Here is a 71,937-nt window from a genome sequence, read left to right as displayed (position 1 = left end):
AATTGTTACAAGAAATTAGGAAAAAATTAGAAACTGATTGGCAACTGCATGTTCCATATAGGCCTTAGGCCAGTGGGCAAGTAGAAAAGATGAACCATCTGATTAAACAACAAATTAGTAAAATATGTCAGGAAACAAATTTATATTGGTACCAGGCATTACCACTGGCTTTATTAAGAATTCGAACTAGACCCCAGTCAAAAGAAGAGGTTAGCCCATTTGAGATTTTGTATGGAAGACCGTATCAGTCCCAGTTTAAAGGAGAAAGTCTTCAGGAAGTGGGAGAAGGCTATCTCCAACAGTTTCTGATCAATCTGGGAAAACAATTGGAGGAGATAATAGGGAAAAGAGCAAGAGGTTTGGATTATCCAATTCACCCTTTCAGATCTGGAGACTGGGTTTATGTTAAGAATTTTTCAGGAGATCCTCTACAGGAGAAGTGGAGCGGACTGTACCAGATATTATTGATCACCTTTACAGCAGTGAAGATAAAGGAACAACCTGCTTGGGCACATTATTCAAGAATAAAGAAAGCACCAGAGACAGAGAAGACAGGGTGGATTGAACCTTCAGTACCCTTGCGTATGAAATTGTGTCGATCATAATTTAGACTCATATGATAACTGGCGCACAAGCTTGGGACCAGAATTTATACCTGAAATTAGTGCAGAATGTTACTAATATTTTCATCATAATGACTGTTGGGTGTGTGCACAGTTGCCTAAATCAGGAGAAAGCCTGGATCTCCCATTAATTGGAGTTCCAATTCCTAACACTGTCTCATGGACAAATTTGTGGGTGAACACTAGCGATCTGTATTCAAAGGAAAGGTTAACATTTGAAATAGTTAATCCTAACCCAGGTAATAAATACTACACCTGTGCACAAAGGGGTATTACATCAGAAACCAGAGTAGGAGATCAGGCTTGTTTAAATGCCACAGATGTAGGTCACCATTCAAATTACAATCATACAATTAACAATTAACATAGATGGTATCGTAGTTCAGTGATGGCCCGTTCCTAAAGGGAAAGCATGGTATTGGTTATGTGGAAAAATGCTTGTAAGATTCTACCCCCAACTGGAAGGGGGCATGCACCTTAGGTGCTGTAATACCCAATTTTACTATTATCAACAGGTACCCTTCCAGGACCTGGATTAGAAGTTTTGCTGAACGAATTAATTGAGGGTTTAACCCTGTTATTCAACAGCACAACTCATGTCACAGTTTTGTAAAAGGGCTAATTCCATCTTTGGCAGTAAGTGAATTAGAGAAGGCAATTGTAAATATCTCAGCAACCATAGAGGAAATGGAAAGTAAAAACATCGATATAATCCAGGCAGAACAAGAGATAACTAGCCTATCTAAGGTGATATTACAAAACTGAATGGCTCTAGACATGTTACTGGCATCACAAAGAGGGGTTTCTTCCATAATCAATGAAAGCTGTAGTTCCTATACAGACTAAAGTGGTGGAATTGAAACAGATCTGGAGGAAATTTGGAAACAAACTAAGATATTTCGTGAAATGGCCATGGATGGCACCTCCTGGGGCTTTGAAGAAACATGGAAAAAGTTAACTTCATGGTTACCCAATCTCTCCTGGTTGAGGCAACTGGTTGCAGGAATATTGGTGTTAATTATTTTAATATTGATTACTTGTGGTATGATACAATGTTCCCTCTGGTGTTGTAAACGGTCTATGATAAATTACGAAGAATGGAAACGGAATGAAACTAAGCACCAGGTAGAAACGGATATTATTTCAAAAAGACTTTTGGTGGTAATGGTAATATATAAAATGTTGCAAAAGAATTTGCAAAAGGACAGAAAAAGGGGGGAATTTGAGACAAAGGGGCACAAAATCACAAAATGGGATATAGAAACTTTTATAAGAAGTTTTAAGTAATGTTAAGTTTGATGGCTTTGTAACAGCAGCAATGGAAAATTACTGAGGAGCAAGATACACAGAGAGAAAACCATAGTACAGCTGGAGAACATAGTGAGAATCCTCACAGCATAAATCACTGTAGTTGGCATAGCTGTAAGAGGAACAGCCTAGAAGAACAGGACACAGGGATAAGGGCTATCTGGGAACTGCAGGTGTCCAGGATGGGCTAACAGATAAGTAGGAGGCTGGGAGGATTATTATGTCTCTGGTGCTAACGAACCAATTAAACTGGTATGAGCATCTACTGCGCGTGCTTCAAAGGCTGCCAGAAGTGATGAAGATCGTTGGAAGAAGTAAACGACCCTCAGAGACCACCACCACAATTCTGTACGCATGCGGGGAACTCTCTGGAAAATGATGTAATCCATATGTAGCCTCATGAATATGTATGTATGCCCAGGGGCTATAAAAGGACAGCTTGTGGGGCAATTAGAGAGACACACGTTAGGAGGATTTATCCCCCGTGTCTCCCGGCGCCGCAATAAAGAATACCTGCTTGTCAGCTTGAAAACTTTGTTGGCAAGTTTGTTCCTGGAGTTTTCTCCGAATCAATATATACTGGCATTGATACGCAGATTGTCTCCACAACTCATTAAAGTTGTAAAGTAGCTATGTTTTATTCAGCTGAGGCGCATGGGGGATAGTTCCTCCAAAGGCATGCGTACCCCAGCGTCATTTTCCCTCTACATTTATTCTCTAAAGTGTTAAATATGCAATAGGTTACACAACACGCCTATACACATTCATATCCTTTCCCTGCTTCATATTATAATGAGCTAAAGCTTCCTTCATGCCTGTGCAATGCCTCCTGGTGGTCATGGGCAGGGGTCTCGAGATGACGTAAACGAGTCGTCTTCACTCTTGAACTTTTCAGCTCTGTCTTGCATACATGCTCACTAGTCCCCTGGCTTCGGCTCAAACCTCAGTTCCAGTCTCAACTGGGTCTTAACCAGATGTATGGTGTTGCAAGTGGAAACTTTGACCACCAGTTCCCCTTATCTGATGTTTTTTTCCTTTCTTACACAAGTTTACATTAAACACAAGCTGCACTTTTAGACAAATACTTATTGTTAACTAAAGAGATTAAAGATAATCAGAAGAATAACATAGGTTTAACATTCGGTTATTAATTCAGGCCGCTTATCAGTATGATGTGCTGTGGTATGGAATACCCCTTTGGCTACTGAAAAGTCCTTGATCTGGGTAAGCATTACTTAGCAACAACTAAACCATCAGTGTTTTATAAACACTATTCTCAGACTGAAGCCGAAACACAGCACTGCAACAGCCACTAGGAAGGAGAACATCTGAACCCATGACATAGTATTTCTGTTCTTAAGTTATAACTTTGGTTAATAAAAAACAACTACTGAGCAGGGCTGTTTGTATTAACTCTATAGGTTTTCAGGGAAGATCTTTTTTTGTCTGTTTATGGCATTTGTTTTTCATCAGGTCCTTTAAGCTCTCCTATAATAGACAATTCTTTAATGAAAGGATTTTATTTCTGAATTAGAAAAAATGCATGCATTTAAAAATATTTGAAAGAATCTCCTAAATTTTTAAACTTGATCAAATAAGTATTTTTTCCAGTTTCTTACTAATTGAGACTTTTTTTTTCTTTTTTTTTCTCTTTACAGTTGGCAAACCTAAAACACAAATGATCAGTGCTTTTTGGGATGCAATAAGAAGCAACAACTTTACTATGCTGTTCAGGATAATGTGTGTGGGAACAGCATCTTCATGAGGAGAGGAGATGTGGTAGCACAGAGGCAGTAACTAAAGACATCGATGTTATCAGCACTGTTCCCAGGCTGAAAGTCAAATACACAGCGCTGCAGCAGCTACTAAGAAGGAGAAAAAATGACTGCTACTGCTGAACCCAGGACAGTATCCACCCCTTATTCCATGCCATTTACATCATGCTCAGATGCCACATTTTCAGTATACCATCACTCTTATCTCAGTGCATGGACCAATACCTACAAAGCTGCTGAGTCCATTCGGTCCATGATATCGGGCTCCGTCTCTTGTAACAGTCTTTCAAAGCAGGAGAGGCTGTGTGCAGTGTTCACACTCATGAATAACCTGGGCAATAGTGTCCATTGCTAAGTCCACCCCTCAATCATGAGTCCATCTGTATGTTGTATCTCTGCCCTGGTGGCCTAAAGTGTCATGGGCCCGCCAGGCTCAAAATAATTCACCCTCCCCTTCAGCAGTTTCTGCAACTTGTCGTTGGGGACTCCATATAGCTGCTTTCCACCTCTGATGCTTCCAGAGCACTGGAGGGGCCCAGTGGACTAGATACTTGCCCATACTGTCTCACACACCCTGCCACTCATGACTGTCCAGCCTTGGGGAAAACCTCTTGGTCCTCCTATATCCTCATCTAATCCTAGGCAAGACCCAAACCCAACTCTGCTTAACTTTTGAGATCAGACAAAATGGTAATGGGTAAAACACTTTCTGTATGTGTACCAACATGTTGATCCTCGTCACAATCAACAGGCAGGTCCCAAGGGTACCCAAAGGCCATTCAAAACCTTCAGAACTCTCAAATGATGCTGCTGTACTTGTCACTGGGGCTGGTGTAGCTGCTGTACTTGCCGACACTCTCACCACAAGCTTCCCTTTTTCTGAGTCCAGATCTTCCCCCTCTGCCTTGCTGGGAAATGCTGCGTGGTCTCCTGCATCCTCCACTTGTCCCGGGAGCCTGAGGCTGGATCCAGCTGAGGCTTCCAAAGGTGGTATCTTGTTCTCGACATATTCCTTGGGCTTGGGCTCGCTGGGCTCGGTAGACAGCTTCCGGGGGATGCTCTTGGCCATTGCGGAGCTGGGCTCAGCTGCGGAGCCTGGTTCCTCCGCTGCCTCCTCCCGCTGCTCGGCAGCCGCCTCCTTCCCATCCTCGACTGCCCTGACCTCCTCCACCCCCTCCCGGCCTCCTGGTCTCCGGGGCCACTCTTCTGGGCCTGTTCAGACACCGATGGCTCCTGCGGCCACCCCCTTCGGCTCCCCACAGCCTCACGAAGATGGAGGAGAGGATGAGGGTCAGGACAGTGAAGCGCAGCGGGATGGCCAGGTACAAGTCCACGGCCACGTCCATCCTGTCCTGCTGCCAGAGCCCGCCTGTATTACAAGTCATTACCATAAAGTACAGTGAAACAAGAACCTTAGCCCAAGCCCCCATCTGATAAACACTATCACAGCAAATACCGGATGTAAGTAAGGTACAACATACTGAAACTGTGAGATCAAGAACAACAACTTTGTGAGCCAATAAATCAGCATTGTGACGAGGGACAAATCAAAACAAAGAATGCATATCACAAATATGATTAGACACACTCTGGTCAGATCTGTCGTTATCTCAACCCTTCGAGCCCCATGTTGGCCTCCAGAAAGAACTGTCGTGGTTTAAGCTCAGTCGTAAAATCAGCCGCACAGTCCTCGCTCACTCCCCCCCCCGTTTGCTCCCCCTGCTCCCGGAGGGATGGGGAAGAGAATCGAAAGAATATAACTCCCACGGGTTGAGAAAAGGACAGTCCAGTAACTAAGGTATAACACAAAACCACTGCTGATACCACCAATAATAATAATGATAAGGGAAATAACAAGGGAAGAGAATACAACTGCTCACCACCTGCTGACCGATAACCAGCCCAACCCAAGCAGCAATCTAGCCCTTCCGGGTAACTGCCCCCAGTTTATATACTGGGCATGATGTGCTGTGGGATGGAATACCCCATTGGCTAGTTTGGGTCAGGTGTCCTGTCTCTGCTTCCTCCCAGCTTCCTCTCCTCCCTGGCAGAGCATGAGACTCAGAAAGTCCTTGGTCAGTCAAAACATCTGTGCAGTAACTAAAATCATCAGTGTTATCAGTGTTGTTCCCAGGCTGAAAGTCAAAAACACAGCACTGCACCAGCTACTAAGAAGGAGAAAAAAATGACTGCTACTGCTGAACCCAGGACAAGAGGTCAAAGGTTCATGAAGGAAGCATGAAAGTTTAAGTGTACATGTCTGTACCCTGCCTTATTGTGTAACTGCTTGGTAAAACATACTTTTTCCCCTTACTTTATTCATGAGGGTGTGTTGAGTTTTCAGGTGAAGAAGAAAAATTGGAGTTAGATCCTTAAGTAACTTTCAGATGCCATCTTCTAAGTGGGAACAGTGCATTCTTGCATGGTGATGAGGCCCCAAGGACAGTTGTGGAGGCCAGGTCTAATTAAATGTTTTCATGGGGTAATGTCCATCTGGGCTGTAAAGGAGGTTGACCAAATTAGCCCCTAAGAAGCTGGTAGTTGGAACTGGGAGGCTTTTGGCCAAAGGATCTCTCTATATACTGTGTCTTACACTCAGTGGGTAGTGAATAGTAGCAAGTGCTTGTGGAGACAGTGTGCTGTGCTAGATGTGCTTTTCTTAAATCTTCTTTAGTAGTGCTTATATTTTCATACTTGTGCTTAAAAATTGAAAGGAGATATAGGGATTGAATTGGGAATTTCTGAAGTTCCATGTGATTAACATGTATGGTCCGTTAGATCGTTTCTGTTCTGCCATATGAGCAAGTTACTTTCTTCAAATAGCTTTTTACTTTTCTGGTAACTGTCAAACCAGAGGTTATAATGTGTGTGCTAATTTGTTGTCATTTGTGACAACCCTCGCCATAAATATTTATGTGTTCCAAGAAGTCTCTAATTAGTTAATGTGCTTCTGTAGCAGACTCCTCTTCCAATGCTACTGAATCATATGAATATTTAATCACCTACTGAGCACTTGAGAAGCCCAAGGTCTTCAGAGTTGTTTTCTCTGTATCTAAAAGGATGCTTCTGTGTTTTTTTCTGAAGCTTAAGTTGCACTTATCTCCTTTGTGCATTTAGGGAGGGAACCTGTTACAGCGTATGACTTGCATGTGCATATAAAACCAGATGTAATTAACAATCTTATTTATAACCAAAGAATGGTTTCTCTCCTCATAAAAGCATGGTGATTTTGCCAACAGGCTAAACATTGTGTTCATTTTCAATTACATGGCATTCTTTTTCATGGCCATTTATTTGGAGTGGAAGAGGTGATGACAGGGAAGATACACATTGCTGAGATGAACTCTGTGCCAAAGTATTAAGGAAGTTTAATGGGAGTACGTGTTTGAATCTTTTAGACTCTGTTAAAACCCTTTCCTTTATCTTTTAAGAAGATGTCAGTTTCAAAAGAGTCGTTTCTCTGAAGGGCTGTCATCCTTGACCTGTTGTTAGTCATCCCTCTACTGAGATGATGCAGGCAACCAAGCTCTTCTGCCCGTGTGGTACAAAATGGGTATGACCATAGCTGGCTTACTACAAGCCTTTAGGGCTTGGTGCTGATGCAGCCTGACAGGGGTTTGTGCCTCTTCCAGCATCTTGGTGGTTGAGTCATTGAGGAGCACCAGCTTGTGTCACTCGGCATGTTTCACAGGTGACCTTTTGAGTACAACTCTAACAGAGGTTTGAGTTTGCTGTGTGCAGAGTGGTTTTGCTGTGGTGATGAAGTTGGACAGCATCAGCAGTGATGACGTGCTGGCTGTGCTGATGACCAAGATGGTAGATTTTTACTGTAGTGCTTTGGTTCTGGGAAACCCATCATTGTAATATCTGAACACTGCATATCCTTCCATGTAAATATGATGGAGAACACTGTGGCAATGTGTCTATAGACTACAGCTTCAGGAACTGTATGGAGTGTTCATATCCTTGACTTTGCTATAGTTCTTCAATTAGGACTTTTTCCTTGCTCTGTCAGCCTAAACCTGTGATCTTGTGCCTTTACTCTATTTGCAAATGCACAATTTGGGAAACAGGTTTATTTGACCTTTTTTCATGTCTTCAAGACCAGGCTGGATGTACTTCTGGGCAACCTGACCTAGTTCAAGATGTCCCTGCTCATTGCAGGGGTTTGGACTAGATGACCTTTGAAGGCCCCTTCCAACCCAGTCTGTGATTCTATAAGAAATATCTGGATAAAGACTATTGACAAGGGCATGTAGTGACAGGACAAGGGGGATAGCTTTAAATTGACATAGGGGAGATATAGATTAGACATTAGGAATAAATTCTTTACTATGAGAGTGGTGAGACACTGGCACAGGTTGCCCAAGAGAAGCTGTGTCTGCCTCATCCCTGGCAGTGTTCAAGGCCAGGTTGGATGGGACTTGGAGCAACCTGGTCTAGTGCAAGGTGTCCCTGCCCATAGCAGGGGGTTGGAACTAGATGAGCTTTAAGGTCCTCCGTGGAGCACTGGTTATTCTCATGAGGGCCTGCACAACCCAGGATTAGAGCCAAGTGAGACAGCCTTGAACTCTCTCTGACTCAGCTGAGCCGAGGAGGCCTGGAGTCGAAGAAATGCAAGCAGAACGTTGAAACAGGAGCTTGCTCGCCACAAGAAATGCACCACTTATCACAAGGCATGCACCCTGCTGTTGCAGAGATATGCGTGTAAAACTTAGCTTAGCCAATAGCAATGCATAGGCAGGGGCGTGGACAGGTTTATGTAGCCAATGAAAGATGTACAGTTGTCACGTAAACTATCACCCATGGTATAAATTAGGTGAGCCTGTGCAATAAACTGAACAAGAAGTGTAACTCATATTGGGATTGTCGTCTTGATTCGGGTCGCTCCTCCGACATTTGGCACCCGAACAGGGACGCGAGGTTGGACTCGGACTTCTCCAAACTGTGTCCGGCCGTTGCAGCAAAGGCACAGACGGGGAAAGCGGAGGAGCCAGCAGTGCAGGAAGCGTCTACTAGCAAAAGCGGTGAAGCTCGGTGTCCTGGGTTTAGCAGTAGCAGTCATTTTTTTTTTCTTGGTAGCTGGTGCAGTGCTGTGTTTTGACTTTCGGCCTGGGAACAAAGCTGATAAAAGTGATGTTTTGGTTTGGCCAAGGACTTTGTGAGCCTCATGCTCTGCCAGGGAGGAGGGAAGCTGGGAGGAAGCAGAGGCAGGACACCTGACCCAAACTGAACAAAGAGGTATTCCATACCACAGCACATCATGCCCAGGAGGGAACTGGGAGTGACCCGGAAGGGGGCTAGGGTGGACTGCAGGGTTGGAGGAGGTATCGGTCGGTGCTTGATCAGGCTGGGGGGGTGAGTTATCGGTCGCCTGGTGATGGGGTGTTGTATTCTCTTCCCTTGTTATTTCCTTTATCATTACTATTATTGGTGGTAGCAGCAGTGATTTGTGTTATACCTTAGTTACTAAACTGTTCTTATCTCAACCCGTGGGAGTTGCATTCTTTTTGATTCTCCTCCCCGTCCCTCCAGGAGTAGGGGGAGGGCAAGAAAGGGGGGGGGGAGTGGGTAACAAGCTGTCTAGGTGGGGTTAAACCAGGACACTCAGCTACTGGCAAAAGCGGCGCAGCTCGGCTACTGGCAAAAGCAATGAAGCTCGGCTAGGAGTGACAGCTGATGTGGCCTACACACCCACACCTGCACGGGTAAGACCGCACTCTAAAATCCACCACAGATCAAGAGGCGGCACTCACACTTTTAGAACAATTACTTGCTAAGCAGCGAGAGGCTAGTGTGAGCACGAAGAAGCTCAGAGAGCTATGTCGGTGGGGGAAGGAGAAAGGACATCTTAAGGACCCACAGCTAATGTTCAGCATTGCTGAATGGAGGGAAACTGGGGACTCTTTGTGGGATCTCACCCTGATCAGGTGAACAGCCGGGGAGGAGAAGGGGCACTTGCTATCCGAAGAGGAAGAGGCAGTGATGGATCTCCTCCAACATATTCTCTCTAAGAGAGGACTGCAACATGATACTGCTGCCTTACAGAGGCTGTTAAAGTGGGCCCGTGATCGTGGCTTTATCCCCACAGCGCAAGCTACCTTTGAGGTTTCTGAATGGGAACATATAGGACTGGCGTTGTGGGATGAGATTAGTAAAGGGACAAAGGAAGCCCTGAAGTATTCTACGTTATGGAGATGGATAACTGAGACTTTAAAGGAAATTAAATTTGAATGGGCAAAAGTGGAATCTGTTTTCCTGGCCGCTGCTCCTTCGCAAAGAGGTAGAAAAGAGTGCTACGTCTATGGTATTTGCCCCCCCCCCACCCCACCCCGTTGTGCCTGGCACGGCATCGCAGAAGCCTCCTCGGCATAAGGGGGAAGATAAAGTGAAACGGCACTCGCCCGAAAGTACAGGCAGAGAGTGCAAACGCGGTCACCTTCGACCTAGAGGAAGAAGACCCCGAATTGGAATTGGAACCAGACCCAGAGACTCCAGCAGAACCGGACTTGTACCCTCCCCTTCCTGACCCTGACTCAGACTCAGACGGTTCAGACAGTTCAGCTCGTCGGCAGATGCGAACCAGCCTCAGTGATGGTCAACTGCGACAGCTGCTGAAGAAATTAGAAGCACTGAAAACAAAAGAAACTTCTGAACCCTCTGCACCACCCTCCTACAATCCAGTAGTAAAGAAAGGGGAGTGGGAGGGGGGTGTTGGGCACGGGGTAGGGGATTACGGTAATAACCCTGCTAAACGTTGGCGTGGGATGATCAAAGATGCAATTGTTATGGGGGAATTTTCGGCTAAGGTCTTTCGTATGCTCTTATCAGGGGTATCGGACAGACTGTGGACTTATGACCATCCACAGTCATAAGTAGATGGCTGTTTATTTAGTAGATTACACAACTCATTTAATACAGTCTCTCTGTGATACTCCTGTACTAGAAGTTGGTAAATATAAGTATGTCCATGTTTCTATCGACCTCTGGAGACCTTTATAAATACTGCTGGCCACTTCTCCCAACATAGGCTGGCCACCTGTGTCGGAATGAGTGTGCATTTTAGTCAGTATAAAAGCCCAAGCCTCATGCGATGTGGGGAAGGCAGAGACTCTGCGGGGACGCCCGCTAAGGTTGGGCCTGCCACCTCGCACTGCGATGATGCTTCTCGGAGCTGGTTTTCTTGTTAGTCTCCACAGGGTCCTTGTGCCACGTTCTGTACATGGGATTGTGTAGTGGAAGTAATGATTGTCTGGATTTTGTGCTTCAAATATTGTAGTTGTGTGGACTGTGCTTGTGGGATCCCATATGTGTATGTGTGTGTGTGTTGAGGGCAGACAGTGTTCTGTGTATTTTTTGTTGTTGGGTTCATGTAAAAGTTTCTAATAGATAGTAGTTTAACATTTCAGACAAGAAAGGGTTAATGCAAAAGTGAGGTTGCCGACAGATATTTATGGTTGCTGCTGAAGCAGGCAGGCAGCTGTAGCTGCTGCCAAGCAGGCAGGCGTTTATAGCTGCTGCCAGGCAGGCAGGCACTTGTAGCCATGCAAAGCAGGGTGAGCAACTTCGGAAAAAAAAAAAAAAAAAGGTTATTTTATAAGAGTTCAGTCCCCATGTTCAAAAACAGCTGCTCTCCGATTCTGCTCCCGGTGCTCCAGCAGTGGAAAGACCAGAATGGATACCAGAGCCAAGGAGAGAAAAAACAAAACAAAATAAAACAAAACCGAGCTTAATATGTTTAAAGTAACCTGGGGGTGAATCCAAGACTTGGAGGAACAGATAGATAGGTTGACACAAGAACTGCTGACTGAAAAATCAAGAGGGGTAGTGCAACCACAAGCCTTATGAGCTATCACCTAAGCAGCATCAGGGTGGCAGATACAGAACCCATCTACTTCTCAAGAACTGATAACCTGGAGGAGGGGGTGTATTTGTGTCCTCCTGCCTACAGGTCCATGGCAACTGCCTGCAAAGTTTGTCAAGCATTGCCATGATCTGGACAGATGAATGGAGGAACCTGATGCCTCAGCTGCAGGAGCTGAACATGAATACCCCAAGCAGAATGAGATAGAGGGAGAGAAAAACCAATGATTGCTAAACATCATTTGGGGGCAACTGAAAAGTAACAGCTTGAATATGTGTGTTTGTAAAGTAGCTATTGTTAGATGCTGTGATTTTGTGTATAAAACCACCTGTATTTGCTAGACAGTTACTAATAAGAAGCTACACCTTGTATTGTATAAATTTGTCACTTGTAAAAGAGATGTCAGAATATGCAAATTTGTAGTAGCTGCTAGAAAATGCTAAGGCAAAAGATAGAAATATTCTAATACAATGTTAAATTAAGAGGGGGGAGAATTCCACTGGTAAGAAATTTCTTTGGCTAGTCCCTTGCTGGCATCATCATCTTCAACATGCTGCTGCACCCTGTAATAGTTACTCTGCTAATGTAAATCTGTGTGTGTGACTTGCCATGATAACAACTTGTTACTGGATGAAGCAGGTGAAACTCTGCATTGACAACAAGGTGCAAGGATTGAGGCTGGCCAAATGCCTGCTACCACAATCAAGGGCAAGACTGGGTTGGCCTCTGTGTTTGCTACCAAGAAGAACCAGCAGGCGTGGAGCGGTGAGGACACATGCCATGGGATGGCTTATATCTGATTCTGTTGTATGGGCCGGAAAAGTAGAATTGCACACAGAGCTGAGGACGTTGACCGATGTTCAAACCCTAATGGGGGATTTGCAATGGGTCTGGCCTCTTACTGGAATTACTAACAAGCAGCTAATGCCTTTACGTCCTTTGCTAAAGGGTGCACAAGCTGACAAACCAGTAGTCATTTCTGAAGAACAACGGTTGTCTCTCATGCACAGTCAGTGTTTGCTGTGATCTTGCAATGGCAAAAGAAAAACGGAGGAGACATCTTGGCTATTTTGGACTGGTTATTTTTGCCATTGCAAGCTTGCAAGAGCATTCAAACATGCATGGAAGTGGTTGGACAAATCATTAGAAAAGGGAGAACATGTATACTTGCCATTTCAGGAGAAGAGCCAGCTAGCGTTCATATTCCTATACCTGTGGAGGACCTAGAGTGGGTAATGGGGCATTCCGTTAGCCTGCAGATGGCCTTGCTGCAATATGAAGGGAAAGTCTCGGTGGATTTACCTAACAGAAAAGAAGCCTCATTGCTATTGTCCAATGCATGGATAACACGACCAAAGTTATCCATGAGACCCATTCAGGGTGGGCTAACTGTGTATACAGATGCAGGGAAAAAATCAGCTAGTGCAGTGGTCACATGGTGCCAGGGCAATCAATGGAAACATCACAAACTTTTGCAAGGTCAGGGGATTCGTTACAAACTTTAGAGTTAACTGCGGTTGTTTGGGCAATATTGTATTGGTTACATGTCCCGCTTAATGTGGTCACTGATTTGTTGTATGTGGTGAGCATAGTACAATGAATCGAAGATGCATTTATTAGAGAAATGTGGAATGAATGTCTTATGACTCTTTTTCAACAACCTTAACAAGCTATCTGCCAGCATTCAGCAGAATATTACATCATTCATATTCGGAGCCACAAAAATCAAGATGGGTTAGCTGAAGGTAACGCAAAAGCTGATAAACTCGTAAGCCACGTTTGTCCTATCGTCAGTCAATTTGATGCTGCACGGATGGCACATGCTCCGTTCCATCAAAATGCACAAGGTCTATGATGACAATATCGAGTAACATGGACTGAAGCCACCAGAATTGTTTGAAGTTGTCCTCAGTGCAGCAATCATGGACCAGGACTTGGACTTGGGGTCAACCCTCGGGGTTTGAGGGCTTTGAAGCTGTGGCAAATGGATGTCACTCATGTTTTTGAGTTTGGGCATTTGCCCAACGTGTTATGTACATGTTACGGTAGATACGTATTCCAAGTTGGTATGGGCTACAGCACAACCTGGGGGTTAAGTGGTTGGCTACGTAGTTTGATTGAGGCATGCATATGTGGATTGATTGCTTTTGTTTTTGTTTTACTATTGATGCCTTGCTTATTAAAATGCTTGCAACACTTACTTAGTAGATCACTTAGCAAAATTTTCCTTGTGTGACAGGAAGCGTCCTGGGTTGTGCAAAAGAAAAACGGGGGAATTGTGGAGCAGTGGTTATTCTCATGAGGGCCTGCACAACCCAGGATTAGAGCTGAGTGAGACAGCCTTGAACTCTTTCTGACTCAGCTGAGCCAGGGAGGCCTGGAGTCGAAGAAATGCAAGCAGAACATTGAAACAGGAGCTTGCTCGCCACAAGGAATGCACCACTTATCACAAGGCATGCACCCTGCTGTTGCAGAGATATGCGTGTAAAACTTAGCTTAGCCAATAGCAATGCATAGACAGGCGCGTGGACAGGTTTATGTAGCCAATGAAAGATGTACAGCTGTCACGTAAGCTATCACCCATGGTATAAATTAGGTGAGCCTGTGTAATAAATTGAACAAGAAGTGTAACTCATATTGGGATTGTCTTCTTGATTCGGGTCGTTCCTCCGACAGTCCTCTCCAACCCAAACCATTCTGTGATTGTATGATTCTATGTTGCTGGGATGCTGCAAACTTACATAGTGACCCATTCTTCTCTGCTGTTTTTGCAGTCTTTGAAAATTGTAGAGGGACAATAATGGGCAGAGAAGGGACAGACATTTCTAGGTGTTTTGTTTTGTGGGTTTGTTTTGTTATTGTTGTTTTGTTTGGTTGGTTGTTTTTTTTTGTGGGTTTTTTTTTTTTTGTTTTTCTCCCCTCTGAGTGTCAACCTATGAAGAGGACATTGCCTCAACCCCTCTGCTTCCCCACCAGGCTATTTACAGCAGCATTTGAGAATTCTAAAGGTTTTGAATATCCTTTGGATACCCTTGAATCCTGCATGCTGCTTTTGCTGGGAATCAGCATGTTGCCACAAATACTGCATGTGCTTTAACCACGGCCATACCACCTGGAGAACGCCCTATTTTGTTTGATCGCAAAAGTCAAGCAGCGTTGGGCTCAGGTCTTGTCTAAGGTTAAACAACGATCTAAGGGGACCACCAAGAGATTTCCCCTGATCTCATCTGATATCGGAAGCTAAGCAGGGTCAGGCTCGGGTCTTGTCTAAGGTTAACCAACTTTCTATGAATACCACCTAGAGAACTTACCCAAGGCTGCACGGTCATGAGTGGCAGGGTGTGTGGGATAGCATGGCCAGGTACCTAGGCCAGTGGACCCCTCCAGTGCTTTGGAACTTCACCCCTGAACAAGTGTGAAATCCAGAAAAATTAGTAAAACACTGAGACAAGATCTGCTGTTGTCCTTGCATTACCAGAGAGGAACAACTCACCGCAATGTGCTGGGGCTTGGCCCACACCTGCAGAGCCCTGCTTTGTTTTCTCAATCTGATGGCAAAACAATAGACACTGCAACCATTCCAACCACAGTGAAAGACACTGCAGCTAAACCCAAGGACCAATCTGTGCCAGTATCATTTGCCCCTGTAAGCAAGGGGAAAAGCAAACAAGAGTCATAAAGAGCAACCCGTGCAGTGAAGAAAGATGAAGACCCAATGCACTTACTACAGGGAACAGCATCTGATCAAGAGTTATTAATGTGTGAATCAGAAGAGAAAGAAGAAGAGGTGACTTCTCAACCCCGGACCTTGACTGAGCTGCAGAATATGTGAAAAGATATCACCCATCTTCCAGAGGAGCACATCATCACATGGTTACTCCGATGCTGAGACAATGGTTATGATATAAAGGGTAAGGACCCCAGGCAGCTGGGATCACTTGCTAGGGAAGAGGGAATTGACAAAGTGATTGTGAAAGAAAAATGACCCCTCAGTCTCTGAAGGCTGCTCTTGACAGCTGTGAAAGAAAGGTATCCCTACAAGGATGATATGTCACCCAAGCAAGTGGACCATGATAGAGAGAGGTATCCAGTACCTGAGGGAAGTAGCCGTTCTAGAGATGATCTATTGTAGGCCTGATAGCTGGGGATGCACCCGTAAACCCAGATGAAGTCGAATGTACATGACCCATGTGGCGGAATCTTACACGGAGTGCACCATCATCATATGCCCATTCATTGCAATCAGTGACATGGATTGTGACAGCACCACAAACAGGGGATGAAGTGAGTCATAAACTCCGAGAGTTCAAAGACAATCTCACCCCTTCCATCATTTCAGATGTGTGAAAACTGTCCCAGCAGGTCAAACAATTGAGAGATGATCTATCCAGCCCTCCATGTTTACAGAACCGCATCTCAGCTATTAGCAGAAGGTGCCCTGTTGCTCAAGAGGGAATATATAGGAGGTACATGCCACAAGCCATCTATCGGTTTACCTGTGGGATCATGGAGAAGACATGAGAAAGTGAGATGGAAAACCTACCTCAGCTCTGGAGGAACGGGTGTGATTCCCCTGACTCTTATGAATTCTAATGCCTTTGTACAAAATGTGAGGAATCTTATGATCACTATTAGAGGGGCCCTGCCTCCAGGCAGGTGGAGGCGAGGGGCACTTGGTTTTCCTGAACTGTGTGCATCAGATGGCCTGAAACATCAATCCTACAGGAGTATAAGGCTCTAGCAAATACTGGTGCACAGCGTACCCTGATGCTATCAAGCTACCAAGGGGTAGAACCCACTTGTATTTCTGGAGTGACAAGAGGATCCCACGAGTCGACTGTACTCGAGGCCTAAATGGGAAGGAGTGGCAAAAGCACCCTATTGTGACTGGTCCAGATGCTTCATGCATCCTTGGCATAGATTGCCTCAGGAGAGGGTAATTCAAAGACCCAAAAGGGTACCAATGGGCTTTTGGTATAGCTGCCTCAGAGATGGAGGAAATGAAGCAGCTGTCCACCTTGCCTGATTTCTCAGAGGATCCTTCTGCTGTGGGGTTGCTGAAGGTCAAAGAACAGCAAATGTCAGTCACTACCACAAAAGTGCACCGGCAGCAATATTGCACCAACCAAGACTCCCTTATTCCCATCCATAAGCTGATTGTAGACTGGAGAGCCAAGGAATCATCCAAAGGACAGGCTTTCCATTTAATAGCTCATTATGGCCAGTGCAAAAGTCTAAAGGTGAGTGGAGACTAATAATTGGGATGCCACAATTGATATTGACAATGTATTTTTCTCAGTTCCTTTTGCAGCAGAGTGCAGGCCGCAGGTGGCTTTTACTTGGAGGGTCATCCAATGCACTTGGAACCAACTGCCCCAGGGGTGGAAAGACAGCCCTACCATCTGCCATGGTCTGATGCAGACTGCACTGGAACAGGGGCCAAGCTCCAGAACACCTGCAATACATTAATGACATTATTGTGTAGGGCAGTACAGAGGAAGAAGTTTTTGAGAAAGGGAGGCAAATAATCCAAATCCTTCTAAAAGCCAGTTTTGCTATAAAACAGAGTAAAGTCAAGGGACCTGAATAGGAGATCCAGGTTTGGGGAATAAAATAGCAAGATGGATGTCACCAGATTCCCACAGATGTGATCAATAAGATAAGAGCAATGTCTCCACCAACTAATAAGAAAGAAACACAGGCTATCTTAGGTGTTGTGGGATTTTGGATAATATACATGCCAAATTACAGTCTGATTGTAAGCCCTCTCTATCATGTGACCTGGAAGAATGACTTCAAATGGGGCCCTGAGCAACAACAAGCCTTTGAGCAAATTAAACAAGAGATAGTTCATGCAGTAGCCCTTGGACCAGTCTGGACAGGGCAAGATGTAGAAAATGTGCTTTACACTGCAGCCAGGGAGCATGGTCCTACCTGGAGCCTCTGGCAGAAAGCTCCAGCAGAAACTCGAAGTCAACCCCTCAGCTTTTGGAGCTGGGGATACAGAGGGTCCAGGGCTGGCTATACTTCAACTGAAAAAGAGACACTGGCAGCCTCTGAAGGGGTTCGAGCTGCTTCAGAAGAGATAGGCACTGTAGCACAGATCTTCCTGGCACCCTGGTTACCTGTGCTGGGCTGGATGTTCAAAGGCAGGGTCTCCTCTACACATCATGCAGCTGATGCTACGTGGAGTAAGAGGGATGCAGTAATTACACAAGGAGCTCGAATAGGAAATCCCAGTCACAGTATCACAGTATGCTAGAGATTGGAAGGGACCTCAAAAGATCATCTAGTCCAATCCCCCTGCCGGAGCAGGAACACCTAGATAAGTTTACACAGGAATGTGTCCAGGCGGGTTTTGAATGTCTCCAGAGAAGGAGACTCCCCAACCTTCCTGGGCAGCCTGTTCCAGTGTTCTGTCATCCTCACTGAGAAGAAGTTTCTTCTCAAGTTTAAGTGGAACCTCTTGTGTTCCCGTTTGTACCCATTGCCCCTTGTCCTATCATTGTTTGCCACTGAGAAGAGCCTGGCTCCATCCTCGTGACACTCCCCCTTTATATATTTATATACACTAATAAGGGCAGAGTAGAGGGGAAGGAGGACCTCTCTCGACCTACTAACCACCCCCCTTCTAATACACCCCAGGATGCCATTGGCCTTCTTAGCCACAAGGGCAGTGTCGGCTCATGGTCACCCTGTCGTCCACTAGGACCCCCAGGTCCCTCTCCTCTACACTGCTCTCTAACAGATCGTTCCCCAACCTATACTGGAACCTGGGGTTGTTCCTGCCCAGATGCAGGACTCTACACTTTCCCTTATTATATTTCATCAAGTTATTCCCCGCCCAACTCTCCAGCCTGTCCAGGTCTCACTAGATGGCAGCACAGCCTTCTGGTGTGTCAGCCACTCCTCCCAGCTTAGTGTCATCAGCAAACTTGCTGAGAGTACACTCAATTCCCTCATCTAAATCATTGATGAATATATTAAATAATACTGGTCCCAGTACTGACCCTTGAGGCACTCCACTAGATACAGGCCTCCAACTAGACTCCGCCCCATAGACTACAACTCTCTGGCTTCTCTCCTTCAGCCAGTTCACAGTCCACCTCACTACCTGATCATCCAGACCACACTTCCTCAATTTAGCTGCGAGGATGCTGTGGGAGACCGTGTCAAACACTTTGCTGAAGTCAAGGTAGACCACATCCACCGCTCTGCCATCATCCATCCACCGTGTTATTTCCTCATAAAAGGCTACGAGATTGGTCAAGCACGACTTCCCCTTGGTGAAGCCATGTTGACTGCTCCTCATAACCCTCTTATCCTTGATATGCCTTAAGATGGCACCAAGGATAAGGTGTTCCATCACTTTCCCAGGGATGGAGGTGAGGCTGACTGGTCTATAGTTACCCAGGTCCTCCTTCTTGCCCTTTTTGAAGACGGGAGTGACATTTGCTTTCCTCCAGTCCTCAGGCACCTCTCCCGTTTCCCAAGACTTGGTAAAGATGATGGAGAGTGGTCTAGCAATGACCTCTGCCAGTTCCCTCAGCACCCGTGGGTGCATCCCATCTGGACCCATGGATTTATGGATGTCCAGATTGCTCAACTGGTCTCTAACCCATTCCTCATCGACTAAGGCAAACCGCTCCGTTGACCTGACTTCATCTGAGGTCTCAGAGGTACAGGGCTCTTCAGGACTGCCTCCAGCAGAGTAGACAGAGACAAAGAAGTCATTCAGTAACTCTGCCATCTCTGTATCTTCTGTCACCAGGGCACCCGTCCCGTTCATCAGCGGGCCTACATTGCCTCTGGTGTTAGTTTTATCTGCCATGTATTTGAAAAAGCTCTTTCTGCTGTCCTTGACCCCTCTCACCAGCTTTAATTCCAAGGAGGCCTTAGTCATCCTAGCTGCCTTCCTACATCCTCTAGCAGCAGCCTTATATTCCTCCCAAGTGGCCAGCCCCTCCTTCCACGACCTGTAAACTCTTCTCTTCCACTTGAGCATACCCAGCAATTCCCTATTTAGCCACGCAGGTCTCCTGGCCCTCTTCCTTGACTTCCTATGTGTCAGGATGCTCTGATCTTGAGCTCGGAAAAAGCAGTCCTTGAACGTCAACCAACTATCTTGGGCCCCTTTACCTTCAAGCAGCCTTACTGTCCTGGGTTTAGCAGCTGCAGTCATTTTTTCTCCTTCCTGGTAGCTGGTGCAGTGCTGTGTTTTGGCTTTCGGGCTGGGAACAAAGCTGATGAAAATTATGTTCTGGTTTGACCAGAGACTTTGTGAGCCTCATGCTCTGCCAGGGAGGAGGGGAAGCCGGGAGGAGGCGGAGACAGGACACCTGACCCAAACTGATCAAGGAGGTATTCCATACCACAGCACGTCATGCCCAGGGGGGAACTGGGAGTGGCCGGAAGAGGGGGTGGCCGGGAGGACGGGGGGTTCTGCGGGGTCGGACTCATGGTTCGGAGCGTGGTATTGTACTCCTTTCCCTTGCTATTTTCTCTCATCATTGTTGTCGTTGGTGGTAGCGGTGGTGATTTGTATTGTACATTAGTTGCTAGACTGTTCTTATCTCAGCCCATGGGAGTCGCATTCTTTCGATTCTCCTCCCCATCCCTCTGGGAGCGGGGAAGAGGGGGCAGCCCCTGGGGAAGGGGGGGGGACTAACGTGGGTCTCGATTGCTTCCAGCCTGGCACCACTCACTGGGAGTAAGTGCACAAGAGTTCTGGCCGGGGTTAAACTACGACAGTTATTTTTGGCGCCCAACGTGGGGCACGAAGGGGTTGAGATAACAGCAGATCTGACCGGATTAATAGTCACTCGTCACAATGCTGATTTATTGGCTCTCAAAGTTGTTCCTCTTGATCTCACAGTTTCAGGATATCGTACCTTACTTCCATCTGGTATTTGCTGTATTAGTGTTTTTCAAGTGTGGGGCTTGGGCTAAAGGTTTTGTCTCATTGTACTTTATGTTAATGACTTGTAATACAATAGAATCATTGATCATGAAACTTATCTGGCTTATGTTCCCAGTATGGTCACCACCTTTATACTTTGGGAGGTATAAAATAGAAGTGCTTAGCAATTACACATCTTTTTTCTCCTTATCGGGTGGTCAACCTGTGAAGGAGGCATTCTTTTACCCTCCCAGTCCTTCCCCCAGAGCATTTACAGCATCATTTGAGAGTTTTGAATGGCCTCTTAATGCTGTTGAGACTTGTTTGCTGATTGTGATGGGGATCACCATGTTGGCACGTATACAGAGTGTATTTTGCCCACAACTATTTCTTCTGTTTTCAAAAGTTAAGCAGAGTCAGGTTTGGGTCTTGTCTGGGGTTAAACGACGAAGTAGGAGGACCAAGAGATTTTCTCTGAGGCTGGACAGTCATGAGTGGCAGGGTGTGTGGGACAGTATGGGCAAGTATCTAGGTCAGTGGGCCCCTCCAGTACTTTGGAATTTCACCACCGAACAACTGCAAAATCCAGAAGAATTAGTAAAACACTTAAATGAGGTGTGTGGTCATTCTGGCCATACCAGAGACGGACAAATCATGGCAACGTGCTGGGGCTTGGCCTATGCTTACAGAGCCATGTTCAATGCTTTCCAGCACCTTCAAAAGGAAAAAAATGTCGCTGGATCTGAGGGAAAAGCAACAGCCAGTACAGATACTCCAGCTCCAAGTACAGCAGCTACACCATCCCCAGCAACAAGTACAGACACTACTCAAACTTTGGCTGTAGCAGATAGCACAGCTACCCCAGCGGCAAGTACAGCATCCACATCACCCCCAGCAACAAGTACAGTCGCTACTCAAACCACAGTGATAATCAATGCAACTAAACCAGAGGACCAATTCGTACCAATATCAGTTGCCCCTGTACACAAGAGAAAAAGCAAAAAGGAGGCAGGAAGGTTACAGCAAGATGAAGAAACAATGTATCCACTACTCGATCCAGAACCTGATCAGGAGTCATCATCACATGATGAAGAAGAAGAAGGAGAAGTGACTTCTCGACTTCGGACCTCAACCGAGCTACGGAATATGCGAAAAGATTTTACCCGTCAACCAGGGGAGCACATCATCACCTGGTTGCTCCGATGCTGGGACAATGGGGCCGATGGTCACGAACTAGAAGGTACAGAAGCCAAGCAGCTGGGATCACTTGCTAGAGAAGGGGGAATTGACAAAGCAATTGCAAGAGAGAAAAAGTCCCTCAGTCTTTGGAGGCGGCTCTTGGCAGCTGTCAAAGAAAGGTTTCCATACAAGGACGATGTTATGAGTCGTTCGGCCAAGTGGACTACTATAGACAAAGGCATCCAGTCTCTGAGAGAATCAGCCATCATAGAGATGATCTATCACATCAAGCCGAATAACGGGAATATACCCGTAGATCCAGATGAAGTCGAATGTACACGACCCATGTGGCGAAAACTTACACGGAATGCACCATCATCATATGCCCATTCATTGGCAACAGTAACCTGGAATGACATAGTACCACTAACAGTGGATGAAATGGTTCATAAACTCCGCGAGTTCGAAGACAATCTCACCCCTTCCATCATCTCAGCTGTGGAAAAACTGTCCCAGGATCTCAAACAATTGAGGGACGATATATCTGACTTATCCAACTCCTCGCGTGTATCAACACATGTTTCAGCTATTAACAAAAGGCGTCCCACTGTTCGAGAGAGGAGTTACAAGAGGTATACGCCACGGTCTACCCTATGGTTTTACCTGCGGGATCAAGGAGCAGACATGACAAAGTGGGATGGAAAACCTACTTCAGTTTTGGAGGAACGGGTGAGTGAACTGAAAAAGAGGAGCAAAGGCCAAGACTGATCGTCCCATGAGAGCTACGGCTTCAGTCTCTGGTGAGCAGTTTCCCAGGTGGAGTGGAAGAGCTGATTTTACTCCAGCTCCTGTGATAAAGAAGAATAATCCCTTTCAACATGACTTAAGCGTCCAATCCTGTGATGACTATTAGAGGGGCCCTGCCTCCAGCCAGGTGGAGGTAGGGGACAATCAGATTTACTGGACTGTGTGGATCAGATGGCCTGGCACATCAGTCCCACAGAAGTATAAGGCTCTAGTAGATACCGGTGCACAGTGTACCCTGATGCCATCGAGCTGTCAAGGGGTGGAACCCATCTATATTTCTGGAGTGACAGGAGGATCCCAAGAGTTGACTGTACTGGAGGCTGAAATCAGCCTGACTGGGAGAGAATGGCAAAAGCACCCTATTGTGACTGGTCCAGAGGCTCCATGCATCCTTGGCATAGACTACCTCAAGAGAGGGTACTTCAAAGACCCAAAAGGGTACCGATGGGCTTTTGGTATTGCTGCTTTGGAGACTGAGGAAATTGAGCAGCTGTCCACCTTGCCTGGTCTCTCAGAGGATCCTTCTGTTGTGGGGCTGCTGAAAGTCGAAGAACAACAAGCGCCAATTGCGGCCACAACAGTGCACTGGTGGCAATATCGCACCAACCGAGACTCCCTGATTCCGATCCATCAGCTGATCCATAGACTGGAGAGTCAGGGAGTGATCAGCAGGACCCGCTCGCCCTTTAATAGCCCCATATGGCCAGTGCGAAAGTCTGAGGGAGAGTGGAGACTAACAATAGACTATCGTGGCCTTAATGAAGTCACACCACCATTGAGTGCTGCCGTACCAGACATGCTAGAACTTCAGTATGAACTGGAGTCAAAGGCAGCCAAGTGGGATGCCACGACTGATATTGCCAATGCATTTTTCTCAATTCCTTTGGCAACAGAGTGCAGGCCACAGTTTGCTTTTACTTGGAGAGGTGTCCAGTTCACTTGGAACCGACTGCCCCAGGGCTGGAAACATAGCCCTACCATTTGCCATGGACTGATTCAGACTGCACTGGAACAGGGGCAAGCGCCAGAACACCTGCAATACATTGATGACATTATAGTGTGGGGCGATACAGCAGAAGAAGTCTTTGAGAAAGGGAGGAAAATAATCCAAATCCTGCTGAAAGCTGGTTTTGCCATAAAACGAAGTAAGGTCAAGGGAGCGGGGAAGAGGGGGCAGCCCCTGGGGAAGGGGGGGGACACACTAACGTGGGCATCGATTGCTTCCAGCCTGGCACCACTCACTGGGAGTAAGTGCACAAGTTGTCTGGCTGGGGTTAAACCACGACACTTGCCCATGGGATTTCCCCTAGCAATTGCTTGAAAAGGCCAAAGTTTGCCCTGCTAAAGTCCAGGGTTGCAATTCTACTTGCTATTCTACTGGTCCTACCACACAAGATCCTGAATTCCACCATCTCGTGGTCGCTGCAACCAAGGCAGCCCTCAACCTTCACTCCTTCAACCAGACCCTCCTTGTTAGTGAGGATGAGATCCAGCAGCGCTCCTCTCCTGGTTGGCTCATCCACCATTTGCATGAGGAAGTTATCATCCATACACTGGAGGAACCTCCTGGACTGCGGCTGGTCCAGGAATCCTAGAAGTCATCATGGACTGGCCAGAGGGCAAGGATTTTTGAATGAAACAGGAGGAGGAGGAAGTGATGAGTGCTGAAGAGGCCCCCCCACATAATGAACTGTCAGAAAGTGAGAATCAGTAAGCCTTGCTTACTGATGAGTCCTTCCGTATTGTGGGAAAGCATCGGACATGGAAGGCATGTGTATGGAGTCCCCTATGACAAGTTGCAGGAATTACTGAAGTAAAGGGGGAATCAAGTCAGTTTGCAGAGGTGAAAGCCATCCAGCTGACCTTGGACATAGCTGAACGAGAAAAATGGCCAGTATTTGATTTCTGGACTGACTTATGGATGGTGGCAAATGCCCTGTGGGGATGGTTGCAGCAATGGAATCAGATTAACTGTGAATACAGAGGTAAACCCATCTGGGTTATTGCACTGTGGCAAGATACTGCTGCTCGTGTGCAGAACCTGGTGGTGAAGGTACTTCATGTAGATGCTCATTTACCCAAGAGTCGGGCCACTGAGGAGCACCAGAACAAAGATTTTCAATGAGAAACTTTAACATGAGGTGTTAGTGTGCACTCACAGCCAGCCATATCCTGGGCTGCATCAAAAGAAGGGTGACCAGCAGGTTGAAGGAGGTGATCCTGCCCCTCTACTCTGCTCTCGTGAGACTTCACTTGGAGTATTGTGTACAGGTCTGGTGTCCTCAATATAAGAAGGAAATGGAGATGTTGGAACAAGTCCAGAGAAGGGCCACAAAGATGATCGGGGGCTGGAGCACTTCCTGTATGAAGACAGGCTGAAAAAGTTGGGACTGTTCATCCTGGTGAAGGCTGCGTGGAGACCTCATAGCAGCCTTCCAGTATCTGAAGAGGGCCTATAAGGATGTTGGGGAGAGTCTCTTCATTAGGGACTGTAGTGATAGAACAAGGGGTAATGGGTTAAAACTTAAACAGGGGAAGTTTAGATTGGATATAAGAAGGATGTTCGTTACTGTGAGGGTGATGAAGCACTGGAATGGGTTGCTGTTGTGGTTTAAGCCCAGCCAGCAACCCAGAACCAAGCAGCTGCTCGCTAACTCCCCGCCCCCCCCCCCCCTTCCTCCCCTCCTTCCCAGGGGAATGGGGAGGAGAATCAAAAGAATGTAACTGCCACAGGTTGACATAAGAACAGTCCAGTAACTAAGGTATGACACAAAACCACTACTGCTACCACCAGTAATTATAATGATAAGGGAAATAACAAGGGAAGAGAATACAGCTGCTTACCACCCGCCGACCGATACACAGCCTTGCGGTTCAGTGTTACCATCCACCAAGGGGGCATGATAGAACAACCTGCCTGCTCTGCACTCCAGAGCCACACAGATGGGCCTGTCTGGAGACAGCTCTGGTATCTTGCTTTTTATTTCAGTTTAATCCCCGTGAGTCAGTGAGTTTATTTAGGACTGGAGGGACTGTGGCTGGCTGCAGCTGAGCTGCCAACCTCTGGTTTTCCTTAAGGACTGTGCCCTGAGATCCACGTGGAGCTGCTGATGTTAGCTTTTTACAGCTGAGTTTTCAGTTTCTGAAAAGTGAATTCTGGTATCACTGTCTTTTAGAAGGAGCCCAATATTATCTAGAAGTGTTGTTAACTATTTTTACTGTTGGATTTTTAGTAAATTTCCTGGTGAATTTAATGTAAGGAGTTGCATCAGTGTTTAGGTGACTAATTTATTTCAATTTTCAATTTATTTCAATATTCACTTCTTTGGGAAGTCTTACTTTGTGATGCTATTAGATATTTGGAGATCTTTGGTTTTGCTCAGAGCATTGCTGTTTTGGTTTTATTGTTAATAAAAAACCCACACAAAAAAATCTTGTTCAGTGTTGGAAACTGTTTGGAAATTTCTGGAGTGTGACGTGTTCTGTTCCTGTCATGTGTTTGGGTTGTAAACACAGCACCTGCACTTTGGTCCTTTTGCTTCCCCCTTTGGGAAGCTGGGTCTACTGGATGCTGATGGGGCCAGTCTGACAAAGAAGGGGAAGAGCTGCATTGGTAGGAGACTTGCCAGACTGGTCAAGACAGCTTTAAACTAGATCCGCTGGGGGAGAGAGACACCAATCCATCCCAACACTCCCATTCAGATGCCAGCACCTGTAATGAGTTCTCAGAGTGATGCAAAGCTACTTCAGCCTCTCCAGACAATGAGCCAGCTTCATTTGGAGTTCAGCTCAGATGCCTCTATACAAATATCCGTAGTATCGGAAATAAACAAGAGGAATTAGAGATGTGTACATGTCTATGGGGATATGATATCATTGGAATCACAGAAACATGGTGGGATGGCTCCTATGACTGGAGTGTTGGAATGGAAGGTCACAGGCTCTTTAAGAAAGACAGGCCAGGCAGATGGGGAAGGGGTGTAGCTGTTTATGGCAATGATAGGCTGAAGCATATAAAACTGTGACTGGGGATGGGTGATGAGCCAACAGAGAGCTTGTGGGTCAGGGTCAAAGGGAGAGCTGCATTGGGAGACATTACCATGGGGGTCTGCTACAGGCCACCTGACGACCCTCACACCCTAAGAAACCTCACACCCTCCACTCTCCCACCGGGTTATTTACAGGAGCATTTGAGAAATCTGAAGGTTTTGAATGTCCTTTGGATACCCTTGTGTCCTGGGTTCAGCAGTAGCAGTCATTTTTTCTCCTTCTTAGGAGCTGGTGCAGTGCTGTGGTTTTGACTTTCAGCCTGGGAACAGCACTGATAACACCAATGTTTTTAGTTGTTGCTAAGTAATACTTACTCTGGTCAAGGACTTTTCAGTCTCATGCTCTCCCAGTGAGGAGAGGCACGAGAAGCCAGGAGGAAGCAGAGACAGGACACCTGACCCAAATTAGCCAAAGATGTATTCCATACCACAGCACATCATGCCCAGTATAAAAACTGGGGGCAGTTACCTGGAAGGGTTAGATCACTGCTCAGTCGGGCTGTGTATCGGTTGGCGGGTGGTGAGCGATTGTATTCTCTTCCCTTGTTATTTCCCTTATCATTGTTATTATTGGTGGTAGCAGTAGTGGTTTTGTGTCATGCCTTAGTTACTGGACTGTTCTTATGTCAACCTGTGGCAGTTACATTCTTTTGATTCTCCTCCCCATCCCTCCGGGAGTGGGGGGGAGGAACGGGGGGAAGTGAGAGAGTGGCTGCGTGGTTCTGAGTTATGGCTGGGCTTAAACCATGACAACTTGAAACCTGCCTGCTGCTTTTGCTGGGAATCAGCACGTTGCCACAAATACTGTATGTGTTTTATCCACGGCCATACCACCTTGAGAACGCGCTATTTAATCTAATCTCAAAAGTTAAGGAGGGTTGGGCTTGCATCTTGTCTAAGCTTAAATGGTGATCTAAGAGGAGGACCGCCAAGAGATTTTCCCCAAGTTTGGACAGTTATGAGTGGCAGGCTGTGCGGGATAGTATGGGCAAGTGGGTCCCTCCAGTGCTTTGGAACTTCACCCCTGAATAAGTGCAAAATCCAGAAAAGCTAGTAAAACACTTAAATGAGGTGTGCTGTCATCCTGGCAATACCAGAGAGGGATGACTTGTTGCAGCGTGCTGGGGCTTGGCCTACACCTACAGAGCCCTGCTCTGTAAGAAGCAGGGGAAATATGTCTCATTCTTATGGCAAAGCAACAGACAATGCAGCTACTCAACCCCCAAGCACAGCAGCTACAACAACCCTGACAACAGACACTGCACCCACTCCAACCCCAGTGACAGCTACCACAGCCACTCCAACCACAGTGAAAGACACTGCAGCCACTCCAACCACCGTGATAGACACTGCAGATAAACCAAAGGACCAATCTATGCCAATATCAGTTGCCCCTATAAGCAAGGGGAAAAGCAAATGAAAGGCACAAAGAGCAGCTCGCGCAGTGAAGAAAGATGAAGACCCGATACGTGTAGTACAGGGGATGACATCTGAATGAGTTATTAATACAGGAATCAGAGGAAGAGGTAACTTCTCGATCCCGGACCTCAACCGAGCTGCAGAATATACGAAAAGATTTCAGCCATCTTCCAGGGGAGCAAATCATCACCTGGTTGCTCCAATGCTCAACAATGGTGCTGAACTAGAAGGTAAGGAACTCAAGCAGCTGAGTTCACTTGCTAGGGAAGAGGAAACTGACAAAGCTATAGTGAAACAGAAATTACCCCTTGGCCTTTGGAGGCAGCTCTTGGTAGCTGTGAAGGAAAGGTATCCACAACAGAAAACCAAACCCAAACTGCAAGAAGACCCCAGATTGTGGGGAAAAAAATTCTCCCAAACCAACCCCAAATTTCTCCAGCAGTAGAGACTAAAAATCTCATCTTTCTTGGACAACCCTACTCTATATCTTAAGGGGAAAAACTCACATGCTGGGGGTGTTTCTCATGTTGCCACAAACCAAAGACCTTGCCCTGGTGGATGCCTCTGCAGTCCCAAAGGAATAAAAGTATTTTCTTGCATGGGGAGGTGGTTTTTTTTTTTGTTTTTTTTTTTTTTTTTTTTGTGGGATTTTTGCTCCTGGTGCTGCTCTGAAGCAACTTGAACCATCTGGAAGGGCTTCTATGCTCTATGCTCCCCCTTCCACCCAACTCACCTCAGACCCTCCTGCCTGTGCTACCAGCCACAAATATCCCCAAAACTGTAAGTTTTAGTCTTTTTGTTTTGTTTTTTTTCCAAGGGAAGGGGTAGGAAAGAAGCAGGCGGAGGTGCAGGGGGAGAGCCCAGGGTACAGACAAACATGTTCTTTATTGAGCTACACATGAAATTTTCCATTAGTCAGAGAAAGACATTGGCAGTGTGTAATATATCACAGAAAACTCACTGATTGGTAATATGAAAGGCTTAGAAAGACCTAGTGCTTTATATATATATATATATCATATTCTTTTATTTTTAGTTTCCTCTTTATGGATTAATTTTCTTCTGAACATCTGAGGCTGTTCTCCTTCAGCAAAGGTAACTCATAAAAAAAGGTAACTCATAAAAGTAGAGCTGTGAAGACATCTAGTTACTAATCAAAGTAGAAATGACAAAGGGTTGGTCATGAAAATGGTGGCTTCAATGTAAACACTACATTTGTTTTTCTGGGGTTTCTTGGGGGTTTTCAATGATTTTTTGTGGTTTTGTGTGTGTTTTTTTAATTTTTTTAATAATTTTTATTCTTGCTTTTTTAAGTTTGCTTTTTAAGATTTTTTTTTTTACTTTTTTTGGATCACAAACATCCCCACATGAGAGAGAAAAATCACCATCCACTAAAAGGGAAAGGATGGGGGTGATGGGGGGGGGGGAGAACAAGGCCGCACAAAAGAGCATCCACTGGAAGAGTTAGAAATGAATAAAAAACAACAAAAAAAAGTATATATACCGTAAATGAAACATCCCCCCCCTGACAAAGTAAAAGCTAAAATAAACTTGATGTCCATGTGACCCAACTCAATGCCCTGCTGGGGCTGATATGGCTGAGTTGCGCTTTCGGGTACCAACCTGCAGAACCAGTGGGGAATTGTTAAACCAGGAGGGAGGGAAAATGGGAGGAAAAACCCACCAGCCCCTGGCTAGTGAGGGCTTTGCCCTAAAGTGGGGTGGGGAGTCCAAAAAATCTATGCTAAAAAACCCTAAACCCCAGGAAGGGAGCTGGGATGGCAAGATTGGAAACAGGCCTTGTTGCTGTTTTTGTTTCCCTTTGACATTTGGCCAGGGGGGAGTTTTCAGGTTTTTCCCCTCATTTTTAAAGACAAAAATGTATATTTTAGGTTCTGGAGGCTGGGGGTGCCGATGGGGCTTGGGGGCAGGAAGGAGCAGCCCTGTGCTGGGAAGAGAAATAATTAATCATAAAAATAAAAAAAAAAAGCTAACCCACAATGATTAATTATAATAATAATAGTAACAAAAAAATAAACCCCCATGGTCAAATAGGTGCTGGGAGAAGAAGTATCCCCCCTGCACATGAGCACCAGCACAGCCCCCTGCTTTTGCCATGGGGGTGATCCCAGCACTGTCCCTCTGCCCCACAGCTCTCAGAGTTGGGCTGGGCAGAGACCCTTCCATCCCCAGGGCTGCCCCCAGGATGCAGCGAGGGGCTCTTAGACCAACAAAAAGGTGGGTGTATACTGTATACGTATATATATAATTTTTCCTTATGCTTTTTTATTCACCAACTTGCACAATCACAATTTGTTTTTCTCTCATTCAATCTGTTTTGTTTTCATTTTGTTTCACTTATTTTTTTTCCTGCACATGCATGTGTGTGTGGTTGCATTGGGTTTTTTGTTATTGTTATTAATCTTTATTTTCATGTTTCTTTTCTCTCCTGGCACCAGAGCTACCGCCACCCTAGAAGTCGCTTTGCACTGGGGGGGGTGTCAGTACAAGCCACAGCCCCGCAGGTTGTTAGCAATGATGATGTCAGTGACGGCATCAAATACCACCTGGATGTTGTTTGTGTCTGTGGCACACGTCATATGGCAGTAAATCTCCTTGTTGGGGGAGCGGTTTTTGCTTTCAAATTGTGCTTGGATGTAGGCAGCCGCATCCTCGTAGGTGTTGGGACCTGCAGGCAGAGGTGGGGGGACAGAGTAGGGGGGAGTCAGGGCCATGGATCACCACCCTCTGGCCATGCATCCAGCCCCTTGCTGCTTGCAAAGTACTTTATTTCTAAAAAAAAAAAAAACAGGCAAACCCTATTTATTTCCATTTTTTTTCACCCCCCAGCAGGGTCTATTTACCCCTTTTCCTGCCCCATCTCTCTCCTCTCCCTTCCCCAACTACCCTTTTCCACTCCATTTGGCCCCATTTCCCCCTCTTTTCCCCAAATCACAGAGCACCTGGGCTCCATTGGGACTCCTCCCTCCCCAGCTGTGTCTGCTTTGTCCTCTCTGTCCGCTTCCTGTTTTTTCCCTGGGGAAGGGCAGCAGTTCCAGTGGTGTCTGGCTGGGTTGCTTTCCAGGGATGCTCTTTTGGCATCACTGCTGCCTCAGCATAGCCAGCAAGTCCCTGTAGTGCATCTTCATGGAGTGCATGTGGGAGAAAGGCTGGGGGTCCTGGTGGCCTCCCAGCCTGTCAGGCAGGGGGAGTCTTGGTGGCCACTCCAATGTTGCCTGTGGTTGGTGTCTGGGCCCCCTTAGCGGGAGTGAGCCCCTCTGGGTACTGTTGGGGGAGGTCTCACCTGGGTATTGGAATGGGGGAGGTTGGGGTGGTGGTGGGGGGCAGGAGCTGCATGGGGATGTGCTGCTGTTGTCTGTTCCTGTAAGGCTGGAGAAGGGCCAGATGTTTGAGCTGGAAGTTGTTCATTGTTGTATTAAGCTGCTTAGGACAGTGAGAGCAGCTGTGCCCAGCCCCTTGTGGGAAGCCATGCAGCCTGAATGACACCCCTGGAATCACCTTTGGAAGGGCTGCTGTTATCTGGAGACTTATTTTTCTTTTCCAGCTTGCCACTTCCCCTTCTCACCGATGTGGGAGGTGGCCAAAGGACAGGGGTGGTGGCATGGTGCCACCAGGGTAGCTGGGATGTGCTGTACAATTTTGTGTGGGATAGTTTGGGGTGTCCTGCCAGGTGGCTGGGGAAAAAAGTGCTGCTGCTTCTGTGATGGAGAAGCCTCAAAACCTCTGGTGGAAATGCTGGTGCACTTCTGCTGTAGGGGAATGGGGGCTGTCCTGCTGGGGACCCCCTTGTCCCCCAGGTCTGGAATACAGGCAGAAGTTGTGCTGAGTGAAGTAGTTCAGAGACACCTCAGTATCTGTAGGGAGTGCTGGAGCCTCTGAATCTGAGGTGATTTTTCCTTCCCCTTGGAGAATTTGGAAGCAATATCTGTTCTTACCCTATTTTCCCAGCGTTTGTTCTTTTCCCCAAGCCACATTAGTTTTGCTTCAAAATGTGTGATTCTCTTGTGGTTTCAGACATCTGCTGTAATGAGGTTCTTTCCTTCCCCAGCTGTGCCCTGTACAAAGGCACTCCTGGGAGAATGCAGCTTGGAGGACCATGTATCTTGGCTCCTCCATCAGGACCTCCTCAGGAGCCATTAACAAACAGGATGGCTTAATTGGTGGGCAGTCAGGTCTTGTCAAGGTTTCACTTTTCTACAGCTACCTGTGGCCAGGGTCCTCAAAGCTCATCTTGACCCTCTGTCCCATCAGCTGCACCTTTGCCACAAGCACTGACCAAATGCAGGACACAACCACGCCCCATGAGTGGGGTGCTGGAGCCCCACTGCAGCTCTTGAAGTTGGGCAGTGCTTTTGCCCTCCATAATGGTGTCCTGTCCCCTCTGCCCCTGTACCCACCTCTGGGTTGAGTTGTAGCCCCCAACCCCGGTGGCACGGTGGTGGGATCACACTGGGCTGTGCCAGCCCTGGCACATACCTGTGTATTCGGGGAAGCAGATGGTCAGAGGTGATTTCTTGATCTTCTCAGAAAATAGGTCTTTCTTGTTGAGGAAGAGAATGATGGAGGTATCAATGAAGAATTTGTTGTTACAGATGGAGTCGAAGAGCATGAGAGATTCATGCATGCGGTTCTGCAATGGGGAGCATGGAGGGAAGAGAGGGGAGAGAAAGACAAAGAGAGAGTTAGAGGAGAAGATAACTGTCAGAGACTCTATGTCGTCGTGATGCGGAGGGAACACATCACAATCAATATGATTGATAGAAGTGATCCGTTTATTCTGCTTAAGCCTAGGGTATATATAGAGCTAGACTGCTACACACACACATTCTTGGGAAACTCCTGTGGTTTCATTATTTACAGGCACATCCCTTTTTCTAACATCCTTGTTCCTCCCTTCAAGATACTCATTAACTACAAGGTCAGCTTATCCTTTTGCACAACTGGTGTTTTACCGAGCTGTGTTTCTTGCTGACTTTTACAAAACTGGTCCCTGGCCAAGTTCAGCCATGGGAACTTAACCCTTGCTTGCTAACCACGTTTCCACAATTCCCCCTTTTTCTTTTTCAAGCATATTTGTTACAATTTTCATAAGGCTTTGCTGAATACATTGAATAATGCAAGGCAAACAAATCAAGATAAACAAAAGCAAGATACATAAAGGCAAAAAATGGCTTAAAATACTGCTTAACCATGATCCTAGTCCCAGTGACTTTAACCAAGAGGTGAGGTCCCAAGAGTCACCTTCCTTTAACTTGTGTAAATTTCCTTTGAGTTGTCGCAGCTCCTTGTGTATAAAGCTACTATGGTCTGAGAGATTCATGCAACACGTATGGCTCTCTGGTAACAGGGGAGGCCATCCTTCACATCAAGGTCTGGCATGGCATGTGTCCCCACCACTCCACGCCTGCTGGGTTGCAGCCAGCAGCGGAGCTAAAGGTTCTTCTGGGTGGCAGGCACAGAGGCCAACCCAGTCTTGCCCTTGATTGTGGTAGCAGGCATTTGGTCAGCCTCAGTCCTTGCACCTTGTAAATGCAGTTTCACCTGCTTCATTCAATAACAAGTTGTTATTATGGCAAGGCACACACACAGATTTACATTAGCAGAGTAACTATTACAGGGTGCAGCAGCATGTTGAAGATGCTGATGCCAGCAAGGGACTAGCCAAAGAAATTTCTTACCAGTGGAATTCTCCCACCCTCTTAATTTGTTCCATTACCTGCTTTATAACACTACCATTGTATTAGAATATTTCTATCTTTTGCCTTAGCATTTTCTAGCAGCTACTACAAATTTGCATACTCTAACATCTCTTTTACAAGTGACTACAAGGTGTAGTTTGTTATCAGTAACTGGCTAGTAAATACAGATGGTTTCATACACAAAATCAAAGCCTCTAACAATAACTACTTTACAAACACACATATTCAAGCTGTTACTTTTCAGTTGCCCCCAAATGATGTTTAGCAATCATTGGTTTTTCTCTATCTCATTCTGCTTGGGGTATTCACATTCAGCTCCTGCAGCTGAGGCATCAGATTCCTCCATTCGTCTGTCCAGCTCATGGCAAGGCTTGACAAACTTTGCAGGCATTCGCCATGGACCTGTAGGCAGGAGGACACAAATATACCCCCTCCTCCAGGTTATCAGTTCTTGAGAAGTAGATAGGTTCTGTATCTGCCACCCTGATGCTGCTTAGGTGACGGCTCGTAAGGCTTGTGGTTGCACTACCCCTCTCGCTTTTTCAGTTAGCAGTTCTTGTTTCAACCGATCTATCTGTTCCTCCAAGTCTTGGATTCATCCCCAGGTTACTTTAAACATATTAAGCTTGGGTTTGTTTTATTTTGTTTTGTTTTTTCTCTCCTCGGCTCTGGTGTCCATCCTGGTCCTTCCACCGGTGGAGCACCGGGAGCCGAATCGGAGGGCAGCTGTTTTTGAACATGGGGACTGAACTCTTATCAAATAACTTTTTTTTTTTTTTTTTTTTTTGAAGTTGCTCACCCTGCTTTGCATGGCTACAAACGCCTGCCTGCCTGGCAGCAGCTACAGCTGCCTGCCTGCTTCAGCAGCAACCATAAATATCTGCCAGCAACCTCACTTTTGCATTAACCCTTTCTTGTCTGAAATGTTAAACTACTATCTATTAGAAACTTTTACATGAACCCAACAACAAAAAATACACAGAACACCGTCTGCCCTCAACACACACACACACACGTATGGGATCCCACAAGCACAGTCCACACAACTACAATATTTGAAGCACAAAATCCCAACAATCATTACTTCCACTACACAATCCCACATACAGAACGTGGCACAAGGACCCTGTGGAGACTAACAGGAAAACCAGCTCCGAGAAGCATCATTGCAGTGCGAGGTGGCAGGCTCAACCTTAGCAGGCGTCCCCGCAGAGGCTCTGCCTCCCCCACATCGCATGAGGCTTGGGCTTTTATACTGACCAAAATGCACACTCATTCCGACACAGGTGGCCAGCCTATGTTGGAAGAAGTAGCCAGCAGTATTTATAAAGGTCTCCAAAGGTTGATAGAAACCTGGACATACTTATTTTTACCAGCTTCTAGTACATGACTATCTCAGAGAGAATGTATTAAATGAGTTGTATATAAGTCCACAGTCCATCACAGACCTTTCCACTGCAGGTCTTGATGCAGAACTTTAATGTAAAAAAGGTTGCTCCCTTCACCTTAAGAAGGACTGAAAACATCCATAAAATGGATGTCCTAAGATCAAATTTCAGTTCATTCAGTCATTGACAAGGGGGGTGTCCTGGGGACAGTGTTGACTTTTTCCAGTGTTTCACCCATCGAGCTGGTACCCACCGCAGACCAGAATCTGTAATTACGAATATGCATAATAAAATATGTACATTTACAAGTATTCACAAGATGTAATAAGGTTTTTAACAAGATCACAACCTGTGATTAGTGACTTCTTGTAAAATTGCCCTTTCTATATGTTGAACAATGCTTACAACATATAAAGAATCTCAGACAATACTAAGAGGGGTGTCAGGCCATCGTTGAAATACTGCAATAACAGCACTTAGCTCTACTGTTTGTAGCAAATTGGAAAAATGACCAAATATCTTCTGCTCTTTCCAACCATTGTCTGTTTGCCAAACATATCCGGCTGTGTGATTGATTTTGCTTGCATCTGTAAAGACAGTTAATCCTATAACAGGTTTACTAGGATAAAAGGTAACATCTTCAAACTGATTATTCTTTAGCATTGTAAACATATTATGAGGTGGAAAATGTATATTAAGAGGACCAACAAAACCTATCAGAGAAAACTAAACAGCAGAGCTAGATTGTTGTGTCCAGTCTAACCATACCCTGGTCAGTGGCAAACAAGTTTGTGATGGATCACAGCCCATAATTTTCTGACAACGTGAATAACCTCGTATAATCAAAAGAGCAAATACTTCTAACCGAGTAGTTACAGCCATCGCTGCTTTCTGTCTGGTGCAATTGCCAGTCCTGCTTTCACTAATTCTGATTGTAGCAGGTAGAGGAGATGGTTCTTGTTTAAATCTTTGCCTGCAATTAGGATATCATATGTATAGTGATAGATAACACATTTTTGCAGTTTTCATCGGATTGGTTGCAATACTCAGGCAACATACAGTTGACAAAGAACAGGAGAATTCTTCATACCTTGAAGTAAAACAACCCATTCATATCTCTTAGCAGGCTCTCCTTTGTTAATAGCTGGGACAGAGAAAGCAAATTTTTCACAATCGCTTGGGTGTAGAAGAATTGTGAAAAAACAGTCTTTTAAATCAATTACTATTAAATCCCAACCCTGAGGTATCATTAAAGGGCTAGGCAAGCTAGGTTGCAAAGCAACGACATTCAATTGTCTTGTGTCCAAATTTGTCACATCTAATACATTTATCTGCAAAACCAGTAACCCCACTGGGGGGGTGACGGGCTGCTGAACTAATTTTCTTTACAGTACACTGTTTCGTTTTAAAATGTCCTGTCCATCCACAATTATAACATCTCATATCTTTAGTACCCCACGATAGCTCTAACCTTATTGTAAAAGGGGTTTAACAGCAGCAGAAAAGGCAGTAGCCATGTATCCAGCCTTTTCCTCTGCTGTGCTCACTTTAAATCATATCTGAAGGTGGGGAGTAAGCAACAATTGAGCTATCATACGGATATCATATGGTGCTAAGATATATGCAGAAAAAATATGTGCAATAATTGCCCGAGTATACGATGATTTTAACCCATAGGATGTTACCGGTTGACGCGCCTCCTTTACTGCCTTTAAATCCAATGTCTCCCACTCCCCCTGTGTAGTGTTAAACACCGGGAATGCCGAGGGACCCATAGCCGAAAATTCCCCCATAACAATTGCATCTTTGATCATCCCACGCCAACCTTTAGCAGGGTTATTACCGTAATCCCCTACCCCGTGCCCAACACCCCCCTCCCACTCCCCTTTCTTTACTACTGGATTGTAGGAGGGTGGGGCAGAGGGTTCGGAGGTTTCTTTTGTTTTCAGTGCTTCTAATTTCTTCAGCAGCTGTCGCAGTTGACCATCACTGAGGCTGGTTTGCATCTGCTGATGAGCCGAACTGCCTGAACCGTCTGAATCTGAGTCGGGATCAGGAAGGGAAGGTTACAAGTCCGGTTCTGCCGGAGGCTCTGGGTCTGGTTCCAATTCCGATTCGGGGTCTTCTTCCTCTAGGTCGAAGGTGACCACATTTGCACTTTCTACTTGTACTTTTGGACGCGAGCGCCGTTTCACTTTATCTTCCCCCTTTTGCCGAGGGGGCTTCTGCGGTGCATAATCGAGAAGGGCGGTAAACTCTTTCCCAAAGTCTATTTCTTTCCTAGACCTCGCTTCTCTAAGAAGCATTTAAATAAATCATAGGCTGTCTTTCCATATCCATTTTTATATTTTTCACAAGTTATATAGCTTTTTATATTCTTCACAAGTTACACAGCTTTACACAGCTTTACACAGCTTTACAGAGGTCTTTATATTCTTACACAGCTTTTTATATTCTTACACAGCTTTTTATATTCTTCACGAGTTACACAGCTTTGGCGCCAATGCCGCTTACCCCGCAGACAGCCAAATTAGCGGGCGGCGAAGGCAGAGGCTCCTCTACCAGTGAACCGGCTCCTCTCCTCCAGGTCCTCGAGGTGACTCAGTACTCTTGTCCAGCAAGATCGGTGCCTTTGACCCTCCGGACGCTGCTTTTCCGGTGCTTCCCCGCTCCGCTCACGTCGACCCCAGCCTCTACGGGTACCTGGGTTTCTTTGTCTCGCCTTGGTCTAAGTCCCTTGTTCGGGCACCAATTTGTCGGAGACTCTATGTCGTCGCGATGCGGAGGGAACACAGCACAATCAATATGATTGATAGAAGTGATCCGTTTATTCTGCTTAAGCCTAGGGTATATATAGAGCTAGACTGCTACACACACACATTCTTGGGAAACTCCTGTGGTTTCATTATTTACAGGCACATCCCTTTTTCTAACATCCTTGTTCCTCCCTTCAGGATACTCATTAACTACAAGGTCAGCTTATCCTTTTGCACAACTGGTGTTTTACCGAGCTGGGTTTCTTACTGACTTTTACAAAACTGGTCCCTGGCCAAGTTCAGCCATGGGAACTTAACCCTTGCCTGCTAACCATGCTTCTACAGATAACATCTTTCTGAATTGAAATGGTTAGAAAGCAAAGAAAATCTGTGAAATAAGACAGTGATAAGTGTGAGATGGTTACAAAGGTGGAAGAAACAGAGTACTGCTGTCCTCTTGGGCTGGAGGACAAGGCAGGTGTGGAGGTTGGGGTTGATCCCTGTGGGGCTGCTCAAGCAGAGCTGACACCTGAAGTTTCAAAGACGAGCAGAAAAAAAGTCACTTGCTTATCAGCTGCCTCACTGGAATGTGGAAGAGGCCTGTGTCTCTGCAGGGGCTGGGCACCCCTTAAGCATCACTTGCAGAGCCTAAAGAAAAGATGGACAGCCAGCAGCCAGGATGGGGACTGGGATGAGAGGGAGTTCTGGCCACCTTGGTGTGGTCCTATGGACCTGCCTGGAAGGGAACTTGTGCCAAGTGGTGCCATGGTGGTGAGACTGGTGCTGAGGGGTTGCCCAGGGGTTGCCCAGAGGCAGGTCCTGTCCCAGCTGGCCCCTTCTGCCCCTGGAAGCATATTCAGCCCCTCTTTGAAAGTACCAGGTGGCTGCTAAGAAACCAGACTGTGAGCTGCTCCAGGGGGATGTTCAGCATGGAAGAGATTTAGTAGGAGCATAGAGGTAAATCTCTAAAAATTGTATTTTTAAGAAATTGGCATTTCACAAGTGGACAAAATCCTTTTCTCCTCATGCTACAGAAGTTGTTACTGGAAAGAAGTGGAGAACGGACAGAAGGACAAGAGGAGGAGGAGAAGTTGTCCTGTGGTGAATCAGCTGTTGCAGGGCCTCATCAAGTATTTTCATGCTTCACTCAAACTGCTGTGGGGGCTCTCTGCAGACACATGCACCCACTGCCAGTGTGGAGGTGCTGCTGGACAGGACAGGTACAGCTCTCTAGGAGCTCTCACATTTTCTCCATCATTAACTTGTTCTTAAAATAAGCAGGAAGCCATTCCCTGCTGCTCCAGGGAGAACATCAGGAGCCATTTCAGGCAGTCTGTGTGCCACCTCTATTGCACATATCCACCTAGTTCACTCCTTGAACATGCAAAGCTTCCAGTGCAGAACCAGGGTTCAGTGAAGTCTGAAGTTGCTGAATCCACTATGCCCCTCTCCACAACCCTTCTTGGGGTCCCTTGCATGGAGCAGAGTGCAACAAGGGTGCCCAGCAGCCAGCGGGAAACCCACCTGCAGCAAACACCCCCCCGAGCCCCTTTTTGGAGGTGCACCAAAGGGGGGGGCTTGGATTTGCCAAAGATTTTGGAGAACACACGTTTCCTAATGAAATGATGACCCAATTACACATTTTGGCATTTTTCATGAATGTTTTATTAGGGAGTCATTTTATTAGCTACACTTCAACTGTAGCTTTTGCATGCAAAAATTAGCAGATGTCTGATTTCATCTTGAAAGGCTTTGAGATTACACTGGTGGTTCCTTGACAAAGAGCAGTGAGGGATGTTAAGCAGCCATTTCCCAAAGCTTAAGGACTTTGTTTTGTCTCTATCTTTTAAAAATAAAGAAATAAAAAGCCTTGATCAGGGAGAAAGAAAACTGCCACAGGACAACGTGGCTCTTCTTGACCTGTGGCTGTTGCAAAAATGCCGGGTCTTGAGATTTTTCATGGGAGGTATCCTAGTGGGGTTTTCTTCTGTGTGGGGTTGTTTTTTGTTTGTTTGTTTGTTTGGTTGGGTGTTTTTTTTGGTTGGTTTGGTTTTGGTGTTGTGTTGGTTTTTTTTCCTTGTTCATCCTACATTGTATATTTAAATAAGTGACTGATGGTGTTGTAGGAGCAGCATGTGCCCAGGGAAATGAAAATCCCCAGTGCAGGGAAAATAACCCTGGTGACTTGAAAAGGAGGTTTCCAGTGTAGAAGGTCAGGGCAGGATAGCATCCTGGAGGCAATTTATAAAAATGTCCTATATGAATTTAAAAAGAGGAAATCCTTTTCCTCTTAGCTATCAGTTTTTCTCAGGGCTGGCCTTTAATTCTGATCTGCAGGATGGGTCCAGCTGAAGTTACACCAACAGGAATCATAGTTTTCCTTTGCTGAGGTTTCTTGACATTTTTTCTCTTGATTTCTTCAAGTTCTTTGCTTCTACTTCATGCCCCAAAATAATGGGAAATCGTGGATGGTCTGATGCAGAGACATGGGGCAAGGGGCTGCAAGGAGGGGAGGGGTAATTTCAAGAAGCCAAGGAACAAAGAAAAACCATGGTAAAGTTGTTCTACTTAAAAACAAAGGGGAAAAAATCAGCCAAATACATAAAATTAAATATCTTTTGGTCATATCCTTTTCAAATTCTTAATTTCCAGGCGAATGAGGCTGTGGCAGATAACTGACGTGTGTGTGTGCACAGAGCAGATGTAGGGTAAATAACAGGCTTGAGACGCTGAACACACTGAAAGGAGACACAATAAAACCACTCACACTAGAAAAGAGCTGGCACTTTATTAAGGTTTTGTAACTAATAAATACATTACGGACAGCCAATAAATTATTACAGTAACTAATGCTCTATTAAACCCATGGACAGTCACTCTTCATACAAAATTGCAGTTAATACTGTATGTTAATGTTAATAATAATAACATAATACTACTACTAATAACATAATAACATAATACTAACGTTAATACTGGGCTATCAAACATGCAGGAAAAATGTTTCAGCAAAAGGAAAACAGTGGCAGCCTCTGGTGATCCTTTGGTAAGAAACGTGGTGGGGAGTGGGGAGCCCAGAGGCAGGGTGATAGTCACTTTTCCCTTGTTGAGCTGAAGGGGGGAAAGGGAGGTGGGGAGGTAGGACTGAAGATGTTAATTAGGGACTGGGCTATGGGGCAATGGTTGGTCTTTAAATGACCCTATTTGAGTGCCACCAAGTTGCTTCAGCATCGGCAAAGATGAAAATCATGTTGTTACTTGCTATCATCTATTCTCCCCACCTGGAACAGGGGGTTTAGTCCTCAAGCCACTTGCCTGTGCTACAGGACAGTCAGGATTTGGTCTCAACATTATTTTCTAAGACACTGGGTGGGAGAGGGGCTGGGGCAGTGAGTGTCGAGCTGGTTCCCAGCCCTCCTCCCCAGATGTCTCTCTTTCCCATGCCTGCCTACGGAGAACCCGGCTGCTCTTTCTGAAAGATAGAGATGTTTTTGCCTGATCTCCAGTCCAACTCCCTTCCCTCTCCCTGCGTGGTGCCAGCTGAGAGGCTTTGGTCCTCCTCCTCTTATTAACGCATCGATGTTTAAGGCTCACACTTGTTCATGTTTGCTAGCTAGCTTTTGCAGCACAAATAAGGATCTCACAGGCTGCTGGTTTGGTCCTGTGAGAAGTCCCTTTCCATAATCATCTTCTCAGTGTAATGTCATATAGGTCATGTACCTTTATCTGCCAGCATCAGTTATCTTGTGTCAGTGCAGGGGCTCAGAAATTATAATGGACACTCAAGTCTTGGGGTGTTTGGGGAGAGTGTTTCTGTCTGCTTTCTCTTCCAGAGTGGTGGAAGCAAGACCCTGGTCTGCTCTTTTGTGCCACCTGTGCCACATCTCTACTTTCTTGTGTGTGTTGGGGATGCAAGTGTGTGATTGGTACGGGTGGTTCAGGATGATGCTTAGTAGCACCATCTCCATTGATCTTGATGCCTCTGGCGTCAGATTGTAATGAATGTTTTATTATCCTTGGAAATGGTGGTGGAGTTTTTGGTTGTAAGTCTTGAAGACAAACCTGGCCCATGACAAAGACACAAACAGTAGTACTAAGCTTCTCTAATCAACTTGACAGTCAGCCTTGTTCCCAGGAACTCAACAACTGTCCCTGGATCCAGGAGCTTTTTTGGCCACAAAATGCTCAGACACACTGCACAGGCTAACAGTGCAGGGTTGGTCCCTTTTACAGCATCAACTGCAAAATGCCCTGTGGATGATGTCTGTCACCCATAGCTGAACCCTGTGCCTTGTCAAGCAGCAACTGGGTGCAAGGGGATGTTTTGGCAAAAGGAGACCTTCTGTGTCCCATCCTGACCTCCTGGGGTTGCATTCCCAGCCTGAGAAGAAATCCTGTTCTCTTGCAGGTAAGCACTGGGCTCATGCCACAATAGACTAAAATCACCAGATACATTTCAATGTACCTTACAGTATAGACCGTTCTCATTAATACTTGTAGCATCCTGTAAAACAGAATCACACCTACTGAGGAGGCTCTCCCCTCTGTTGAGGAACAGGATGGCTGGCCAGCCAGGAAAGCTGAGGGCAAAAAGCTAATTCTCATACAAAACTCCTGAGAGAGATTTAGTTGGCAGTATTTCTGTGAGGATACATGCAGGCTTTGTGTTCAGTGTTCCTTTGGTTTATGATGGTACAGCAGTGTGCTGGCACTAAATGGAGCTGGGACCTGGGAAAACAAGTCATGCAGGTGGGATGTGGCCTCAGGAACAGAGGGGCTCCTGGCTTTGTTGGCTGGCCAGCTCTCTGTGGGAGCTGATGCCACCAGAGGTATTTTAAGGCTGAGATGGTGAAGAGAAAGGTTGTACTCAGCTGTGCTGAGAAGGGGAGGCAGAGACCTGGTGTTATTGCTGTTAGTGTCCAGCAGAGCAGCAGCTGGCCCTCACTGTACAACACTAAAGATAGTTTTATCACTTAATACTATTTAGGGGGTTACTGACACATCTGCCAACCATGCTGGCTGTGAGCTGGTTACAGGGTAAGAGCCACTTTATTTTCCTCTGCAGGCCACCCCTGAGCCCCAAGGTGCTCCTGCTCGCCTCCCTGGCTGGGGTTTTGTCACAGATGTCCCACGAACAGTGTTCTGGCAGAGTCCAATCTGACAGGGACTCTCTTCTGGCTCCCTTCTCTTCCTGATCTCCCTGCTGCCTCAACCTGCCTCATCTCCCTTCTGCAACTTCTTTTCAAAACCAAAAAAGAGATGCTGCATGTCTGCAGGAACATCAGTTATGCTGGAATCACTTAGGCTGGGAGGTGCTCTGGGAAAGGTCCCTGGGTCCCCAGCTGGCATCTTTGTGCATGGGGTCCCCATCAGGATGCCATCCCTGGAGCATCCTTGCTGCCTATAGTCTGGGAGTCCAAGCCCAGCTGCCACTGACCTCCTCAGCCCAGCAGCTCTGTGGCATCCACCAAAGCTCCTCAGAAATGGGTTACTGAAACCACTAGACATATTTTAACATTGATTTAGAAACAATTGAGGTAAAACTGTTACTGGTAACAAATGCTTTTAGGCAAGGCTTAGTAGGTTTTGTTACTGTGTCCTTCTTACTCAGACACCAGCATAACTCGATGTAGCTGTTTCACTTGTTCAAACAGCTGTCTGGATAAAAGGAGAATATACAAATCCAAGCTGTGGTAGCTGCATTCAATACTGATCGTTCCAGCTTTGAGGTAGGAATTGGAGCCATAAGGTACACTCAGAATGATCATATTGTGCCTAGCACTTCCCAAAGTAACAGTGTTAAAAAAATAAAATGTATCTAAATAACCAGGATCAAAAATATCCATTAATTTCAAGGGGAAAAAAAAGTTTAGGTTCCAAACTACACTGTTGCTTAACAGTATTTTAAGGCTTTGATTTTTTCTTTTTTTTTTTTTTTAAGAACTGAAGTATTTTTGGCTTTTGGCAGTTGAAATGCACTTTGTGGGCAATGGGTTAGCTCCCTCTACAGCACTGTGTATTGGGAAGGAGGAGTAGAGCAAGGCAATAAGGGAATGAACCAAAACTAAACCAAATCAAAGTAAAACGGGGCTGGGGAAAGTTGAACTTGCTGCAAAGTTTTCTGGAATGGAAGGAGGGATTTATGGACTTCTTCCTCATCATCCTCTGAGGAGGAAAAAGGAGAGAGAGGATCTGTCTGCAGGACCAGAGGATTCTCCTGGTGGGCGCAAGGGAAGAAGGGAAGGAGGAGGGTGCTTTAGTAGAGTCCACAGCCCCGCAGGTTGTTGGCAATGATGACATTCGTGATGGCATCGAAGACAAACTGGATGTTGTTGGTGTTGGTGGCACAGGTGATGTGTGTGTAGATCTCCTTGTTAGGGGACTTGTTCTTGCTCTCGTACTGAGCCTGGATGTAAGCCACTGCCTCTGTGAAAGAGTTTGGGCCTATAAGAGAGCCAAGGAAAAAGAGCTGGTTAAAGCAATCTCATGACCCTAAATCTGTAGGGTGCCTGGAAACACCCCACTGTAGGGATATGAGGAGCTCATACGAGGCTGCTGCAATTCAGCCACCCAATCTCCATCTCAGGGATTCAGCCAGGATTGCTTCAAGGGAGGAGATGCTCTCCAACTGCCAGCTCAGCTGTACTTTTATTCTGGATTGCTGTTTATAGTCTATAGAGATGAAACAGATGAGGGAACTGAGTGTTAAGCAGTCAGTGATGGAAAAACCAGCAGAAATTCCACATCATGATGACAAAAAATAGAAGAAACCTTCCAGGAATGCAGCAAGTGCTTGACCTGGTGAAAAGGCTTAGTGTTTTTTTGTTTTTAGACATTGTTATTAAAGTTTCAGCTTTTGATGGAAAAGAAGACCTAAAATGTCCATGAATTGAGGGCAGTGTTGGTAACCGTGCCCTCCTTTCCCTGAGGCATTAAGGGAAAAGGGCATGAAAAGATCCAGCCTCTGTTACAGGGCGAAGTGGGTTTTTCTCAAAAGAAATGACACACAAGCTAATGTTAAATGTGCCTTTTTCAGGAATTAGGACTGCAGTGTGGTCTGCTAGAGATGTGCCTAAAATCACACCATGAGGAGTTTCTTGTTTTGGTGTATAGTGATGTCTGTGCCAAACCTTATTAGCCATCAGGTTTTGTGTTAAAAAAACTGAAGAGCAGTCATGCAAAAGGGCATATAATCTCTCATCTGTCCAGCCTTGACACTGTTCAAACACAGTGCTCCACTCAGGTACCTGCTTTGGTCTGATAGACCATTCACTCTGGCTGGCCTGGAGTGCAGCCTTCCAGCAGCCCTGGAAGGCTCCACAGTGTTAACACTGCTAATGCTCTTGGATCCCTCACCCTATGTGATGCTTTACTGATGGGAAATGTTATCTGCCAGAAAGAAGCTTACTTGGTATCGTGATTTAAGCCCAGCCGGTGACTCAGAACCATGCAGCCGCTCACTCACTCTGCTACAATTGCACAGTGTAACTGGATGCCATCAAGCTATCAAGAGGTAAAACCCACCTGTATTTCTGGATTGACAGGAGGATCCCAAGAGTTGACTGTACTGGAGGCTGAAATCAGCCTAACTGGGAAGGAGTAGCAAAATCACCCTATTGTGACTGGTCCGGACGCTCCATGCATCCATGGCATAGACTATCACAGGAGACCCAAAAGGGTACCTGTGGGCTTTTGGTATAGCTGCCTCAGAGATGGAGGAAATTAAGCAGCTGTCCACTTTGCCTGGTCTTTCAGAGGATCCTTCTGTTGTGGAGGTGCTGAAGGTTGAAGAACAACAAGTGCCAATCGCAACCACAGAAGTGCCCCGGCGGCAATATTGCACCAACTGAGACTCCCTGATTCCCATCCATAGGCTGATCCATAGACAGGAGAGCCAAGGAGTGATGAGCAGGACCTGTGCACCCATTAATAGCCCCATATGGCCAGTACTTTATACTGACTCATGGATGGTGGCAAATGCCCTGTGTGGGTGGTTACAGCAATGGAAGCAGAGCAACTGGCAATGCAGAGGTAAACCCATCTGGGCTGCTGCACTGTGGCAAGATATCGCTGCCCTGGTGTAGAGCCTGGTGGTGAAGGTAGGCCACATAGATTCTCATGTACCAAAGAGTTGGGCTGTTGAGGAACACCAGAACAACTAACAGGTGAATAAAGCTGCTAAGATTGAAGTGGCTCAGATGGATTTTGATTAGCAGCATAAGGGTGAAATATTTTTGGCCTGGTGGGCGCATGACACTTCAGGCCATCTGGGCAGAGATGCAACATACAGATGGGCTCGTGATCGAGAGGTGGACTTAACAATGGACACTATTGCCCAGGTTATTGACAAATGTGAAACATGCTGCAGTTAAGTAAGCCAAGCAGTTAAAGCCTCTCTGGTATGGTGGACGATGGATGAAATACAAATATGGGGAAGCCTGGCAGATTAATTATATCACACTATCCTGGGCCTTGAGAAACAAGTCTTGTGGCAACACTGCATGCCAGAAAAAAATGAGTCAGACAATGGGACTCATTTCTGGAACAACCTTATAGACGCTTGGGCCAAAGAGCAGGGCATTGAGTGGGTGTACCGCATCCCCTATCATGCACCAGCCTCTGGGAAAATCAAACGGTACAATGGACTGTTAAAAACTACACTGAGAGCAATGGGTGGTGGGACTTTCAAACGTTAGGATACACATTTAGGAAAAAAACATCTGGTTGGTCAACACTAGGGGATCTGTCAATAGGGCTGGCCCAGCCCAATCAAAAAGCGATGGTATATTTAAAAAAAATTGGAGCTGAGCATGATGTGAATGGTATAGACTAAGTGATGTATACTGTCCTGAGTTTAGCTGTAACAGTTATTTTTGTCCTTCTTAGCAGCTGGTGCAGTGCTGTGTTTTCAACTTTCAGCCTGAGAACAGTGCTGATTACACACCAATGTTTTTACTTGTTGCTAAGTGATGTTTACTCCGATCAAGGACTTTTCAGTCTCATGCTTTGCCAGTGAGGAGGGGCACAGGAAGCCAGGATGAAGCAGAGACAGGACACCTGACCCAATCTAGCCAAAGGAGTATTTATTCCATACCACAGCATGTCCTGCCTGGTATATAAACTGGGGGGAGTTACCTGGAAGACCCAGATTGCTGCTCAGGTCAGGTTGGGTATCAGTCATCACGTGGTGAGCAATTGTATTCTGTATCATTTGTGTTTATTGTTTTCTTTTCCTTTTCCCCTTTTGGTTTTTATATTCTCTCCCCTTGTTATTTCCCTTATCTTTATTATATTGGTAGTAATCCTGCTCAGTACGAGAGGAACCGCAGGTTCAGACCCCTGGTGCGTGAGCTTGGTTGAGGAGCCACTGGTGCGAGGCTACCATCTGCGGGCTTATGACTGAACGCCTCTAAGTATCCCGCCTAGATGCTTGTTGTGCTATTGCGTCATCGGTTGCTTGTGATTGACCCAGGAGATGATAGTCTTGTTCAGAATGCGTGGGTGAAGGTCTTCCCGAATCTCCGTTAGAAGACAGGCCTTCCTCATAGGAGAAGGAAAACTCCTATCTTCAAATCTGGGCTGATAGAGCTCATCTAGCCTTGTATGGTCTTCCATCAAAGAGAAGGACACTCTTACAAAACCTGCGACCTGTGGACTTTGCTGTCACTGTCCTAGCTAGCTAGGCCGTGGCAGTTAAACCTCAGGTTTAAAGAGTGGGGCCAGTTTTGCGCAAGCTGCGCTTCACCTAAAAAAATCCACTGTGCAGGCTGGAAGGGCTTACTCTCACTTGTCTGTATGGACAGGCGAGGGTCAAAACAGTAGGTGACAAGGTGCATGGGAAGCTGCAGATCCAACCTTACATGCAGGCGGACCAGCGCATGGGTAGCTCGAGATCACTCAGGAGACGACAGTCCTGGTCGGACACTTCCTGATTGCCTAAGCACCCTTTTTCCCAACCAGATTTGCCTATCCCACTTGCCCTTGGTCATCGTGCTTGTAGTAAGTGTGGTTAAAGCCCTTCCCAAATCTTTGCTCGCGAAGCCAAGCCATCAATCAATTATTATTGGTGGTGGTGGTAGTAGTAGTCTTGTATTATACCTTAGTTACTGGACTGTTCTTATCTCAACCCATGGGATTTACAGTCTTTCGATTCTCCTCCCCATTCCTCTGGGGGGGGGGGTGGGTGTGAGGAAGAAAGGGGGAAGCAAGCAAGAGGCTGTGTGGTTCTGAGTTACTGGCTGGGCTTAAACCACAACACTTTGGTTTGATATTTGCTGTGGTTGAAGGCAGCAAGTGGGAAATCCCTTGTACTTACATATACATGTGCTACTAGTTGAAGACACAAGCTTATGAAGACCATGAGACTTAAGAATATCCTTGAAGTAAGAGAAGCAAAATGTTTTCTGGGAGGAGTTTCTTGCATGAAGACCTGTGTGAAAACTTTGGTAACAGCTCCACATGCTGTGCACAGCCAGGAGGGTGTTTGATGAAAAGTAAGTTGGTTGTTCAAAAGGTAGGAGGATTTAGATGCTAGATTCCTTCTGTGGGAGCAGGGAATCACTAATGCCATCTTGGTTTAAAAAACACCCTGGATTCTGCTGCTGCTTCCTTAAATATTATGGATTAGTTAAATGCATGAGTGAATTAAGGGGATGGAAAGATTGCTCCAGCATGCAGCAAGCAAATTTGTGGATGCAGTCTTCTAATAATTCTCTGTCAGCAGAACTAATTGACATCAGAAACATCATTTCATTAAAAGCATTTTGTGGAACCTACTTGTGATGTAGAAGGTCCGCTCATTTGATTTATAGGCTTTCATCAAATAATTCTTTTTAACTCCAGGGCAACTTTCTAATAAAGCTGCTTTTTCACAAGGCCACAATTGTTTCACTCTTGAGCTGTGGTCAGCAAAGCAGGGATGAGTAAGCTTAAGTGCTTGGGTCTAAAGTCTGAGCTTAATGGCATTGCTGAATGCCTAGGTGTGAGATATTCTTCACCTATGATTTAGATCCCAGTTGGATCCGTGGAAGAACTTTCAGCCTTTAGACTTCCATCCCTCTCTGATGGCACGAGAGACAAGAGATCTGTGGAGGGTCCCTGACATTGTGATAACTCCCATCTTCCAGAACAGCACCTCAAAGGAATTCAAGCATCTTTGGGGTACTCTGAGATTTGGGAAGACTGGTTTGGTTTACTTGGAGCTGAAGTGCTCCAGAAACAAGCTATATTTGTTTTTCTTTGTGTCGTCAGCTGAGAGCTTAGCTATGTGCATATGAGGGTCTGCCTCCAGCAATGAACAACTCTCTTGGGCTAGAATAGCTTGAGAAGGAAAAGATATCTAAAACAATATTCCTTCTTGTTCTACTCTCTCCTTCAGGGATATGTAAGAATATTATTTCAGATTGGGGTTACTGGGAGACTACAGCTGATGATCCACAAAGCCAGGTCCACAAAATATGATCAGGAAGGAGTGAAAGTTGCAGATTTTTTTTATGGAGAAAAAGGAAAAAGGAAGATGGCATAATAATCTTCTGATATACAGAAGTGCTGCTAGAAAGAGAATGGTGATTAGCTTCTCTACAAGCCATCCAAAAAGATATAATCTGATTTGCAACCAGAAAAATTTGGGTTTGGCATTATTGTGAGCTTTCAACTGTAAAGACTGTGAAATTTCCATTATTAGATCTGTTTTGACAAACACATCAGGACCATGTTGGTTCTGTCTGGACCAAGCAGGTGAGTAGGTGGCTGAAATGTGGTGGTAGTGACAAACACCCAAGCTTTCCCCAGAGAGGAAGCCTGCAGGTGTTCTTCTGAATTCAGATGGCGTCATCCAGCTCCATTGCCATAGACCATTCAGCCTAAAGCAGCAGTGATGGATTGCTTTTGCCTACTCACAATGAAAAATCAAATGCACAGAGGTAGGAATCTCTGGTTAATTTGTTGGCCTGCCCAGAAGTGTTACACTCTTAGTACTCCCAGTTCACATCTCCATTTCCTGACAAGGAGATCTGCTTCTCTGTCAGCTTGATTCATTTGGATGTCTCTGGTGAGCTTAAATAATTCATGACAATAAAAGTTTATTTTTATGCTGTCTCAGAATCGTAATGAGGGTTTGCAGAAGCTGGCAAGATGCAGCTGCAGCCTTTGCATGGATGATGTATTCTTATCATTAGCAGGTCAGAGGCCAGACAGCCAGCAAAAGCAAGGGCTTCTTGCACATTCCTGTGTTGCAGAGCGTCTGTTCTGATCTCCAAGCATGAGGCCTCCTTCTCCCCAGCCAAGCTTAGGGCATGGCCTGCTGTGGCTATTCACTACCTGCCCTGCGGGCAGAGGCACTGGTGGAAAATGCACAAGAGAATCAAGCGTCTTGTTTTCTATCTGCATTTAACTGTGTTTCCGTGTCAAGATGTTTGATGTCAGCAAGCCTGAGAGCGAAACCGGGGACCTCCTAAACTAACATGATAAAAATGTACAGCTTTAACTGAATCAGCCAAGCTGTGAAACCCACTGTCTGAATTTTGGGAGGGCTGATCCTGTAGCCCTTTGGTGCCTGGCAGCTGGTTCCAGGGGCCAGGAACCACAGAGGGATCCAAAGATCAAACACCCTGCTTAGTGACAGTGGCCTTTTGGCAGCAAAGAACTTGGGTTTGAGTCATCATCATGCTTTCAGTAGACCGCTAAACATGGTAGGAGTGATCCTATGGCATTTATTGAAATAAAACTTGCAGTGAAGCAATTGGGAGCTCTAGCTATGCATCTTTAGGCTGTGATACACAACATTATCAGTCTGAATGGGAAATGCTCCACGATCCCTTTGCTATGCACTCCTATACAGCCACCTTTCTCATTACCTGTATACTCAGGAAAGCAGATAGTCAGTGGAGTTTTCTTAATTTTCTCCTCAAATATGTCCTTCTTGTTTAGAAAGAGGATGATAGATGTGTCTGTGAACCATTTGTTGTTGCAGATGCTATCAAAAAGCTTCAGTGATTCATGCATCCAGTTCTGCAATAGAAAGGAGAGATCACATCAGGCCAAAGATAGCGACTCAGGGATGTTAAACATGTAGGAAAATCTTAAACAACTAAATTAAGGAGGGGGGGAAAAAAAGGAAAAGCTACGATATACATAATAACTTGATGCATACATACAGCTCAACATATACATATTCAATCCCTATAACATTTGACTTACAGTTAGTAACTTAAGGGCATTTGACTATACAGAGCTGTTCTGATTTTACATAGTATATAATTTACAGGATCCCAGCCCATAGAAATCATCATGCACCATGCATGGATGGGGAATTATTTTTGCCCTTTGATCGGATTTATATGTTGGTATAGTTCATGCAGATTTTCTACAGTGTTTTCATTAACTACTTAAACATGTTTTTTCACTATCTATCTTGAGTGTGTGTGGCATACAACTGGTTGGATACATTAACCAAGGACTGATAGACCCTTGAATTAATTTAGAGTTGGAAGCAGACATCAAAGTGACATAATTTTGGAAATGACCTTGCCGTGACCTTTGCCAGGTTTTGTTATTTTGTTTAGTGGTTTTGTGCTTTTTACTTTTTCCATCTTTTTTAGTTCTCTTGGAAGGTGGCTCAACAGAAAGTGTCTCAGTGAGAGCAAAAAAAGTGAAAAAGGAAGAGGAAATAGTATAAAAGGGAAAAACATCACGTAGGGCATTTAAGAACAGCCAGACTAGAAGTCAGGCAGCTACCACTGATGCTAACTCATGCCTCTACAAGAACATCAGCTACTCACCAGCAGAAGAGCCACACATTCAACTGCATACACAGTGAGAAGTCAGCTTTTTAGTTATAGGTCATGCAAAAAAAAGACACAGGAAATGGGAGAGAGATGAGGAACAGAAAAAACAGACCAGTTAGAGAGTTGCAAAGTCTGCCATATGGTTTTATGGTGGTGGAAAGAGCTCACGGCAAAGTCAACCAAGTGTCATATTCCCTGTTGCTTTCAACTCTGCTTTTCTTTTATTTTTGCTGTTTTTTCTCAGTTCAAGACAAGCTTCATACCTGCCAATTTGGTTGGTCTCTCAAATGCTCATTTTTTGGCCTTTGTTTGGCTAGATAAGGTCAGACGGCTGAGGAAAGGCTGTGAAGGTGTTGAGGCTGGCGATGTTGGGTGCGCAAGGCCGATGCCGGAGCACGCATGCTGGTCACGTGGCCATCTCTCAGCCGGGAGCCAGGGAGTGGAGAGAGCAGGCATGGTGAGGACGAAGCACACCCAAGAGTCAGGGAGTTATCAAAAGCAAAGCGTGGTACAGACCAGATGGGTTCCTCAGCTTTTCCCAGTAGCATTCTCCTTTGGACAGCACTCCCCAAACCCGCTAGTGCACATATGGGACTGGTTACATCAACCATCAGAGAGATGCTGGAGAGGACAGGGTGGCACGGCCTTGTCGCTGGAGGTTTTTTTGGGGTGGGTGGAGCATGTTTCCCCTCACTGGATTTGGAAATTCAGGATGCTGCAGGAGACAGACAGTGGTTTTCACCCCTCTCCCACTCTGTTTCATGCCTGCGCTGGCAGCATGGTTGAGCCCAGCACTGTATTGATTAACACTTTACTTTTCATTGATATACTTTAGCTGCTGCTGAATGCATTAGGTAAATGTGGCTCTGTGGTTGAAGGAAACATCTGATCTGACCCAGAGCGAAACAGGACACGTGCAATTTGCTGTACCGTGCACCACACGCTTTGCTACCAGGCTTGAAATGACCAAGCATCTCCCCACTGACACACAGAGAAGATGCGATCACGTACAAATAGAAAAATGCAGTTATTTATTTGTTCTCAGTTGCAAGATGCTGCTTATCTGGATCATCCCATGTCTGTGTGTTGGTTTTTACTAACCCATTTTGTACTGGCTGGTGTGAGAGCCCCAGAGCAATGCTGCTCTTTCCTACTTGTGGTGTCAGAATTGTAACCATGTAGGAACATGCAAAAGTTTTGTTCTTGTAAGAGATCTTTGGCTACTCAAAGCCTTTGGGAAGAGAGAAAAAAGTGAAGGGCGATCAGTGGAACAGACATCAAATGCAATTAACTGTTTTTTAAGCAGGGTTACTCACAGAACATTTTAAAGCACATTTTTATCACGCTTTCTGATTTAAAATAGAAGCATGGAGAAACACATGATCACTGCTCATGGGTTAAACCATAGCTCATGTGCAGCAGCCATCATCCTGGAGGTCACCGTACTTACCACACTGCACCCCACCAGCCCTGCACCAGGCTGCACAGCCCACTTCCCAACTGCTGGGAAGCACCACAGGTGACATTTGATTCCTTCTATAGGTGTTTATAGGAGACCTCCAACAGCTCAAGCAGACCCTGGCTGAGAGCAAGGATAGAGAAACAGTCTCTGGGTACCACATCAAAAGGACAGGCTGCTGCTAAAGGAGAAGTGAGAAGCCCTCAAATAATCCCCCTCCTACTGATAAATCCAGAGTGAAAGAGCCTTTTAGTCACCTAAAGCTTCCCCAGGGCCCCTCTCAGGAGCACCTATGCTGCTGTGATGGGGTAGATACGCCTGATCTGCTAGGAGGCATTAAAAATTACACTTCTCATAGTTTTATATGAAATGATATAAATTATTTCACCTGCTTTTGGGCCTATTATGCTGCTTTTCCTTACTTTATGTTGGGTCTATCATTAAGGGAAGGGCTCTTGAAACACTGGCTTCTTAATGTCATTTCCTATTTCAAAATCAGTATTTTAAATCCTTATGCCTACAAATATCCCCAAAGGAAAGCAGCCCCACCAGCCACATTAGAGGACTAACCATTAAAAGCCCAGTTAACTTTTCCTGTGCAGAATAAGAATTGCTTATCACCGAGTTCAGATGTCACTGCACAATTGTGTTCCCATCACTGATGTGAAGGTCAGGTAGCTTTCTGCTGAGCGTGAGGGAGAAAGGATACTGCAGTCAAGACTCTGCCCAGACAGAAACACACTCATAAAACCCATCCTTTTTTCACCAGAGCAGGGGAGGAGACTTGGTTATTTGTGCCACACACAGTTGATTCAAACTTTTTTGTTCTCCTTGGTGATTAAGTGCTAACTAGCACGCAAACTATAAGGGCATTGATGGCTATCCTAAGCACAGAAACTCCATATCCACCCTCCTGCTTATATTGCCTAAGATGTCCAAACCACTTTCACTGGCTTTGTCACTCCTAAGGCAATTTCTAAGTGCTATAATTCAGTTTTCCTTGCTCATTGACAGTGGAGAGAGCACGCTAACCAGGTCATGCAATGAAATATTAGCCAACAGACCAAGGGTCACTATCACAGCACCTTCAACCTATCCCATGCTCAGCAATGGGGACATGAACAATACTTGCATGTCTTGGCTAGATGTGGATGACATAAATAGCTCAGTTTCAGAGGCATAAATGTGCAGCATGAACACCTCCCTCTTTTGCCATGACTCCTTTGAATTTGTGAGGAAAAAAACAAAGAGGATAGTCTCAGTTCCTGTGATAGGACCCATGCCATTGCTGTCTTTTTTTAAATTCCATTAGGAATTCCAGTTAGAAGGAACAATGCAAATCTACCTTTGTTAATTGCCTTCTCCAGTTTTACTGATTATGATTGCTGTCCCTCTCTCCTCCCAGATTACAGGTCTGAGGCTTTTCTTCCTGTAATCTCAGTTTACAAAACATGAAGGTAAGTCACAAATGAGACAAAATAGCTTTGTTATGCAAAGACATCATAGTCCATGGAGTTGTTCAGGAGAGGAACCGTGTTAGCAGGGAGGAAACAGAATGCTTAGGGATTCAGCTGGGAGAGGGCCAGAGCCTGGGGATTTTCCACCTGTGCTGGGGATATAATAGGGCAGATAAGATCCAACCCCATCATTTTTCCTGTTTGGATTGGACTTGCTCAGGGTTGTTTATCTGGGTTAGGTAGGGGCATCCTGCAGGCGCAGTGGTGCTGATGCTGAATCTTTTCCCTGTTTGCACCGAGTGTGTAAGTGAACAGCAGCTGCCTCTGCCCTCCTGTTGCTCAGCATCCCTAGAAAAGCTTTGTGAAAAGGGATTGAAATAGCAAGCAAATGTCAGTGCTGTGCCAAAGCAGTGCAAGTCTGCTTTCCTGGTGCAAAAGGAAAGTTGGAGATGTATAAATCCCAGTTTTCTGCAGCAGGGTACTTCAGGGGGGAGTCTGAGCTGGCACCCTGCCTGTCATCAGAGTGGTGCTGGGTGGCAGTCACCGGCAGAACTCAGCTTCCCCAGGAGAGATTCTGTAACCTCCACCTCAGGAGCTGAGTTCAGGTTGATATTTAAAAATGGCATTGGCATTCGGGCCCTTCCATCTTGTGTTCTGCGGCTTTGAATCACAGCTCTGGCACCCAAAGGTGACCAGTATTAAAGGATACTTTTGGCTTCACCGTTTGGGTGTCACAGCCCAAGTTATACCTACCATTCACCTTGCTCCCTGCTCATACCACAGCTTAGCTCCCTGCCTCCTGGGTCTGCCCTCTCTCTGTGTATTCTTCTTTATCTCCTGGGTGTGTTTCTCCTGCTCAGCTGCAGAGCTCTATGGTATTGAGCTAATGGCTGGGTTTTCCAAATCATGTCAGGAGATTTTAGTTCCTTCCCAGTAAATCCTACAGGACTGAGCATCCCTGAGCATGAGGTCAGAGGGAGGTGACAACTGAGGATTATAAATAAATGGACATAAGAGGATGTAGGGTGTCTCAGTCAGTCTGGAGTCATGACGTTAATATAAGCATGAATTCTGGGTTCAATACAACTCAAACAACCAGGTGACTTCATCAGTTTACTAGAGCTCATAAACCTGGCTCAAAGAGTCTAGAAACCACAGCCCCCCCTCCCCCAGCCTTTTTGGGACAAGGCAACTGATACCTAACAGCAATCTTTCCCTTGATTCCTTCTTCATCAACAGCTTTCTGCAAGCCTGACATCTTCATCAGCAGGAGAATAAAGAGTCCCAGAGAGATAGGCAGGAGTGAGCCTTCCATGCTGCCACAAGACTGGGCATAGATAAAATCATTAACAAGTCTGAGTATGGCCTCCAATTCCTTTTTAGTTAGATAAAGGCTACTAGGTGCTTGCCACAGTCATTGTTAGTCCCAAAAGCATGCAACACTAAGTGAATGGCCAAACTACACTAATTAGTCTTCTTACATCCTTTCTGTGTATTTAATTTACTTGTATTAATTACACTCTAATACCAGGGAGCACGCGGGTCACAGTATCACAGTATCACAGTATGTTAGAGATTGGAAGGGACCTCAAAAGATCATCTAGTCCAATCCCCCTGCTGGAGCAGGAACACCTAGATAAGGTTACACAGGAACGTGTCCAGGCGGGTTTTGAATGTCTCCAAAGAAGGAGATTCCACAACCTCCCTGGGCAGCCTGTTCCAGTGTTCCGTCACCCTCACTGAGAAGAAGTTTCTTCTCAGGTTTAAGTGGAACCTCTTGTGCTCCAATTTGTACCCATTACCCCTTGTCCTTTCATTGTTTGCCACTGAGAAGAGCCTGGCTCCATCCTCATGACACTCCCCCTTTATATATTTATATACACTAATAAGGTCACCCCTCAATCTCCTCTTCTCCAAACTATAGAGACCCAGCTCCCTCAGTCTTTCCTCATAAGGGAGATGCTCCACTCCCTTAATCATCTTAGTTGCCCTGCGCTGGACTCTCTCCAGCAGGTCCCTGTCCTTTTTAAACTGAGGGGCCCAGAACTGGACACAATATTCCAGATGAGGTCTCACCAGGGCAGAGTAGAGGGGAAGGAGGACCTCTCTCGACCTACTAACCACCCCCCTTCTAATACAACCCAGGATGCCATTGGCCTTCTTGGCCACAAGGGCACAGTGTCGGCTCATGGTCACCCTGTCGTCCACCAGGACCCCCAGGTCCCTCTCCCCTACACTGCTCTCTAACAGGTCGTTCCCCAACCTATACTGGAACCTGGGGTTGTTCCTGCCCAGATGCAGGACTCTACACTTTCCCTTGTTATATTTCATCAAGTTATTCCCCGCCCAACTCTCCAGCCTGTCCAGGTCTCTCTGGATGGCAGCACAGCCTTCTGGCGTGTCGGCCACTCCTCCCAGCTTAGTGTCATCAGCAAACTTGCTGATAGTACACTCAATTCCCTCATCTAAATCGTTGATGAATATATTAAATAATACTGGTCCCAGTACCGACCCTTGAGGCACTCCACTAGATACAGGCCTCCAACTAGACTCCGCCCCATAGACTACAACTCTCTGGCTTCTCTCCTTCAGCCAGTTCACAGTCCACCTCACTACCCGATCATCCAGACCACACTTCCTCAATTTAGCCACAAGGATGCTGTGGGAGACCGTGTCAAACGCTTTGCTGAAGTCAAGGTAGACCACATCCACCGCTCTACCATCATCCATCCACCGTGTTATTTCCTCATAAAAGGCTACGAGATTGGTCAAGCACGACTTCCCCTTGGTGAAGCCATGTTGACTGCCCCTCATAACCCTCTTATCCTTGATATGCCTTAAGATGGCACCAAGGACAAGGTGTTCCATCACTTTCCCAGGAATGGAGGTGAGGCTAACCGGTCTATAGTTACCCGGGTCCTCCTTCTTGCCCTTTTTGAAGACAGGAGTGACATTTGCTTTCCTCCAGTCCTCAGGCACCTCTCCCGTTTCCCAAGACTTGGTAAAGATGATGGAGAGCGGTCCAGCAATGACCTCAGCCAGTTCCCTCAGCACCCGCGGGTGCATCCCATCTGGACCCATGGATTTATGGATATCCAGATTGCTCAACTGGTCTTTAACCCATTCCTCATCGACTAAGGCAGACCGCTCCGTTGACCTATCTTCATCCGAGGTCTCAGCGGTACAGGGCTCTTCAGGACTGCCTCCGGCAGAGTAGACAGAGACAAAGAAGGCATTCAGTAACTCTGCCATCTCTGTATCTTCTGTCACCAGGGCACCCGTCCCGTTCATCAGCGGGCCTACATTGCCTCTGGTGTTAGTTTTACCTGCCATGTATTTGAAAAAGCTCTTTCTGCTGTCCTTGACCCCTCTCGCCAGCTTTAATTCCAAGGAGGCCTTAGCCATCCTAGCAGCTTTCCTACATCCTCTAGCAGCAGCCTTATATTCTTCCCAAGTGGCCAGCCCTTCTTTCCATGACCTGTAAACTCTCCTCTTCCACTTGAGCATACCGATCAATTCCCTATTTAGCCACGCACGTCTCCTGACCCTCTTCCTTGACTTCCTACGTGTCGGGATGCTCCAATCTTGAGCTCGGAAAAAGCAGTCCTTGAACGTCAACCAACTATCTTGGGCCCCTTTCCCTTCAAGCAGCCTAGCCCACGGGATTTCCCCTAGCAATCGCTTGAAGAGGCCAAAGTTTGCCCTGCTAAAGTCCAGGGTTGCGATTCTACTTGCTATTCTACTGACCCTACCACACAAGATCCTGAATTCTACCATCTCGTGGTCGCTGCAACCAAGGCAGCCCTCAACCTTCACTCCTTCAACCAGACCCTCCTTGTTAGTGAGGATGAGATCCAGCAGCACACCTCTCCTGGTTGGCTCATCCACCATTTGCATGAGGAAGTTATCATCCATACACTGGAGGAACCTCCTGGACTGCGGCTGGGTTGCCGAGTAGTCCTTCCAGCAAACATCAGGGAAGTTAAAATCCCCCACGACGACCACGGCCTGTGACTGTGAGGCCACTCTCAGCTGCCTGTAGAAGGCCTCGTCAACTTCCTCACCCTGATCCGGTGGCCTGTAACAGACCCCCACAACAGTATCGCCCCTGCCAGCCTGCCCCTTAATTCTCACCCACAGACTCTCGACTCGCTCATCATCTGTCCCCGGACAGAACTCAACACATTGTAGCTGCTCTCGCACATAAAGAGCAACCCCCCCACCCCGCCTGGCTGGCCTGTCTTTCCTGAGAAGGACATAGCCCTCCATGACTATATTCCAGTCATGTGAGCTGTCCCACCACGTCTCTGTAATTGCCACCAGGTCATAATCTCCTGACTTAACACAGGTTTCTAGCTCCTCCTGCTTATTTCCCATGCTGCGCGCATTGGCGTACAGACATTTCAGGGAGCGAGCTGAGCACACCGATTTCACCCTAGGATTACAGGAGGCCTCCCAGTCTTCATCAATTCCGGAGCACTGTCCCACTGAGGCAAGCCCAGCTACAACCCCATCCCCCTTCAAATCTAGTTTAAAGCTCTCCAAATGAGCCCTGCTAATTCGTGCCCCAGCATCCTTTTACCTCTGCGCGATAAACCTTTCCCATATGCCAATGTCCAGGCCGGTGCCCTATAAAACCAGCCGTTATCAAAGAATCCAAAGCCCTGCCTGGAACACCAGCCTCGAAGCCAATCATTTATGGATTATGGATCATTTATGGATTTATGGTCCTTGCTAGCTTTATTTCCAGATGGTATTTTGAGCCTAATGTCACAGTGGGAAGTTATAAGAGCTCTCCTGGATCAAGTTGCCTGAGGAATCAAACAGCTCCAGTCTCACTCTGTAGCCTGAAGAAATAGATTATATTCCTAGCCAAGTCTGTCTTGGGTGTGCATGGCCGTCCTGCACCTCTGCACCATGATGCAACTACTTCCTGAACATTTATTTTAAGAGCCCACTTCTATCTCCTTTTTCTGGATACAGGGTCCTGTTAACACCTTCTGAAAACACACAGGTCAGCTAGAAAGAAGAGATAAAACACTCAGCTTTACCAGTGCAAGGAAGCATTACCTGGGCATGCAGACTTGGTTTTGAAGAGTGTGGAGAAGGACACATCTCCCCAGGATTTCAGTTTCAAGGGAGCGTGACTGACAAAAGCACATTACTTCAGCACCCCAGTGAGCATTCAGTGATCTCTGAGTAGTTGCTGGCTATGCAATATTCCATAAAGAAATGTTTGGGCCTCCAAGACCTGGTTAGACTTACCGTGGTTTCATCTTCATGGAGCACCTGGTCATAGCCACTCAGCGCGACACAGAAAATGATCGCTGTGACGTCCTCAAAGCAGTGAATCCACTTCTTGCGTTCTGACCGCTGGCCCCCGACATCAAAGAGCCTACGGCACAGGAGAGGACCATCAGTGCCGGCTCTTTCTTAGTTACAAGGAAACTTTAGCATTCTTGGAATTTCATAGAATCATAGAATGGACCTTAAGAACATCTAGTTCCAACCCCCTGCCACTGGCAGGAACACCTTCCCATAGGCCAGGTTGCTCCAAGCCCTGTCCAACCCGGCCTTGAACACTGCCAGGGATGGAGCATACTGTCCATGGATGGCTCCAAACACAAATCAGCAGGCCTTTCACCACTGGCTTGGTATCCAAGGAGGACCAGGAGGAGTAGTTACAGCAAAGGATGTGGGGATCTGTGGGAGAACCTCAGCAGTGTGCTGTGTCCCAAATGGTCTGCAGAGGTGGAGACTGATTCTGTGATATGCTCTGAATACTGTTTGTGAGTGGCTTTCTGCCTTTATGCCCTCTTCTCTCTACTGGCTGGCATCATGAAGGTCAATAAAAAGCATGTGACTGACCCACTTTATAGAAAAGATTTGGCCAAATATTTTTACGAGGCTTGATCAGACTTGAGGGGGTCAATCTTGTCTTATATCTCTCAACAAAGAGGTGCCATTTGGGTTAGAAGAAGCTACCATGAGCTCCCATCTTAAAGGCAGTGATTTTCAAGACAGGGTCATAGTATTGGTCCTCCAAAATGCTGTGCCTTCTGCAGTGGGAGCCATCCATGCATTAACCAGCAGTTTAACAACTTCTCCTTTAAGAACCATGGGGAAACTGGGACAAATAGATGCACTGAAAATTTACTGTGCAGTTTTAGACTAACCTGAAGTGGAGGTTTTTAAATGTGAAGTGGGTTTCTACAATGCCAGTTGTTTTGACCCTGGTTCGGAGTATATCCTGCTCTGTGGGCTGATAGTCTGCAGCTCCGATTCGATCTAAGCTGTCTAGGTAACTAAGAGAAAAAGTGAAAAGAAAACAGATAAGAATAAGACACACATTAATCTTTGTTAATCTCAGATGAATACTTCTGCTTCCTATTAATCTTTTTCAATCTCGTTTTCATGGCTTAATGTATTGTTGTAAATCCTATTCTTACAAAAAACAAACCCCACTAACCTACTCATAAAATCCGATAGTGAACTGAAAGCAGGAAATTAAGTGTGCATGTGTTGTGAGCCCTGATTGCAATCTATGAAAATACACAGCTGTAATATTACTTGTTATTTTTATTCCCTGATGGATGAAGGTCCTAATCTGTCCATTGTGCTGGATTCTGTACACATACATTTTTCTGCAAGGGTTTATTCAGATAAGAGGTTGGAGCATATAGGTCTCGCTCCCAGGACAGGTTGAGTTACCTTTGGGAGATGCCTGTCTCTCTGCTGGGAAGGGAGGGAGACTTGTCATCTTGCTTCAAGGAGATGCCTTGCTTTCAGTCAGCTCAGATGAAGGGAGATGAATCTGCCTGATTGAGTCACTGCTTCAGTTCGTAACCCAGCATAGGGCTGGGACTGCAGGAGATGCAGCACTTGGACAAAATCCAGGAGCCTGATTAGATGGTAGTAATCTGGGAGTATAAATTGTTTTTTTGGGGGGGGGGAGGGTGGAGACTAGAGGGGAGATTTATCTTTCTAACACACTTGGATACTTTTAAAAATTTACCCTTATTCTGCTCTAGGTTTAAGATCTATGAATATCGGCAATGCCTCCATACACTGAAACTTTGGGTAGAAAGTACTGTCTTTCAGCATGAAATGCTTTTGTAGAGGAACCCAACAACTGTGCACGTATGACCACAATCCAACTTTTTATCCCCATTCAAGACAATTTTTCAAAACAACTCAGCCCAGATAAATATAATTTATAAAGAAAAGAAGAATTGGGATTACAATTTAATATGAATTATAAACACAAAGCTGCACCACACAGTAAAGTCTTTCTCATCACCATCGAGCTGCACACAGACACTCCAGTTCCTCTTAGAGGGGGTTTGATGTGCATTACAGGACCTAAATGCCTACTTCTAGCCCCAGGAGCATAAATCTAATGCACATGAGAGGCTTTCAACATACTGTGAACATAATAAAGCAGGTCTGTGCATGAGCAGTGGTCTTGCCCTTCAATCTCTGTGCTCCTGTCAGTGTGTATGTCACCCAAAGGGACAACAGGACAGGAGGTGACACACCGAGGTGCGTTTTTAACACAGTGTGGCTCTAGTCCTGATGAGTTAGTTACCCAATCACACCAACATGGTAGCAAGCACTTCCCCCTGTTCCTTGCCAAATCTTGGCCTGAACGTGATGACCTCTTTTGCTGCTGGAGATGCTTTCCCTGGTGCATCAGAAAGCAGGAAAAATCTTCCCATTTGTGTCCTGGAGGGAGTGCTCTGAGCCAGGGTTCTGGAGCTGGGTGCCTGGTGTGCTGGGGCTGTGCAATCTTCTACTCAAGAAAACTCATTGCCAGTGGCTTTCATGCCTACCATGCTAGCCGGGAAACACAGACAACCAAACTCTATGCTAAGGTGAAAATCAAACATCACCCTGCTCCCATCACGTATTTTGGCTGCCCATCACATTTATCATTAATTTTTGCTAAAGAATTGCAATAACCACATCACCCAGAGAAAAGTATTTAAGCTAAATGGGCTTATTTTTGTTTCAGGCATTTAAAGCTATTGTGGTTTTGTGACAGATGCTCCTTTAATAGCCTTATGATGGGCCCTGGATGGATGAATCTGGCTTCATTTGAAATCAGATCCTCCGCTGTGATGCTGAAGCCATGATCACTCATCTATTCATAACTGGTGTCAACTCCTGTTATATAAGAGGCAACTGTATTTCTTCACATGTCATTGCAGACCAAGGCAGCTCTGCAGTGCTGTTATTCAGAGATCCAGGCTCTCTGTCCTCATTTTCTCCATCTTCATTTTCTGCATTTTCCTATCATTCAGCTCTCTTCAATTTAACATTCCATATTAATTATTCTTGCCTTTGAGATCTTCCTTTAACGTTGGGAGTGCAGCAAATGAAGAAATCAACTGCAAACTGGTCAAAGGATTTGGCACCACAACAGCACAGTGATAGAGGAGTTTGTTACTGGAATTGCTGCCTTCAACCTGCGATGATGTGCTTGTGAACAGCAGCATCCTTTGAACCCCAGGCCATGTGCTAGGATATCAAGGGGTTCTCAGTCTCATGGCATGCACAGCCTACAGCTCTTCCACGTGTCATTCCCCTTGGCTGCCTGTCCTGGTTTTAGCAGTAGCAGTCATTTTTCTCTTTCTTGGTAGCTGGTGCAGTGCTGTGTTTTGACTTTCGGGCTGGGAACAGAGCTGATAAAAATGATGTTTTGGTTTGGCCAAGGACTTTGTGAGCCTCATGCTCTGCCAGGGAGGAGGGAAGCCAGGAGGAAGCAGAGACAGGACACCTGACCCAAACTGACCAAAGAAGTATTCCATACCACAGCACGTCATGCCCAGGATGTAACTGGGAGTGACCCGGAAGGGGCAGGGGACTGCAGGGTTGGAGGAGGTATCGGTCGGTGCTTGGTCGGGCTGGGGGGGCAAGTTATCGGTCGCCTGGTGATGAGGTGTTGTATTCTCTTCCCTTGTTATTTCCTTTATCATTACTATTATTGGTGGTAGCAGTAGTGATTTGTGTTATACCTTAGTTACTAAACTGTTCTTATCTCAACCCGTGGGAGTTGCATTCTTTCTGATTCTCCTCTCCGTCCCTCCAGGAGTAGGGGGAGGGCAAGAAAGGGGGGGGAGTGAGTGGACAAGCTGTCTGGTTGGAGTTAAACCACGACAGTTCTTTTTTGGCGCCCAACGTGGGGCACGAAGGGGTTGAGATAACGACAGATCTGACCGTCACAATGCTGATTTATTGGCTCTCAGAGTTGTTCCTCTTGATCTCACAGCTTCAGAATGTTGTAACTTACTTAGAGCCGGTATTTGCTGTGTTAGTGTTTATCAAGTGTGGGGCTTGGGCTAAGGTTCCTGTCTCACTGTACTTTATGGCAATGACTTGTAATACGGGTGGGCTCCAGCAGCAGGGCGGGACGGACGTGGCCGTGGACTGGTCCCTGGCCGTCCGGCTGCTCCTCACCGTCCTGGCCCTCGCCCTCGCCTCCGTCTGCGTGAGGCTCTGGGGAGCCGAGGGGGGGCGGCCCCGGGAGCCGGCGGCTGCTGAAGCGGCCCGGGAGAGCGGCCCCGGGGACCAAGCGGGAGCGGGACGGGAGGCCGCAAGGGGACGGCTGCCGGTGGAGGAGGTCGGGGCGGTCGAGGAGGCTGCCGAGCAGCGGGAGAAGGCGGCGGAGGAGCCGAGCCCCGCGGAGGAGCCGAGCCCCGCGGCCGAGCCCAGCCCCGCGACGGCCGAGAGCATTCCCCGGAAGCCGCCCGCCGAGCCCCAGGAGGATGCAGGAGACCCCGCAGCATTTCCCAGCAAGGCAGAGGAGGAAGAGCTGGACTCAGGAAAAGAGAAGCTGGTGGTGGGAGAGCCGGCAAGCACAGCAGCTACACCAGCCCCAGTGACAAGTACAGCAGCATCGCTTGAGAGTTCTGAAGGTTTTGGGTACCCTTGGGATCTGCCTGCTGACTGTGATGGTGTTCACCATGTTAGCACACACACAGAGTGTGTTTTACCCAACACCATTTTGTCTGATCCCAAAATTTAAGCAGAGTCCGGTTTGGGTCTTGTCTGGGTTTAGACAACAATACAGGAGGACCAAGAGGTTTTTCCCAAGGCTGGACAATCATGAGTGGCAGGGCATGTGGGACAGTATGGGCAAGTATCTAGTCCACTGGGCCCCTCCAGTGCTTTGGAAGCATTGGAGATGGAAGGACAGTGAATTATTTTGAGCCTGGTGGGCCCATGACCCTTAAGGCCATCAGAGCAGAGATGCAACATCGAGATGGACTCATGATCGAGGGGTGGACTTAGCAACGGACACTATTGCCCAGGTTATTCACAAGTGTGAACACTGCACACAGCCTCTCCTGCTCTGAAAGACTGTTACAAGAGATGGAGCCTGACATCATGGACCAGATGGACTCAGCAGCTTTATAGGGACTGGCCCATGCACTACGATGAGAGTGCACTTAGATAAGAGTGATGGTATATTGAAAATGTAGGATCTGAGCATGACGTGAATGGTATGGAATAAGGGGTGGATAATGTCCTGGTTTTAGCAGTAGCAGTCATTTTTCTCTTTCTTGGTAGCTGGTGCAGTGCTGTGTTTTGACTTTCAGGCTGGGAACAGAGCTGATAAAAATGATGTTTTGGTTTGGCCAAGGACTTTGTGAGCCTCATGCTCTGCCAAGGAGGAGGGAAGCCAGGAGGAAGCAGAGACAAGACACCTGACCCAAACTGACCAAAGAAGTATTCCATACCACAGCACGTCATGCCCAGGATGTAACTGGGAGTGACCCGGAAGGGGGAGGTGGACTGCAGGGTTGGAGGAGGTATCGGTCGGTGCTTTATCGGGCTGGGGGGGCAAGTTATTGGTCGCCTGGTGATGGGGTGTTGTATTCTCTTCCCTTGTTATTTCCTTTATCATTACTATTATTGGTGGTAGCAGTAGTGATTTGTGTTATACCTTGGTTACTAAACTGTTCTTATCTCGACCCGTGGGAGTTGCATTCTTTCTGATTCTCCTCTCCATCCCTCCAGGAGTAGGGGGAGGGCAAGAAAGGGGGGGAGTGAGTGAGTGAAAGCTGGTTGGGGTTAAACCACAACACTGCCTAACAACAAATTAGCTGCATACAACCTGGCTCTGAGGCTTAGAAAGCCTCACCTCCCTTTTGTCCATGGAGGTGATGCCTGTCTCCACCTGAGTTACCCTGGGATATCAGAGGTTTGGAGGAATTGATGCAGCCTCTCAGCCTCTCAACGGGGCAGGATGATAGCGACAGAGGGAGGACAGCTGAGAAGGATCCATCCCATCCACCCTCTCCTCCCTGACAGCACCCAGCTTCCAGACTCAGATGGGATATCTCCATAGGAACCTTGGCTGGGGAGCTTCTAACATCTATCTGGGTAAGGGCACTGCTTCCCAGTGCTTAACCTGTGCAACGACAGAGGAATACTCAGTATCCCCAACACCGTCCAGGCTTCAGGTGAGATAAGCTGTGTGAGTCTAGTGTCTTAGAATCACTCCCATGTCAATGCCTCCAGCCCAGCTGCTGGGCACCCCAACTCCAACACCTTTTCTGTTAATTCCCCTCTTTATCTCTTTCCTCATGTCTAGTGTTTTCCTCATGTGTAGTCTTCTCCACCATTCTCCATGTATTTCTCAATGACTTATATTCTTTCAGTTGCCTGGGTCTGCTTTTTGTCTGTTCATGGTAGTCTCAATGAGGGTCAACCATCCATTTCTATGAAGGTATACAACTCCAGGACTGCTGTTAGTGTTGTTAGAAACCTGCTGACAGTGGAGCTGATGGTTTTCTATACTGTAAAAGAAAAAAAGAAAGCAGGAAAGAAAAGGAGGGGCTAAAAATAAGTGGTGGGGAGTTCGGGATAATGAAGGGCTTGTTCTGGGAAGGAACCCTGATTAGAGGACTCAGACTCCACTCAGCCCAAATGGAAGAGCTGTCAACAGCCCCAGCTCACCATGGCCCCGCAGTGAGCACACTGGGCTCACCCCAAGGCTGGCCCACCCCAGCGCTCCTCACATCCCACAGCAGCTGGCTAGATTCAGCCCCAAGGCCATCTCATGAGCTAGTTACTCAGAATTACTCCAAAGTAGACACCACAGATGAAATCAGCCCCATGGACTTTAACCCTTTGATCAGCCACTGGCCATAGAGATTCATCAGGGTGTGCACGAAGGGCCAGGACATCTATTTACACACTTGTAGCATTAGGGGAAGTAGCATTAACATCTTAACATCTCCATTTCTAAGCTGGAAGGAAAAAAAAGAGAGCTGCAGTGTTTTTGTAGTGCTAGCTGTTTGTCTGCAGGAGGGATAGCACTGGGGAGGGATTCAGATCTAATGCTACAAAGGAAAGCATTAGTTAATGAGATCTGTATTCTCAAATCAAGTTGCTAGAGGATGCCCATAGCTGGATTACAGCACAATTACAAGTAATGGGGTGGGAGTTGACTTCGGTCGGGGGCCCTATTTATCCACTCACTGTGCTGAGGAAGACAGGTCGCTAGTAATGGAGTGGCAATCATGTTTCTGGATCTTCCCATCTATCAATTTTCCTGACCTATTAGCAAGTTTTCAAATCCCTTTTAAGCATCCCTGCCAGCAACCATGGGTACCAAAATCAGCCAGTGCTCTGTCATGGACAGATGTGACACACAGCTAGCAAAAGCAAAACCTGGAAGTTTTACCTGTGGCTGCATGCTAGAAATGTCTTAGTTATCCCAGACATAGATGGATCTCTTGGGCATGTAAAACCTGTCCTATGCAAATCAGCTTCCTGGTCCTTCTCAGCACCTGTCAGGCTGAGGGTCCTCTGAGAACAGCTTTCCTTGTGGTATTGCAGTATTCTGGTTTCAGTCCAGGCTGGATCCAGAAGCAGAAGACGCATAAGGGAAAACTCACGGAGTTTACCATGCCTTTAGAAAACATTCAGCCGAATCATTGTTAGGAGGAGATCTGTTTGTCATATATCAAATTAGCTGGATTGCTCCCACCAGGGAATGCTGTCACCTGGGCCAGGCTGTGCCGGTGAGACATACTGCTGACCACCCATTTTTCCTTTCTCCCTTTTCTATGGGCATGAGCAACCTCAGAGAGGTCTGTAATTGTAGTCCCTGTTACCACACAACCACCCCTGGAGGGTTATGCTCCTGCAGCCCACCAGACAACAGCTTGGCTTGTTCCCAGGTCTCTGCAGAAGTGGGCCTATCCCTGTGTTCAGTTGAAGATGCATCAGGGATGTGTGCATGATAAAATCAGTTTGGGATACTATGTACAGGACAGCTTGGCTGCAGAGCTGGTGTGGTGTCCTGGGTTCAGCTGTAACAGTTGTTTTTCTCCTTAGTAGGTGTTGCAGTGCTGTGTTTTCAACTTTAGCCTGAGAACAATGCTGATAACACACCGATGTTTTTAGTTGTTGCTAAGTAATGCTTACTCTGATCAAGGACTATTCAGTCTCATGCTCTGCCAGTGAGGAGGGGCATGGGAAGCTGGGAGGAAGCAGAGACAGGACACCTGACACAAACTAGCCAAAGGCGTATTCCATACCACAGCATGTCATGTCCAGTATATAAACTGGAGGGAGTTACCCACAAGACCCAGATCGCTGCTCAGGTTGGGCTGGGTATCAGTCTGTGGGTGGTGAGCAGTTGTATTGTGCATCACTTGTATTTACTGTTTTCCTTTTCTCCTTTTCGTTTTATATTCTCTCCTCTTGTTATTTCCCTTATCGTTATTATTATTGGTGGTAGTGATAGTAGCTTTGTATGGTACATTAGTTACTGGACTGTTCTTAACCTGTGGGATTTACATTCTTTCAATTCTGCTTCCCATCCCTCTGGGAATGGGGGTGAGGAAAGGGGAGAAGTGAGACAGCAGCTGCGTGGTTCTGAGTTACTGGCTGGGCTTAAACCAGAACATGTGGCTTTGCAGGAGATGAGCTGAGGACACCACCCCCAAGGCATGTTCCTCCATGAGAGCTGGGGACAGCTACTGTCCATGTACTTGAGATTGTGCAGAGACCTTCCCCTGTGACCTGGGGACACATCCCTGACAGAAGCAGCCTCTGCTGTCTGCCCATGGACCTGCCAGGGATCACGTCTCTTGGGAGCTATCTGCAGGCCAAGGTGCTACAGTAAGTCTGGCAGGCAAACCAGAAGTCCCAGTCTGCTTGGTGGGAGAAGTACGGACCGACCCAGGAGCACTTCACTTACAGTGGGAGCATGGAGCTGGCTCAGAGCAGTGTTAGGTCTGAAAAACATCAGTTCTTCCAAATAGTGTGGACTTTATTGCCAATAACTGCTTTTGCTGAGCTTCCTCTTGGCTGCAGAAGGGGAGGAGAGCATCTGGAGCAGATGGCTGGTTAGACAAGCATCGCCCTTACCCAACCCATGTTTCTGCACTCTCTGCTGCTGGAGCACCTCAACTCTTGCTGAGCATGACTGATGCGTTCTCCCAACCTCCCACCAGAGTGGGAAAATGCTATTAAGCACACTTGTTTTAGGAGGAATAGAAGTATTAAGGGGATAGATGACTTGCCTGAGGACATGATGGGAAGGCTGTGGTGGCACTTGGAAGTCACTTTGGGTTCCCTAAATAGCAGTCAGGAGCTTTAACCACCAGACCTTTCCATGCTGAGTTTTATAATCCTTAAGCAATAGTTTTTCATGCTTTTAATAGGGATTTTAGTAGGGGCAGATCAAGTAAGGGTGGTAGAAATTTGCTGGCCTATTATAAGAAATAAATCTATTCCCTACATGAAGAGCAGCCTTTAAAATGGTGTTACAATTGATGATTAAATTTTAAGTTAACCCAAGAATATGAATAGAGATCAAGAAATTATTTTTTTTCCTTATGAACAAAGAAGGATGAAAATGGATGATGTTATGCACTTTTCTGATACATCCAATATGATTTCATACATTCCTATATGGATTTTGATGAGTTCTGCAGATCAGTGGCACTGCATTGCTTAGCTACAAGCTAAGCAGTAATTACGGATGCATGCAAGATTTATCTATCTGGTGGCACTATACTAGCTGATGGAAGGATCAGCCATATCCAGTCAATATTTGAAGCTTCTCAAAAGAAAAAGAGCTTTTTAGCTCCCACTGTAATGGGAAAATAAAAATACCCCCTGAATCCCAGGAGTGCCCCCCTATGTACATACAGAGAAGGCTACAGGATGGGACTGGGTCATAGTGGCCTCATAGCAGACTTCCAGTATCTGAAGGGGGCCTACAAGGATGCTGGACAGGGACTCTTCATCAAGGATTGTAGTGATAGGACAATAGGTATGAGGTTCAAACTTAAACAGGGGAAGTTCATGTTAGATATAAGGAAGAAGTTCTTAACTGTAAGGGTGGTGAGGCACTGGAATGGGTTGCCCAGGGAAGTTGTGAATGCTCCATCCCCCCTGTGCCCAACCTGGCCTTGATAGTACAAATGCCTCATAAACATACATTAGAATGTGAAGGTCCATTGCCTGTCATTAGACATCCCAGATCAACTACTCATATTGTTTGCTGGTCATGAAAATGCACAACAAAGCCCAGCTGCAGGGCCAGGGGCCACAAGGCTGCTAACAGCAACAGCAGAACTAAAGAACTCTCTCTTGTGCAGTCTGTGCTTATTTTTATTACTGCAGAGCTTGGAAGCCTGAACTGGAATTGGGGTCCTAGCGTGTTGGCAGCCTGTACTTAAACACAGTGAGGAAACAACCCCTGTCATAAGAAATTTATTAGCTTAAGCCTCCTACAAGAGACACTGTCAGCATTGCTCCCCCTGACCTTCACGACAAGAAGTGAGGATTTTCCTTGCAGGCACAGGTACACACGCCTCTGAAGAACTCATATGATTTACACTGGGCAGAATGAATCCTTCAAGTTTAGGTATCAGTGACACAGATCAGTGCCTTCATCTCGAACCCTTTAAGCAGCACTGGAAAGAAGCAGGTACATCTGATCTGAGGTACAATTCATCTTCCCTGTTTCATAGGGGAACAGCAGCATCCTTGTTTCTCACTATTGATAACAAATGAGTATCTTCTCCAGAGACACCTATACTCTATGAGGTGTGTGTTAATCAGAACCCAGACCCTCTGCTTTGCTATCTTTTCAGTGTGGGAAGATAGTCTGCAGGTCTTTTCCAACCTGTTTGATTCGATGAATAGTGAATAAAGTGTCACCAGCAAGAACATCAGTTTCTGCAAACGAGCACCTGGACTCCGATGCATCCTTTTCACACCTACAAACCCAGTCTAATGCATCCTTTCCCATGTTTTCCTCTTCAATCCAGCCATGGATCACTGCTCACCGTGCCAGGAGGAGACCTGGGCACCTCATGGTGAGCACCTTGGCTAAGGCCTGCTTTAATACCTGGCCCTGCAAGCACAGAACCACCTAAACCCCTTGAGCCCATTGCTCAAGCCTACACATCCAATTCAGACAGCAGGATTAATCTTAACCTCACCTGTAAGAGTCTGTCATGCCAGTTCCTATCTGTGATTTTTAACTGGAAGCATGTATCTTCCAAATTCACCCTCAAACTAGATAAGAGTTTAAGATTAGCACACACAAGGCAGATTTACAGATTTAATTACTATAAATATCATCCCAGCAGTGTGGCTCCTCATGACCTCTCTTATCAAGCACTCCACACACTGGCAGCCCAGGACCTTCTCAGATCTCACTTTTGGAGCCTTTATCTTCCTGATCTTTCCATCATGTTTGCTGAGCAAAGCTCCCCAGACTGTGGGCTACAGTGACTGCAAAGGTCTGGGACACTCTATGAAGAAAGCAACAGTCATCTTTGTCAGCCTGTGCATTATTTCCACATCACTACATTACTGCCAAAGTCATCTTTTTACCACCATCTGATGAACATTCCCAGTCTCACTGATGCACACAAGCAACTGCTGCAATTTGAGTATCAGTATTACATGACATGAAATAAAAGGGGTCTTTGAATAAGACCAGGCTGGCAGCAAACCACTGCTGGCAAAGATTTCTTGGCTTCACTCCTGTCTTACAGCACACATCAGTATCTGAAAATCACAGTTGTTTCTGGCATGTACAGGTTAAATTAGGAGATGGGGGCTGGAATTTGTTTGCAGAGAGTATCTTTGGTGAATTGGTACCATCTGCGTCATGAAAACGCATGGGGTTTATGGGGTGACCTCTTTGCTGCCATTACGTTACATGTATTTTTACATCACTGCCGAAGCAAAGCCAAGTACCACAGCACAAAGCACCCCTGAACAGAGGATCACTTCCAGCCCTAAAAACTGCTCACGTGACTGAGCGCTCCTACAAGCAGCACACGCGATGAGCACACACAGATGTGTAACAACGAGTCTGCGCTGACTTCTGATGCTAGGAAATGCACGGGAAGTTTAAAATTAGTTTTAACTTCAGCTCAGATGGCTGCTAGTTCATTAAAATCCAT

The 71,937-nt window shown here is 46.2% G+C and overlaps 2 protein-coding genes across 2 annotated transcripts; both read right to left on the bottom strand.

Annotated features, from left to right (window-relative positions):
* Window positions 1-3,900: 3,900 nt before the first annotated feature.
* On the bottom strand, window positions 3,901-5,230 carry LOC133222924 (uncharacterized). Its single transcript, XM_061373116.1, is given in 2 exon segments — window positions 3,901-4,878; window positions 4,880-5,230. Coding segments are annotated over 2 exon segments (801 nt in total). The 5' UTR covers window positions 5,137-5,230; the 3' UTR covers window positions 3,901-4,334.
* Window positions 5,231-30,325: 25,095 nt separating this feature from the next.
* On the bottom strand, window positions 30,326-60,786 carry LOC133222923 (guanine nucleotide-binding protein G(o) subunit alpha-like). The gene is made up of 4 exons (XM_061373115.1): window positions 60,664-60,786; window positions 59,753-59,882; window positions 32,421-32,574; window positions 30,326-30,612 (listed from the first exon to the last, which is right to left on the bottom strand). Exons 3-4 carry the CDS (start codon window positions 32,566-32,568, stop codon window positions 30,425-30,427), a joined length of 336 nt encoding a protein of 111 aa, XP_061229099.1. The 5' UTR covers window positions 32,569-32,574; window positions 59,753-59,882; window positions 60,664-60,786; the 3' UTR covers window positions 30,326-30,424.
* Window positions 60,787-71,937: the final 11,151 nt, after the last annotated feature.

Source organism: Neopsephotus bourkii, unplaced genomic scaffold, assembly GCF_033783945.1.
Source record: "Neopsephotus bourkii isolate Nb327-2 ecotype Australia unplaced genomic scaffold, CSIRO-AGI_Nbou_v1 NB_1625, whole genome shotgun sequence".
Taxonomy (NCBI): Eukaryota; Metazoa; Chordata; class Aves; order Psittaciformes; family Psittacidae; genus Neopsephotus; species Neopsephotus bourkii.
Note: the sequence above shows the minus strand (reverse complement) of the source record. Positions and strands in the feature narration are given on the sequence as shown.

Bases quoted from the DNA above. Each gene is read 5' to 3' on its own strand.
- LOC133222923 (XM_061373115.1), bottom strand. From the start codon at position 32,568: ATGCATGAATCTCTCATGCTCTTCGACTCCATCTGTAACAACAAATTC. The intron at 30,613-32,420 runs GTATGTGCCAGG...CTCTGCCTGCAG, and splicing joins CTGCTTCCCCGAATACACAG to GTCCCAACACCTACGAGGAT.